Source organism: Mya arenaria, chromosome 10 (genome assembly GCF_026914265.1).
Source record: "Mya arenaria isolate MELC-2E11 chromosome 10, ASM2691426v1".
NCBI lineage: Eukaryota > Metazoa > Mollusca > Bivalvia > Myida > Myidae > Mya > Mya arenaria.
The window spans coordinates 35,890,333-35,953,987 of NC_069131.1; the positions used below are offsets into that span (position 1 = coordinate 35,890,333).

The following is a 63,655-nucleotide window of genomic DNA, read 5'->3' on the forward strand; positions in this document are numbered from 1 at the left end:
GTACAGATTTATATATTTTGATTTATGCTACACACTAACGATACAATTCTTGATTTTATACAGATATACAAGTTGTGTGTCTTAAATGTTAGCCATTATTAACCATACATACATAGATTTCATGAAAAAGAGGCAAAAAATAAACTTCAAATTTTGGTTTCAAAAACATCCAAAGAAACAAGACTTGTCACAGAGACAGCGCACTTGACTATTCCGAGTCTTGGTGAATCATGCATGGATCACTGTAAACTTAAATTACTTGCAAAACCTTAACCAGAGTTTCTTCATTAATTTAACAGAATATTCATGTTAAAACATGATATGTTCACAAATTATCACACTCCAAGACTATAAAAATATTTTAACAGAAATTTGTATAAACTCAGTTAAATATTAAAGTTATATTTATATAAATATATTTAATTGTAAATTCAACTTTCTGTCCAACCTTAAAATACAAAACATTGATCAGAAATTCTCAGCAAATTTCTGTTATTTTGGAAAAAGGACCTCAAAGTTAAACCAAGATGTTGTCAGCTCTGGCAGATACAGTGTACCAGTTTACTTAGTAATGCCTTCAAAATTGAAATATACATGCGGATGAGTGATAATATTTCATAAAAAAATCAATCTAAAACAGCATTTATTATTATTATATTATGTTTAATTGTGAATGGAAGACTTTTATCAATTGATATAATGGTGCTCTAGGCAAAACTTCTGAGGTACTCTTTTCAAAAAGTAGATGAAAATGATTACATTGACAAATCATGTTATCCAATAACAACATCATTTTGAAGGAACAAAATCCAGGTCATTACAATATTTACATCATCTTGAACACAATCAGGATGGTTTTGGAAAAGAGGTAAGAACAATGTATCTCCGGACAAAATAAAACTAATTTTTTGCCCATCTATGCAAACATTGGTGGTGATGGGGGGTTGAGGGGGATTTTTGTCCAACTTTGCATTTCTGTTCATGAATAAATTAACTATGAATTATGTACAATAATGGTTTAAGACTTACTTCAACAATAGGATGGAAACTTAAGGTTTCAATATTAAAGCCCTTTTGACATGATACATTTTGAGTTGCCATTTAATAAAATTTTCATAATTAGATAACCATAAACCGTCATCAATCTTTATGGCAAAACCTTATAAGAAATGTTGAAACCATGATATGACTTATATTTTTTTCATTTTCAACCAATATCATTTATTATTATTTACAAAAGTAAAAGCACCGCGGAGCGAACGCCAACCCTCGTCTGTTGGTTTTCAATAAAAAAAGGGGCACCACCCAGCAATTAATACAGCCAGAGTTGTGGGCCTTCCTATGCATATGTGTATTGTGTTTCTTGCAACATGCACTACAATGTAGACCCCAAAGACACTGACATTTATGGACTTTTTTTCTTTACAAAACAGGGGCCAATTTCTCGAAACTGCTTAAGTCTGCTATGACAGGATTTAGCCAAATTAGGTTACACTAAGGGAAAAAAATTGGTTTGGTTAGGGTTACAACCTTTTAAAAAAAAGGTAGGGTACGTAAGCTTTTTAATTTATTTATTTTTTAGATTTTATGTAAGAACGTTATTGTTATCATTGGAGAATTGTGTTAAATAATTTTCTGTATAAAGCTGTCAAGATTTTTATCAACATATTAAAACACACACTTTACGAAAACTGAACATAAAAACGGTAGGGTCGGCACCTATTTCGTAGATAAGGTTGGGTCACATGTACCTGAGCCAAAATTATTTTTTAGGTTAATTTAGTCATTTTATTGATTGACATTTATTATCTGTCTTATAGTCAAGATACAGTACTTTTTTCAATAAAAATAAGTTTAATTAAAAAAATGTCAAAATTTTAGATAAATAATAGCTTGTTAGACTTGAGAAGTTTCGAGAAATTGTGGCAAGAGGAGTTTAAATAACAATTACACTACAACAGATTAATGACATATAACGCTGGTCCACAAAGGAAACATTTCGGATCACATGGATAAATTATGTACATAAATATACACATAAAACATTAAAACCTTGTGAAACAAAAATATTCAGAACTATAATGATAAAACCTAAAATGCTGTTTTGGGGAATATTTTGTTACATGTTATATATATCATTTATTCAAGTATACATTATGTACAGTAGAAATAATCTGGTTGCATTAAAACAATGAAGAAAAATTATAACTAATAATAATTTCTCTATTGAAAGAACTAACATATATATATATATATATATATATTATGATTTTTTTTTTTAATTTAAATTGCATGGCGTTGTGAATTTATGATTGAAAAAATTTATGGATTTATACTCGAAAATACTCGTACTCGTTGAGATTTTTAGAGGGGCAGAAGGGGGATATGACCCAACTTCTCCAAATTTTGATCGTTATTTGCCAAGGTCAATGTCTGATTTCATTTTAGCAATCAAGCATTTGCTCGCTTAAGTAAATGCGCATTTTTATTTCATCTAAAGAGATAACACCCAGGCCCCCCAGTAAACTATTTCTGTTTTTTCAAAATTTTCAACTTTCACCCATGATCCTTTGTTGTTGTTTTTAGAAAATCACAAAATTGGTCAGTATTGTATGTGCACATAGAAAATAGGAATCAATCCTTATATACTGTTATATTATTTTAATTGTCTTGATTTTTTTTTTACAACGTAAATTTTTGGGTTAAATTCAGGAAATGAATCGTTTCTGTGTTTTATGTCTGTTGAAAAGAATATAGAAACTTGAATAAGCAATCGGAGTGAAGCAAGAAAGTAAAATACAAATGTTCAAATGCTGTTAATATGAGATATGACAATAACTTACAAGGATTACTAAAGCTCTGATTCATGTGTGTCAACTTTTTGATATGACATTCCTGGCTGAATTTCCAAACTACCTTCATGGTCAAACACAAAATCAGCTTCTGCTAAATCTGTGTCTTTTACAGGCTTGGAAGCTTGATCAAGATCTGTGTCCTCTGGAAGATTGTAATTTTCCTCCTGATCCGAGTCATCAGAAGCTTGGTCACATGGCAATTTGCCTGATGCTGTAGATTTTGATGATAGGTTTAGTTTGTTGATTGATGTCACAGAATTCATCATTTCAGTCACCTGCAGAGGAACAAAGAAATAGTTTGAAAATGTTGCTATAACTATTTTTGCATTGTTCACCAATTTAACAATAACTGAATGTTGACAAAAAATTAAACTCTAATTTTAGGCAATGCTGTACCACTAAATAAAGTAGGGGAAATAATGCATTCAAAAACAATGACAGGGTCCTGTAAACACAACTTGCTTTAGTTATACCAATTACAAAAATAACTACATTACAGATCTGATCTGCAAGCAATAATTGTCGTGCTAAATATATCTTTTTGTTCGTATTCCTATTGTATTCCACTCTGTTGATGTTAAATCATAGAAAGGTGGTCTTGTTAGTGCAGTGGTTAGCCCACTCACTTCTCACCCACGCAATCTTAGTTCAATCCCCGGTATGGTGCATGTTTAAGTTTGGTTTGTGGTCACCAAGCCAGACAAGTGAGTTCGCAGGTAAAGACCACACTCTTGTGCAACATAATGTGCCAATGAGAGTGACTAAGTATATTAACTTAACGTCATTATCACTTCCTTCACAATCTTTGTAAAATATATATTTAATGTTTAAACTAAATCATAACAAGTATAATTGTGCAAATAACATCATAAAACAAAAAGTGTTCATTTAAAATCAAATTTATTATGTAATAACAAGTCTTTTAAGTGATTAACACCAGTAAATATACATCATATTTTTTTATTTATTTAGTACTTAGATTTGTTCGAGAAAGTCATAAATAATCCAACTCTCATAGACTTTTGCAAAAAAAACACACCCTAGTTGAATCATTTCTTACGAGTAGAATAAAATCATTTTTTACCTGCGTACACAAATCATGTTATGCTTTTTTTGTTGTGATCGTTAAATGAGCTAACCATGATAATGCATTGATAAAAAAATATCTTTTGCATCAGCCTAATATATTGAGCACGTAAAGAGGCGTCTTAGACAGACCATAACAATGTAAACATTATCCTATTCTTTGTATAATAACAATTGATTATCACCACTGCAAACAATGAGAAAACCACGTACAGACAACAGGGAGAGAAATGAAACTGAGGGAAAAAAACGCTCCATTTAAAACTCAATCCCTTTACCACTTAAAATGTGTTTAAGACATGTTGTTTACATCTGTGAATTCCGATGAAAGATGAGTGTGTTTTTTCTGATTCATTTCACAGTTTCGATAACAATTAAAGACACACTCTTACTCCCAAATAAAATGTACCACAATTATTAAGTGTATAATTGTTGTAATTTTCCGAAAAGAATGAATGAATATCGGAAAGAATGGTTCTTATGAAAGTGTTTATTTGAAAGAAATGTGCAGAAAACATGTTTTTCTACCTTATGAGACGAAAGTTGATCAAGTGCTGTAAATCTTTTAGAACCCTGCAGTCATTTAATGTTTAAGTGTTTTCAGCTATTAAATACACAGTAACAATCTTGTTTTCAGTAATTAAAATTTCCATAAATGCATTATTTAGTATGTAGATAAAGGTTCATCACTCAAAACTTATGTTTATACACATGTTTGTATTGATTTTTAAATAATGATGAGGTTTACTTTAACCCTTAAGCTGCTGATGGTGATTTTAAAGGCTTTGCAAACAGCTTGGAACCAGACCAGACGCCGAGTAACTCGGCGCCTGGTCAGGTTCCAAGCTGTTTGCCACTCAGTCGATATATGCCCAAAGTTTTAAGTAAATTGAAAGAAATTTAGAATAAACCAGACGACATTTTTGAGCAGACGACAATTTACCCAGCATGCAAAGGGTTAATTGTTGTTCAAAACCAGGACCAAATTTCTCAAAACAACAGGCTTACATGTAAGTCCCTTATTTCGTTTGAATAAAGAAGTTGCTAAATATACTAAATTTTACATTACAAAAAATATTTTTACATGATTATCTTATTAGCTTAATCTTAGCCCTGGTATTTCAAAATATCTTAAGATCCTTATTATTGAAAAAAGGATCAAGCTCAGCATGTTATTTTTTAATAAGTACAAATTGTGAAATATTCTCTTTTTAAAGAGGTCTGAGACTTTTAAATGAAATTATATTTTAGATAAATAAAATAAACTACTTTTTGTTTTATAAAAATTAATCATATTTTATAAGAAATTTTGTAAAATGAAATAAGATACCTTTGAGTAACGCTAAAGTTTTTTTGAGAAATCTGGCACTATTATAAAGGGGCCAGGACCAAATATGTCTAATGACTTTATGTCCCTAATAACAGGATGAAGTTTAGTTAAGCACACTACTGTTGTTTTGATGAAATTTGTGTAATTTACTCGTTTTGAAGAGCACTCAAGATTTTTAAGGTCAATTATCGTTATGAATATCATGATAAACTGTTTTTTACTTTGTAAAATCAAGCTTCAGTAAGTTATTTGGCTTAATAAAATACAATTCTTAAAGGGACATCATATATGTTAAAGCAATATATATATTTTTTTAATTAAATGCATTATTATGTTGAACTCATTTTACTTCAATGATCAAAACAAGAAAAAATCATGATATTATAGTGGTAAAAAAATATTGGCAAAATTTTGGCCATTTTTTAACTGGGTAATTTGTGGTCACATAGCTATTAATTGATTATAAATTTAAAGGCTAATATTTTCGATCTGTATGCAAATCATATGGGTTTTTTTTCGTACCAACCTTAATTGTGCCCCTTTAGAGCTTCTTATGCTAATTAGATTTGTTTTTTAATATTTATCATTTACCGACAATCCTTTCAATTGACGTTCTTTCTCGCGTTGGTTTTTCTGACGAAACATGAACCACACAATGGTGAACAATGTTCCTCCGACAATCTTCAACACGGCTGACGTTCCTGTATGACAAATGTGAATAAGGATTAGCATTGCAGGTAAGGATTAGCATTGCAAGTTTCAGAAATGTGTAATATTGAGTTAAAGTTTGAGTAAGTTTGAACCTGATACACTGATTGCAAAACTAGTGGTTAACACCAAACAATTCGCGAACGTTATCAGGTTATCTTATTGTAGTAATGCCATAAAAACACAATTTCTTTAATTTATAAGTGCAAAATGATAAGCAAATGCCTCATAAAAAAAGCCACTTTTTTTTTTAGCAAACTGTTTTAATCGTTTTTATACATAAAATTTCTGCTTATTTTCCAGAATAAATAAGCTTCTTCTTTTCATAAACATTGTTTTTGATTATTTTAAGAGTAAATTGCTTCTTATTTTCGAGTATAAAATCCTACTTATTTCGAGCATAAATTCCTACTTATTTTCAAGTGTAAATTCCTACTTATTTTCGAGTTTAAATTCCTAATTATTTTCGAGTATAAATCCATAAATTTTTTCAATCATAAATTCCTACTTATTTTGGAGCATAAATTTCATCTTTTTACCAGCATTAAATGCTCCTTATAATTATATTCCAGCATAAATTGCTTCTTATTCTTCATCAAAAAATTGGTTCCAATTATCCAGCTTAAAATGCTACTTACCCACATATCTATATCTGAACATTTCAATGTTATAGATGAGACACGAGCCGTTATCTCCGCACTTCTGTTTCCATAACAGGCAAGCCGTGTCTATAATGTGGCCAAACACCATCGGCGCAGGGATGTAGGCTGGAGAAGAAAAAACATTATATGAGGCCTAAGAAAACCCTACCTGGCATAGTGAGGAATCTTAAGGTTTTGGACAACACAAACAAGAAATTGTTGTCCAGTTAGCGCAGTGGTTAGCGCACTCGCTTCTCACCAAGGCGACCGGGGTTTGATTCCCGGCTTGGGTGCATGTAAATTTGGTTTACATGTGGTCACCAAGCTGGAAAGGTCCTTTTTGCGGGTTCTCTGGTTTCCCCCACAACACAAGACCGCACTCTCGCATAAACATGTGCCAACGAGAGTGATTAATATAATGTTGTAATAACTTGTTTCACAATCGTTGTAAAATAATTATGTTTAAACTAACAACAATGTTCATGACACCATGGCTATGATAACACCTTGATATTTGTCTTTAACATCAACAAACAATTAAACAAGAGCACCGCGGAGCAAACACCATGTCAAACCAGACAAACAAGGGGAATAACTCAACAACCAGTAAAGAGAGAGTTACAAATGTAAGTTACGGGCCTAATTAATGCTATAATATACATTTGCATATTGTCTCTGGCAACCTGTTCACAAAGTTTCATTTGAATATCTTCAAAAGTTTTTGAGTTATAAATATGGCTAGTGACTATTATTTGTTTTGCCGAATGCTGGTGCCAACAATGACACCAAGGCTATCACATTGCTCATTTTTTTTCTTTCAAAAACAGACCAACTTATAGGTAAAAAAGCAGGACCACAAGACCATCATAGTCAACCCCTGTGTTGCTGTATATGAAACTTCTTTAAAATGTTAATATCTAACTTCACTTGTACTTCAAAACTTGCAAACTTTATAGTGGATTGCCAAATAGCTACAATAATGAGCATTCGGGGATACTTCTTTGATTATTTAAAAAAATATATACATGTATGTATCCCTGCTATATGGACGTCTGGAGTCTGCCATAATAAAAAAAAATTGTCAGACTTTTTGAAGGCCATTTAGGTAGTCTAGAGTACAAATCAGCTCAAAAGTGGCATTTTTCAGGAATAAGGTGGAGATATACAACAATGCAAGCTCTACTTTTGTGGCCATTTTCCCACTGATTGTCACTTCACTATTGGTTTGACACTCATCAGTGTATGGCACTTAAAGCTTCAACCATTCTTATAAAGATAGGAAACTGGAAATGCATGCTGTATCTTACCAAAGAGGCGTAATATCACAAACTGCATCCCCAGGGCAAAGCACCGCTCTTCATCTCTCACAGACCTGGAAAATACATGAAGGGATATCATATAACAGGAAGTGATGTCATATGTCATAAAACTTGAAGTGATGTCATAAAACAGGAGTTGATGTCATATAAATAGAACTGATGTCATTTAACAGAAAGTGATGTCATGTAAGAGAAAGTTACAGCCAAACTGCCTGTACTCTTATGTCCTTCTATGAACCACATTCCATAGCAAACAAACACTAAGTGTGACCTTGACCTTAGAGGTAGGGACACAGGTCTTGCACTTGAAACATCATCTTGTTATGTCCATTACATGTGGCAAGTTATTTAAAAATCTGTCAATACAAGACAAATTTAGAGTATGGACACGAGAAAAAATGCCGGGTCCACGGAAGGACGGACAGATGCACAGACAGTGCTATTTATATACGTCTTCTTTCCAGGGCATGAAAAAAAGCCCTACCTACACAAATTCTTTTGGGACAAGATGTAACCCGAACAACACAATATTTTGAGTTTAAACATTATCTATTTTACAATGATTGTGAAAAAAAGTTATGCTAACTTATACGAAGTCACTCTCGTTGGCATGATTTTGCCCGAGAGTGTGGTCTTGTCTTGTGGGGGAAATCAGAGTACCAGGAGAAAGCCCACTTGTCCGGCTTGGTGACCACTAACCAAACACATATGTGCCCAGGCCGGGAATCGCACCCATGTTGCCTGGTGGGAAGCAAGTGCAAAATCACTGCAGTAATCGAACAACAATATTTTGTTTAGGCCTTCTCAAATACCTGAGTGTAACCATAACGATGGGCATCTGTGTTCCCGCCACACAGAAGGTCATGAACACGAGCAGGATTAGGAATGGCAGGAGGTTTTGACACGTTGATTTACATGGGCCGCTCGTTGCTACAGGAGACATGATAACCTCGGAACGCAGGTGGTCGCCAAGGATGCAGGAACAGGCGGTGAAGTTCTGAAATTGTACAAGGGTTATAATCTTTATATAAACTGTATTGTTTTAGAATTTAAACAAATAGTTTGTTGGCAGACATTATTTACAGGTGTGCAATCTAGGTTGATGACATTTTTTTTTTAAATCAATGCATTGTTATGTGTTACTCATTTGACTTTCGAGATAACAGAGTTCAACATAGTTTCGACTGTATTATAAAAGTAGTTATAAGCCTTGCTATTCATGTGCGTAATGTCTCTGTTCCAAGATTCATTTGAATATCTTGAACTACTTATTAGGTATTAATGGCATAAGTTAATGTTTTTGCACCATGCCAAAGGTTTAATCTAACGATGGCAAATAGCTTAACTTTTTTCTTCAAAATACTGACAAGATAATATATAACCATGATAACCTTGACCCCCTACTTCACTTATCCGTATCCTAAAGCTTACCATGGTATACTGGTTTGGTTCAAGGTTGTTGTTATTAAACTGTGTACAACCGGCGTGACACGGGGAGAAGTAGGTCAGCCCGTTAATCCCGCATATCGGCTCAAGGTTGTTGTTCGAGCAGTCACAAAGCATGTTACAGGAGGAGGTCAGGTTAGCTTCATATTAAAAATCTTCCACAAGGTTGTAGCCGGAACTGAAAGTAGAGTTGAAGAAGAAATTATTTTATGTGCAGCAGAAGCAATGGTTGCTATAATATCTGTAGTGATAGTGGAGTGGTTGGGTAAATTATTGCACATGGCCGATTTTTTTTACATTTTTTTATTCGGCAAATCCTTCAGGCGAATCTTGTATTGAACATCTTTAATTTAACATTTAACATCTTAGTGGTTGGGATAAGAGTTTGTGGTTAAATTATTATCTCAGAGCTTAATAAACCTAAAATGGACATCAGAGCGAACGCCAATCTCATAAAAATCATATTGTTGATGTACTTCACGTCATTTTATCACCCTGGGCCTAAAAAATACACATCTGGTTTGGGTTATAGTTATATAACATAAATAAAAAAAATATGTGTGTATTAAATTTGTAGTTTAAAACTTTTTAAGGGTTATACAGAAGATTTTTTTAACACCATTCTTTAAAGAAGACAATAACGTTCCTATATAAACCTTCAAAAAATGAAATAAAAATCCTATGAACCCTACCTGTTTTTGAAAAGCATGTAACCCTAACCAACAATTTTTCTCCTGTCCCTGTGTACCTAAGCATAACGTAGTGAAGCATGTATTGGGGAACTGATTGTAAAGAGATCACCAATGATCATCTGGGGGTTTTCAAAGAATATGTGACGTAATACAACAATTTATTAGTTCAGATATTAATTTGCCTTGACGTTCATATGCGTATTGTCTCTGGCATAATGATTATACCAAGGTTTATTTGAATACCTGAGCAGTATTTAAGTAAAGGCTGAGTTACACCAGATGTGGACCCTCCACCCCTTAATCCCTTAGTCGCAATGTAAAGAAAAATAACCTCTTGGACCAAAATTTAAGAGTGATTCCAATGAATGTAAACTATGAGAACCAACATACATTGTTGTACACACATATTCTTAAAATTATAAATCTAACCTTCATTTTAAGCAAATAGAAATCACTCCACTTAAAAATATAAACTGAAAACCCCCATTATCTGACTTTTAAATTCTTACTGAGAGTGATCTTGGCGACCTATATTTGGGCAGTTTATTTTTTAAAACTCGACAGGTTCACAGATAAATGATACGAGCCTAAGGACAGAAAGATCAGGAACATCTAACATTTTTAAATTCCCAGTGCGTTCCTGCTGTGAAAACATATCAACATTTGACAACATCCAGAGCATTTTTCGGTCACATGTCACGTAATACTGACGTCATTTATGGTGAGAAATAAAACACAGTGCTTTATGGGAGAAAAATAAATCAGTTTTGTTTTTTTTGTTTTTCAATGGAATAAATTGTTATTAATTTGTTTTTCCTGTGGTTCTCCAGTTTTGTGACACATAGCATTATTTGATCTCTGGTGCTATTTGTGAGAATTTATGTGGCTGTTCAAAGCTATAAACAAAATAATAGGGAGGAAGGGCATATTATGTTTTCTATTTTAACCATTCTCCTACATCAGAGTGATGATGCCATGCGTGCCACATGTAAGATTAAGCATTGTTAAACTCTGATGAATGAGATGATTCAAACAAGTTTTATGGAAATGAATGTTGTAGTAGGGTTTTTAAAGCCAGATTTTATATAGGACAGGGTGCTGCAGAAGTAGGACAGGGTGCTGCAGAAGTAGGACAGGATGCTGCAGAAGTAGGTCAGGGTGCTGCAGAAGTAAGACAGGGTGCTGCAGAAAAGGGACAGGGTGCTGCAGAAAAGGGACAGGGTGCTGCGGAAGTAGGACAGGGTGCTGCAGAAGAGGGACAGGGTGCTGCAAAAGTAGGATAGGGTGCTGCAGAAGAGGGGCAGGGTGCTGCAGAAGTGGGACAGGGTGCTGCAGAAGAGGGACAGGGTGCTGCAGAAGAGGGACAGGGTGCTGCAGAAAAGGGACAGGGTGCTGCAGAAGAGGGACATGGTGCTGCAGAAAAGGGACAGGGTGCTGCAGAAGAGGCACAGGGTGCTGCAGAAGTGGGACAGGATGCTGCAGAAGTTGGACTGCATAATAGGGACAGGGTGCTGCATAAGAGGGACAGGGTGCTGCAGAAGAGGGACAGGATGCTACAGAAGTGGGACTGCAGAAGAGGGACAGGGTGCTGAGGGAGAAAATGGCTCACTGTGTTGAGCTGTGAAGAACTTTAGAACATTATGGTTTGGACAGGAAATGTTAGAAATGTTGTTTGATGTAATAATAGGTTACTAGTTTCTACTGGCAAATATGTCAAATTATGTGAATGCATTTATAATCTTTGTGATCAAAACTATAAAGACGTATTGGTGAAGTACAGTACTTCTATCGAGACAGAAAGGTGAATTAATGCTGGTATCCATGAGGGCTGCGCCAGCTAGTATTCAATATTGATCTTATCCTTATCTGTAGACATGCCTCAGTGATTCCATTCAGCCTATTGGTCAGCTAAATATACCAGCCAATCAAAATTAGTTCAATCTATTAAGGTGTTTATTTGAATACAGCACCAGAAGGATGCTACCATAAACGAACAGAGTGCAGCACTTCATTCTTTATGCTTTAAGATTTAATGTTACAAATTAATGCCATAAATTTCAGAGTTTCAGGAAAGAGCTTATTAAAATAATGATTTTATTCATAAAAAATGAAAAAAAAAAATCTGCACTGTCTTAATATCAAAGTAGCTTTTAGAAGGCATATGTTTGTCTCTTAAATTTGTTATCATTAATTATTCATAAAAGTAGCAAAAATATCAGTTGACTTGAGCTCTACTCAGGCCTAAAATTGTTCTCGTATGTTTCCACTGACCCAACCGACCCTAATATTTCCTCATGACCCTATACTTTTTTTGGCAATATTGTAAAAAAAAACACTGTAATTTCTTTAAAAATGTGAACATTTTTTACGGTAATGTAAATTTAAAATAATTAATGTTTTAGGATATACCGTATCCCGATCTTCAACTGTCGTTTTTACCCGTTTAAACTAGATCGAGACAACGCGAGTGACATCCCTTTCTACATTTATATAAACAAACTATTTTTTTCACCATTTATTTCTCTGCGGAGCCAATTTCAACGTGAAATCGACCTACGAAAAAGAATGTCAAGAGCTTGTTACTCTTATTTTTTTACATCTAAATCTGAGGGAGAAAAGTGCGTCTAATAACCAGTCTTTACAGAAGTGAAAATGTTGAGAATTGACCATTTTATATTCCAAGATATCAGGTCTATCATTCGTTTTTCAGTTAAACATGGGGAATAACTCTAAAATTGTTTAAGACAGAGTGATGGGCCTTGCAAAACATGTTTGTTTTAACTATGACAATGTGTGTACCAAGTTTCATCTCAATATTTTGAAGGTTACGGTACAGTTTTTGCACCAAAACACCAATGCTAACAACAACACCACAACACCATGACACCACAACACCATGACTATACTAAGGCTCTTTTAAAAAATGGACAAGCTAAAAATATAACTGAGGATTGACTCTGAAAACTATCTCTGACCAAGCAGTTTCCATTTACATGTACCTACATGTTTAACAAATTAAAGCTGCACTCTTACTCCCAAAAAAGATTTATCAGAATTTATTGTACAATTGTTTTAAAATACCAAAAAGGATGAATACTTAATGTCGAAAACAAAAGTTCTTATGAGAGTTTAATTCAAAGAAATGAGCATAAAACACGGTATTTTTACCTCATGGGACAAAGTTTATCACAGCAAATATTTTAGCATTCACCTATCATTTAATATTTTTGCTCTTTCTGCTATTAAATACACGGTTACAATCTTGTTATCAGCAATTAATATTTTCCATTAAAATGCATTATTTAGTAAGTAGTTAAGGTTTATCAGTCAAAATGTATGTGAATACATTGATTTTAAATAAGAGACTGTCACTTTAACATTTTTGTACCAGAATAATTTCAGACAACTTGAAAACAAATTCGTCTCCTTGACAACAATTTGCATTCAGACAGAAACTCTCTTACATAATAGCCGGAATAATATAAAATGATAAATCCTCTTTTTCTTCGCTTTCGATTACAAAACATCTTGAAAACAGCACTCAATTTCTAGGTCAGTGACTTAGAAAAAAGGATTTGTCTCGTTGTCCTTTGTTTAATTTTATTCAGCCATGCAATTATTCACCTCCTAACGTCAAAGAATGCAAATACAGACATTTACGCTTTAGTTTTTTATATATCATTTTCCTGGAGGATTTTTTTTTCTCTCCAAACTTTTGGGGAAAAAATCGCATTCAGAAACACACCTTAAACTGGACATGTCTTTAGAATGAAACCAAATGCTGCCATCCCTTACCTGTTGAAGTACGGGAAAGTTGCACCTGCCATTTTCAGGTTATCACATCCAAGAAAGAAGAAAAACCCGCAGCCAATCAAGGCTAGAGCGTCAAGAAAAATGGTCAGCTGAATCGCCCCTGAAATATGAGATAAAATGATATAAGTTTTGGTACAGAATGAAAAGGGTCATAATAGATGTAAATATGCTTTAAAATTTGCTAATTATGATATAAATTCAAACATCTGTCTGTTTAAGTACCAATACAAACCTTTATAAAGGGGAAATATACTAAGATTAATTTATGACTGTTATCAGAACAACTGTTTGACAAAATCAAAGATGGCTGCTAACTAGTGTAAAATCACTTATACACAGATTTTTCTTGACAAGCTTTGTTTCAAAATCACATATGAATGAAGGTTATAGTCTTGACAGCAAAAAAAAACAAATACTAGGATGGATGCATGGACTGACAGTGTTATCAATATGGCCTACTTAGGGGGTATAAAAAAACACATTTTTTTTCATTTTTTTTTCATACAGGAGTTTAATGTCAATGGATGAGCACTGGTTGAAGATTTATGGAGCAGACATTTAATTAACAGTTATTATCAAAATGACCTTTGAACCCTAGGTGTGACCTTGACCTTGAATGTTCATGACCTGAACATGATTTTTTTGTTTAATAATGCACCATAAGAAAACTTACAAACCATCAACATACTTACACAAACACAACTCGGAGATATTACTCTAAGACTATTCAAAGCTGGCAAAAAGATAATTATCTTTGAAATCTAGGAAAAGACCACAACACAAATCCTTCATTTCCTCACAAATTTTCTCCAGAGAGAATTAATAGTAGAGTTTTCTATTTTCTGATAGACACTTCTCCAATTAGCGAAGCCTTATACAGCATAATAGTGACAGTAATTATGGCAGTCAGACGTATTACATCTTTAGCTGGTCAATTTTGTGCGTCCAATGCATTATACAACTAGCCCACTTGTCAAGTCTGACAATTTTGGGGAGAATTTTGTTTATTAAGACACGGAGAGTATCACTTTTCTTTATCAATACTGGTAAGTCGAGAACCATTCCGACATGAAGGAAATTATTTACCAAACCGTAAAAATTGTCATAATTTTTAAGTATACCATAAATCCTACAATATTTAAGCATTAATTACATATCTTGTCTCGAAAGAGAATATTGCTCATGCAAGGAAGATAAAATAAGAAAGTATGACTTTGATAACTTAAACGGCTGGTAAGTTATTAACAAAGTTTTTTGAAAGGGCAGACAGATGGACAGACAGACAGACAGAGAGAAAGACAGAGAGAAAGACAGACAGACAAGACAGACAGACAGACAGACAGACAGACAGACAGACAGACAGGGTGATTACTATAGGGCATATGCGCCCGGGGCCCTAATTACAAAAAAAAATCCTTTAGCTTGTTTTTCAAACAAGATTACCGTGGAGCAAACCCCAATACTCCTCTTTTTTATTTTGTTGGACAAGGGGCATAACTCAACAATTACTAAATCCAGAGTTATGGGTCTTCCTAAACATGTGCATATTGTCTTTAGCAACATGTGTACCAACTTCCATATGGCCTGGTTAAACATTTTTGCACAAAACAGCCATTGCCAACATGAAGGCTATGACGACACCTCAGCTTGTTCTTTTTCTTTAAAAAGACAAGTTAATATTTTCCTGCCAAAAATATGCCCGTTTATGGCCCTGGCCTACACACATCTGCTTGGGTTTTAGGCTACATCCCTGGCACTCAATACCTTTAGGCCCCATCTGGAAGCGTTTCAGCAGAAAGCCACCCATGAGGACACCAAACACAGCACCTGGGATGGCTATACCACCTGAAAGTGAAGAAATATGAAGAAACATTGATAGTTTTACAAGCTGGTCAACGTACTTCATCTTCAACTTCATGGTTCTATACCATCTGCAGGAGAACAATTATAAAGTACCGTAACATTGATAATACTAGAGCTGGTCAACTTCAACATAAAAACTGCTTTCAAATCAATTTTAGTTTTTAAATTAAGTTTCTGACAATGGCTTCAAAGTCTGTCTTTATGTTATTTAGGAACATAACTCAACATTTTTTTTGCCAGAAAGAAAATCCTTCTCAAAAGTAAGACAAAAACTGTAAAAGAATGATTAAAAAAACTCCAGTCTATTGCAAACAGCAATTAACACAGTAAGTCAGGGCTTCCATTAAGAATTTGAAACTGGAAGTATGAACTTCCTGTGAATCACTTTTGGAAGTTTTACACTAAAATATGGAAGTTTAAGTCTCCATAATACAATATCTTTTTCAACTATTTTTCAACAAATATATTAAAAATCAAATAATTTTCACTTTAACGTATATAATTATAATTCCTTTTACTTAAAACACTTAAACTGATTGAAATTATGACTATAAAACTAATATTGACAAAAGGTTTAGAGTTTTGTACTTCCAATCTTTCAACTTTGGAAGTTTTCTTCAAAATAATGGAAGTTTTTGTACTTCCAAGGAATCAATTTTGGAAGTTTTAACCCATTTCTAGGAAGTAATATACTTCCAAACTTCCTTTAACGGAAGCCCTGGTAAGTGTTATTATGTCTGATACAAAATGTAGCTGGAGGCCTTTTATCTAAAGCATGTCAGCTTTATATATATTGCATTCTTCTATTTCTGAATCCATATTCTACAATATTTAAGCTGCCCCAATTTGACTGGGACATTACTCTTTCCCAGACGTTCTGATTAACTCCAGCATATTGCATTCCAAGAAATAAATGAGAGAAAGAAACTCAATATGCCGATCAGAACGTCTTATTCAATTCCATCGAAATGAAAAGTAATGAGGATTTTCCAGCTAGATACTGAAAGATAAATCCCTGACGCATATTTCAAACTAGTCTGAGATTCCCATTCTAAATTTTCTGTTCATCTTTTGAACCCATGCAAACTATTATTTTTTTACCTTACTTAATATCCATAGACCAACAATTTGTTAACCATAAAGGTCACATTACACAATTGGTAGGTTAAACTTCTTATTACTATATATTAGGATATATGAAAATTTTGTGGGGTCCAAACAATAAAACAATCCTAAATTTAGCTTGTTTTCTCAAACAAAAGCGCTGTGAAGCAAACCTGAATGCACCTCTGTTTTTGTTTCAGTTAAACAAGGGGCATAACTCAACAATAATTAAAGCCAGAGTTATGGGCCTTGCTAAGCATGTGTGTACTTTCTCTAGCAACAAGTGTACCAACTTTCATGTGGCCAGGTTAAACATTTTGCACGAAACTGCCACCACCAACATTAAAGCTATGACACCACCAACTTCATCTTTTTTTCTTTAATAAGACAAGTTAAAAATCAGTTAAACTTCTTAAAAAGGGGCTTAACTCAACAATTTTAAAGCCAAAGTAATTGCATAATAAACTAGAAATGTGTCCATAGGACACGGATGCCCCCACTTCGATTTTTTGTCACAGAAAATAAGCCATAATGATTATTCAGGATAATCTGAGGGCCCTAACTCCTAAATGATTAAAGCGATTTCCATGGCTATCGAACTTGATCAAGATATTATGGTCACAAACATGTGTTAAAAGTTTGGTGAGGATTGGACAAACAGTTTTCAAGAATTAGATCGGAAACAATCTTCGGGACGTATTTTTCAAGTCTTTTTTTGCAAATAAAGGGCCGTAACTCCTAAATGACAAAAGCGATTTCCATGGCTATCGAACTTGATCAAGATATTATGGTCACAATCATGTATGTAAAGTTTGGTGAGGATTGGACACATACTTTTCAAGAATTAGATTGGAAACATATATTTTTGAAGTATTTTTGGCAAAAAAGGGCCGTAACTCCTAAATGACTAAAGCGATTTCCATGACTATCGAACTTGATCAAGGTATTATGGTCACAAACATGTATGTAAAGTTTGGTGAGGATTGGACAAACGGTTTTCAAGAATTAGATCGGAAACAATCTTCGGGAATTTTTGGCAAAAAAGGGCCGTAACTCCTAAATGACTAAAGCGATTTCCATGACTATCGAACTTGATCAAGATATTATGGTCACAAACATGTGTTTAAAGTTTGGTGAGGATTGGACAAACGGTTTTCAAGAATTAGATCGGAAACAATCTTCGGGACGTACGTACGTACGTACGTACAGACGTACGTACGGACAAGGGCAACCCTATATGCCGCCACTTTGTGGGGGCATAATCAAATGGTTGTCTTGTAACAGTGTTTGTATACCACATGATAATTACGTCATAAATGCTTTATCGGAAGGCAATATTTTGCTTCGAATGAAGACTTAAAACAAAGATAAATTTACTATTTCTTCCTCATTTTAAATGAAACATAGCGCAGTCTAGGCCACTTAGAGAGCCCCACCTTAGAATGTTTTACCAGCGTTTGATTGAGAGTAAAGTTTCTTTAAACCCTTTCTCTATTTCTAAACCGCCGCCTGATGGAGCAGTGTCAAAACAATATTTTGGCTACAGGTTTGTCTAAGTATTTGAGGAAACTAATCACCTAATCAAACACCGGTTATAAAACCAAGTCAGGGCTCTTTAAGCTGCATAGACTGCCCTTTGTTTCATTTAAAATGGTGAAAAAAAAAGGTAATCTTTGTTTTAAGTCTTTATTTGAAGCAAAATGTTGCCTTCGGGTGTAGCATTTATGACGCGATTTATCACATAGAAACTACTCATACACACTATGTAACATCTGTACCAAGTTTCATTTGAATATCTTGAACTATTTTTGAGTTTAATATAGTGGCCTTTAGGTTCAAGTTCTCGTGTGCCAACAAGAACAACACCATCAACGTCATGACAATACCTTGATTTTCTTTTACTGATAAAACAGACCAACTCAAAACATACCTGTGAACAGCGATGCTTCTGATTTCGATGTCCCAAATTGAGTCTCAATATATTTCGGCAGGAAGACAACAAAACCGCTGACGATGGAAATCTCGCAGCAAATTCCAAAACTGGTCACCAGGTAGATCTTGTTTTTCAACAACCGCAGGATTGACTTCGGGATATCTGAAAAGAGAAATGATTCAGAGTTATATAAAATGCCATCAATGCTCTTATTTCAGAATTCATATATTACAGTGTCTGCGTCCTATATATGACTGCATTATGGCTTTATACCCAGCTGTACACCAACACAACTTAAAAGTGTATTTAAAATACAACCTATATTTTCAGCCACTGAAATAGCAGATATGAAATCATTAAGTACTACATATAATCTAATTAAGAATCTCAACTTTCGCTGTTGTTTAAAAGGTCAGCCCACTGCCACTCATCTAAAACACAATCCCTGTGTCAGATTCGCTACCCTCACTCCGCACATTCTTAATCATAAAGATTTTATTCATGTCATCTAACTATTATTTAAATGCCAAAACGGACATGAGCAGAAAGTCATTTTTCAAGATAAGCTTTGATGAGAGTAGTCTAGTGGTATAGATGTCTGCCACTCATACAAGAGGTTGAGGGTTGGATACCCAGAAGGATTACTTGTCATGCCCGGCTCTCAAAATGGACACCAGAACTGGACCAGGCCCCAATATAACGAAAATACTTAAGTCAAATCTCAAACTCAATCTCAACTCATTTTACCAAATAATAATACAAAATTTATTGGAAACAAAAATATGTTTTTACAAAAATTTTAAAACGCATTATTTCATTGAATATGTTGATCAAAACCTTTGGTCTAGATTCCAATTAAAAACTTTTTTATAGACAAAAATGTACTTGAGTTAAATTCATTGACTTTTAACAATTCCTCAAGAATATTGTTTGCTCTAGAATTATAAAGATTTATAATATTTTCATAATCTTTCATTTTAACACATCCTATGAGAAAATAGGTTTACAAAAAGTATGAAAACTTATTTTTGAATAATACGATGCTTGCATGATTGTGGTAAAATGAGTTGAGATAGAGATTTAGATTTGACTTAAGTATTTTTTCGGATATTGGGGTCTGGCCCCAATTTCTCGAAACTTCTTAAGTCCCTTATAACAGGATTAAGCTAAGCTCACTATTTTTGCTTTGCAATAATTTGCATAATATTTACTTTTCTAAGAGTTTTTATACTTAAGATAGGAATTATGTTTATGATTATCACAATTAACCATTTTTTATTTATAAAATTTCAATTTCAGAATGTATTTTGACGTATTGAAATAAGCTACTTAAGCCTGTTAAGCTTAAGAAGTTTCGAGAAATTGGGGCCAGGTCAACTAACTCAAGATACACAGATTCATATCAGCTGACAGCTGTCTTTACAATCCCGCTAAAATAAATAAGTATGAACCAACATTAGCTTAACTGATCTTAAATTGATTAAAACACTTACCATCATGAAGATTAATAATTATGATAAAACTTGTTTACAACACAAGCAGCTATTTATCTGGTGCAAGAATTTTGGATGGGGAAGTTTGATGTTGTGAAATGGCAAATTTAATTAACTCAGAATAATTTTGTAAAAAAGGCCTCAATATGTATTTCTACTAGATAGACATTAAAACTTTTAATATCACATTAAGCTGCAGTCTCACAGATGGACAGTTTTGATCTTTTTTATTCTTTTTGTCCTAGAATCAGCTGATTTTGGCATCAATGCCTTCATTTCAGTTATAATTATAAGTAATAAGCCCACTATAGAACAGACCTCCATTGTTTGGAAAACTGCTGAAAATTTCAATTTACTTTAAGCATTAGTAATGCTTTTTAATTTAAACCATTAACCATCAATTTTCAAACGCAAATATAACTAGAGCTATCACTGAAGGTGATTAATACCCCCGAACGCCGCCTCTCATTATGACTTATCATTGTATGAGGTTTTATGAAATTCCATCTAGTAGTTTTCAAGTTACTGTCCGGACAAAAGTTTGACATAAAAAACACAGAAAAAGGCAATAACTCTGTAAATTGCTAAAATAGTGTAATGATTCATGAACACTGAACTCCTCCTCATTGTGCTGCACCATTGTATAAAGTTTTATTACATTCTATCCAGTAGTTTTCAAGTTATGCTCCGGACAAGAAAAAGTAACAAAGGGCAATTACTCTGTAATTGGCTGAATAGAATTATGGTTCCTGTACACTGCACTTCCTCTCATTATGATATATCACTGTATACAGTTTTATTAAATTCCATCTAATAGTTTTCAAGTTATGCTCCAGCAAGAAAAAGTAACAAAGGGCAGTAACTCTGTAATTAGCTGAAATAGAATTGCGGTTCATGTACACTACACTCCCTCTCATAATGATCTATCACTGTATGAAGTTTTATTAAATTCCATCCAATAGTTTTCAAGTTATGCTCCGGACAAGAAAAAGTAACAAAGGGAAGTAACTCTGTATACGCTGAAATACAATTGCAGTTCCTGTACACTGCATTCCCTCTCATTATGATCTATCACTGTATGAAGTTTTAATAATTTCCATCTAATAGTTTTCAAGTTATGCTCCGGACAAGAAAAAAGTAACAAAGGGCAGTAACTCTGTAATTAGCTGTAAAAGAGTTATGGTTCTTGTGCACTGCACTTCCTCTCATTGTGATTTACCATTGTATTAAGTTTTAATAAATTCCATCTAGTAGTTTGCAAGTTAATGTCTGGAAAAATATTTGACAGCAAAAAAAACAAATAAAGGGCAATAACTCAGTAATTAGCTAAAGTAAAGTTATGGTTCTTTAACACTGTACTTCCTCTCATTGTGCTTTATCCTATCCAGTACTTTTCAAGATATACTCTGGACAAAAAAAGTAACAAAGGGCAATAACTCAGTAATAAGCAAGAATAGAGTTATGGTTATTGAACACTGCACTTCCTCTCATTATGCTCTATCATTGTATGAAGTTTTATTAAATTCCATCCAATAGTTTTTAATTTATGCTCCGGACAAGGTAATTTGCAACGGACCGACGGACAAACCGACGGACGGACCGACTGACCGACCACAGGGTGACTCCAATATACCCCCTTTAAACTTCATTTGTCGGGGGTATAAATACTGCAACCTGCTCTTTTGTCAGCAGTCTTAAATCACTGGTTTCCAGACATTTACACAAAAATTAGCTCATTCCGAGACAAAAAAAGTTATCAAAACAATCTGCGAGAGTGCAGCTTTAAAGCTGCACTCTCACAGATTGAACGTTTTGACAACTTTTTAATTTTTTTTCTAGGAATGAGCCAATTTTTGCAAAAATCCATGGAAACCAGTTAAATAAGACTGCTGACAAAAATTTGATTGTAGATTTTTCATATTTATGTTCAAAAATTGATGTTTTATGCGTTTTTCTTAAACCGTTAATGGAAAATCTGTGAGAGTGCAGCTTTAAGGCAAGAGACACAAATTGTTTCAATTCGACCTATTGATCTTAATTTTCGTAATGAACTAGAAAATACCTTTTTAGCTAGAAAATACCTACTAATTATATGAGCCATCTGACAAGCCGTGTTAGTGCGCAGGTAATTCAAAAAGCATCACTGTGACAGCACTGATACCTTACAAGAGTCAATCAACATTATATGAAGCCTCTATAATCACTATGCTGTCACAGGCGATTTTAAACAGGCTTCATAAGGTCGATAGCAAACCACATTAGCGGCCCTCGAGGGAGAAATCTGCCCATTTATGAGCATTAGATATGTAACAACAAGTTCTGGTCAATGTCACTATCTAACAAGTGGCATTAAACAGGCATTGTAAACTGAATGGATGTCATGTCAGAGTAACTCAGCCAATGAAATTGGACATTCGGATGAACAAGTCCAAATCATTTCACTATGATCAGACTTGGCATCAAAAAAATTCAACATTTAAAAGTCCCGATATATAAAATACAGAATTTGAGCAACTTATCGTGGAAAATGGATGACAGTTTGAGGAGTATTGGAACGGGTGGCATTTTGTGAAAAATGATGAAAAACCAAAGAAAATGGGACTTTGATCTAATTTTCACCATTTTTTACCTCATTTCCACCTAATGCCACCGTAAATAAGACTGTGCAGCAGTCAATGGAGTTTTGGATCGTTAAATGGCCTACATTGCAGTTCATTTTTTACCCTGTAAAACATTTTAGTAGTACAGGGTTTAATGTGCGGGCAAGTGCTATTTACCCCTTGTGAAGAATAATTATATGCTCTTCATTTACATATAATATATGACATTGTTTATTTTCAACTGTCTGAAAGACAACTAAAAAAAATATATGAGATGTTTAAATCTTTCCCTTCATCATAAATTATGACATTTAAAGTCCATATAATTTTTCTTGAAAAAGTAAATCAAAATAAACAACCCTTCGTGCACTATAAGAATAAAAGAAGAAAAACTGTCTGTCTCATAAAATAACAAAATAACCTTGGGGGATAGTCTATTTATGCATTCTGTATCAGACGAAACCGTGAGTGACGTCAAAATTACACTCAACACAAGCAAGATACGGTAATGCATTTCCTTTCTTGTTTGTATATTTGTGGCACAAAAACCAGTCTCCTTCCTAATTACATTAGAGGGCGGGCGACTTTGGCTATTCTTGGGATGTCCTTTTTCAGAGTTCTTTTAAGTCAGAATAATAAATAATGCCTACAAAGAAACAGGAGTGAAAAGTACAGCAGTGTTTTGTGTTTATTACTGAATTCTAAGAAAATCTTAATGTTAAATATCTAAGCCCCCAAAAAAGAAATGTTTTGGTTTAATTAAGGGTACATATCCTTTCTTTCTTTTTTCTTATTAGGCTTTATATATATAAAGAAATATTCACTGTTGGTGTTGAAGAGGTGAAATACATTACTATCTTACACTGAAACAAACAATTTTTTCTACTATTTTATTATATTCCTAAAATTGGAGTTAACACTATTTTAGAAAAACGCACCAATTTCAGAAATGATGTGACGGCATCAAAAATGTGTTCCAGCATTTGATTTCATATTTGTACATTAATGGAGAAGTATTTGGTATTTTAAAATGACCTTTGTCTTCAAAACTGTCATGGCAATCAAGTTTATACTTCCAGGGCCTAAAAACAAAATTTCTTTTGGTGCTCATTTGGTGAAATATATTACGATCTAAAACTGAAACTTTGCAATTATCTTCTATGTAATTAACTTTCTGATCATTACAGATTTATATTTCACAAAGACGCCCAGTTTATAATGACATCTGATTTTCAAGGGAAATCACAAAAAAGCAGCAAATAACTTGATCCCTGACTTTACCGTACTCAGCTTTATAATACAAATGAGCAAGATGAACTGGTAATCAACAGGCTCTTCATATACTGGAATCTGTCGGCGAGGGATTCATTATCCTCTATTCAACAAATCCAATTTGGTAAGCCCTAAATACATGTCTGAACAATATCCATACATTTCCCGTCTAATTTGAACTGTGATGAAAAAACCTCGCCAAGCTGTCAAAAGGGCATTATAGAAATCACAGACCATAAATATTAATGCGAGGTTAGCAATGACGTTCTCAAAATAAGGATCGGTATGCAATACATATATTCTTGTATCACAGGACTATTATAATTAATGCAGCGATTTTTGGGAATTATCTTGACTGCCTGTGCCTTACATATTGGGTAAAAAGTTGACTGTGGGAAAAATACAAAATCAGGTCAAAATAGTTAATTTAATGGCAATTATATATGTTTTCACTTTTTTGCATACATTTTAATGCTTTATTTTTCAAGAAATTCATTGCTTTTTTATTCATTAACCTAGCCTGCATTTATCAAATTGAATAAAAAAAAAATGGACATATTTATGAATGGCACTTTATTGATACATTTGCTAAATGTTTAGATCAATGCTCGTCCCAAAGAACAAATTTATTAAAAAACTTAAAAATAATTTTTTAGCTGGTCAAATGATAAATATATTTCCCTTCTTCCGGAGGGAAATAGGGCCAAATTTTGGGCCCAAAAAGGGCTGGAAAAAATCCTGAAAACCCTCATGTACAAACCTTTAGCATCTTTGCCATAGTCCACTATCTGTGAGGTGGTTTCATTTGTTTCTGGACTTAGTAGATCCTCACGGGCTTTTTTCTCCAAAACCTTTCGCTTCTCCTCTATCAAAACCTGAAGAAGATCAATTACAGTACTGAACAAGATCTATTTACTGTAATTGTTAATGACTTTTTATGCACATGATTTCTTCTGTTATTGTACATGTAAGTCATATTTTTCTGTAATAGTACATGACTTTTCCTGTAATTGTAGGTATTTTTTTCTGTTATTGTACCTGATTTAAACTCTCAATAATCATGATTTTTTCTGGTATTGTATCTTATTTAAACTATGAATAAACATGATTTTTTCCTGCAAATTTTATATGATTATTTTGACATCTTGTCAATTCTCATCAATTTTCAAATTTAACCAAGGGGCATAACTTATAAAATAATATAGAAGATGTGATTGGATTTAAGTCACATTATGGATATGGTCATTTCAAAAATTGGTACCAAGTTTCATGTTTATATTTTAATGGTTTATAAGTCATGAACAACATGAAAATGTTTGAGCAAGGCATGATGACAAGAATGATGCCTTAATTTGCAAGGTACTGTAACAAAACCTAAAATACAGATGTTCTAAAAACCTGATACAAACAATTTACAGAACCAATAGAACAGTGGAGGATTTGTGATCTAGTGGAAACACACTTGACTGTCAATCCAGGGGTCGCAGGTTCGGTTCCCCGCCACACCTCTTAACAAAATACTAGTTGTCTTCCGGTAGGGACAATAAATGAGGGTCTTGTGTGAAACTGCTATACACTGGTGCATGTTAAAGAACCAGGGTAGCTGTAACCACGGTTACACAATCTGTCTGTGCACTATGCTCCAAAATCCTAAAATGACTAACAATCTAATCGAACACATGCCAAATAGACCTTGCCCAAGTGGGAGTATAAATCAGCTTACACACCCTAGTTTGAAGTTAGCAATTTACCTGTGGGAACATCAGGAATGGAATGGCGATACAGAACAGGACAAATCCGCAGATGATGAAGCCGCCCCACCATGCTCCGATCCAGCGAGGGTGGGCGGGCGACAGGTGCACCTTGTAGCTGAATACGTCAACATAGAACTGGAGAAGTAACGCACCCAGCGCGTAACCCACAACTGGTCCAAGGGCTCCTGTCGCATAGGTAAAGGCTGAAAGTAATAAAACATATTTTATTTAGAATTTAAGTTTAAAGTTCAATACTTGACCTTACAGCTAGCCCTTTACTAACATCTGGTCCAAGGGCTCTATATCGCATATAAGGTAAAGGCTGAAATCAATAAAACATAATGAAGTTAAAGTTCAATATTTGATCGTGCCTAAAATTGTGAATTTACAATATATAGTATATATTAATTTCAAACAAGGAAACAAAACCAAGGCAATTGATACAGAATTTGAAGAATTTGAAAATATTAGGAATGCATTTAAACACAAACATACTTAAATTAACTAGACTTTGTGAAAAATAATACTTTTTGGGATAAAATGTGAATGTGGCGGAATATCGATCAATACTCAGTCAAAAAAGAAGCACTGACATCCAATTAGAAATAGAGCAGATATGCACCTCATGCCCCGCTCTCATCAAGTAATTAATGGCTGAAAAGGACATAATTTCATCTTTAAGACAAGTGCTCAAAATGTTCTTCCTAACTCGGTTTAAAATAACAAGCGTAGAAACATAGATCAATACCATTTTAAACGGAATTAGTCACTGAATGCACGATGAGCATGTTCAACTGCAATTGGTACAGTTTCAAATGTATTGATTAGTGATTGCCTTCCAATTCTATGAGCTCCAGAGCTGTGAACATCATAATGAAAGACTGGAAAATTTCATTCAAACTTTAAAACATATTTTCCAAGCAATATATTTTCCTGCTTTAATTAAATTGACTCCCTGAGGAAAAGGCCTTTAATAGTTAAAAAGCAAAAAATACATTATTATACTGATATTTTATATGGAGTCATGACCATCTTGTGTGGATCCATTGCAGCATTTTTCAACACAGGGTAGGCCTAAAAAAAAAGTAGTTTTTGTTTAGGGTTACATCCCCAAAATTTAAGGTATGGTAGGTAGGGATTTATTTTTTTCCAAATATACTTTAATTATTGTCAACTGTTGTTGTTTTTTTCAAATTTCTGTCAAGATCATTTTCTTGTAAATAGGGCTTAATAATTTCTTGCAAAATTAATGTCATTCATATATATTGCTGTTGTTATGGAGCTTTATTCTCTGTCAAAATTAATGACAACATTAACATAATTAAACAAAATTGTATTTAAATGGTGGTAGGACCATTATTTTTTCAAATAAAAAAAAAATACAAGGGTCGGTGGCTTTTATTAAGGTAGGCTCGGGTTACCCAAAGCATACTAAGGCCTTGAAAAAAGCAGGGGCAAAACTCAGAGAGTATTTAAAGTTAAAGATTGTTAAACAGTATTTGAATAATAAAATATTAAACCATGTATTCACATTAATACTGCCAAGCATTATTCAGATCATTTTCGATCGATTCTTGACTTTCTATTATCATAAATGACTGTTTGCTGTTGTCTAATGAAATGCCAATATTTATTCGTGCTTGCACTGGAATGTCAGAAAACAAGGTAACAATAACCTTGACCTTGAAATTGTGAATTATTTTGAAAAGTAATTATCAAAACCAGGAATCAATATGCATTATAAATCATTTATAACCACAAATTGCTGTAACTTTTTTGAATGCTTTTCCCATTGTGTAAATAGTCAATGAACATGCAGAACTTTACGGCATTGTTATAGAGTAGAACTTATTACTTGGCTTAATGAATATCAGGCGTGATGAACGAAGTCAAGATTAATTATTAAATGTATAATTTGCATTCAGGGAGAAATCAAGCCTGCACTGTGGAGAAGTCAACGTGATCCAGAATAATTATATTACTGTTGAGCGCAATAATATAACATCATATCAATACATCTATAGTGCAAAAGCCAGAGTGTATGCGAATAACATTTGTTAAAGAGTTAACCCTGTTAGAGCAGTGGTCGAAATTATCAGAAGTCAGCAAGCCCTGTACTGGTTAAATATCTTCCAGGCTTGCTAAAATTCTAAAATTTATAAAGCACTCCGGTGCTTGTTTAAATATTTGATGTCAAGTAATAATCAAATGTATCAGACTTGTTCATCCAAAAGTCTAATATGATGAAAGTTACGAGAATCAAAATTTGTTACGAGAATCAAAATTTAGGTATAAAACATTAACCTACCAAGACTGTCAGTTTACACAGTGGTTATTGCACTTGCTTCTATCAATGGCAACTCAGGTTCGATTCCCAGTTCGGGCGCATGTGAGTTGGTTAGTGTTTGCTAAGCTGTACAGGTGGGTTTTCTCCAGATTTAAATCCCAAGACCATACTCTCGAGCAACATCCTGCCAACGAGAGTGATGTAATTTAAGTTGATATAACTTTCTTCACAATTGTTGTAAAATAAATAATGTTTAAACTAACTTACCAAGGTAAACAGGAGATTTGTCTTTCGACACGTGGTTGTCGATATATGTCGTCCCAAGTGTGAATATTGGTGTACCGCCAGTGCCGATTAATATTTGCGCAATGATTAATATCAAGACGTATGACAAATTCCCCGCATTTTTATCCAGACAGTTCTCATCTGATTTTTTCCCATCAACGATTTTACATATATTTTCATCTGTACTGTTTGATATTATACCCTGATGCACTGTGTACTTTTTTGCTATGATATGTGGCAGAGCAAACAGCAAAGCACCGCAGCCCATCATGATAACGCCTTTCCCGATCCATCGCGGAATATGGCGACGTCCACCAAAGTATGAGATAAAAACAACAGTAACGAGACTCCCAAATTCGTATGACGCTGCGATTAAGCCGGATATGGTACTACCGAGTTCGAATCTTTTTTCTATGGTGGTTATCACACTGTTAAGATAACCTGTTGAAAGAGTCCCAGACATTGTAATCAGTACACACATCATGACGACGAACAATTTGATACTGGCGCAACCTTGGATACATTTTGGTCTAAATCTGCCAATTCCACACTGCCTTTCATCTGAAGGAATATTAATTTGGCACAGTTGTTCCTCGATGATCAGATCTCGCTCTGTCAGACCTTTGATTAACTTGGATCCACTACTCACTGAGTACCCACTCGTTGAACTTTCCACACCTAATGACCTTTGACCCAGACTTTGACCCCCAGGAGTCACAGATCCTTCAGAGAGAGGGGAAAAGGCGACCTTGGCCTTGCAGCTAAGGCTGATGTGGTCTGGACGCTTCGCCATGGTTTCAAGATAGTATGTCTCGGTATTTTCGGTTTAAATTATTGGTAGCCTATCAGATGTCCTTGATGACCTTTGGACATTAAGCTCTATGAAATGACCTTGACCTCCTGACCTCTAGCAACTCTCCTCATTCTGTCAACTGAAAAAAGATGAAAAAATATAAACATTCAGTCATCCTACATTGTAACATTAGACGACATTTAATTTTTTGTTTTTCAGAATAATTTTTTGAACATCTCCGAAATCACAGATTTGTACACAATGTAAGATTATACTCCGAATATAATCTAACAATTTAATACATACTTTATTATTGGCAAAGGCATGATCAGATCATAAACACTGAACTTCATAAAGGATTGGCAAACATTTGATTGCTTCTGCCTTTATGACTATGCCTTAGTAACTTTGTTACAAAAATGGTGGCAGTGATTGGCCGCCAGTCTCTGACAAAAACATCTTCAATATCCTAGCCATTTTAATATAAGGCATAAATCATTTTCTATAACCAAATATCAGCTAAGCAAACTCCAGCAAAGAGGTTTTAACAATATCGCAAACATTGAAAGCCTCGCTGAGCACACAAGATAGTCTCTGAGGGAGTATTATTACTGACTGGCGGGGGAAATTACTAGGTAAAAAAGTTCCAATCTGGATTCTTAGACGTATATTGGTAATAACAAACTCTTAAAGAAAATAATTCCTGAAAAAAAAATGTTACATAACCATTTCTTGAAATAATGTTGGTCGTTTCATTCAGATTAGGAAGTTTTTCTTTAAGAGAAAAAATGGGGATAAAAATACATTAATGAAAAAAATATTCAGTGGACTGCGCTTTCCACGGGCTTCCTCAAATTCTGGATAATATATTATAGCAGGCTTGTTAATAAAACTAATACCATTCAAACACTTTAACCAACAAGTTGGACCGTATAATGTTTATCAAGAGTTTTATAAATAATGAATTAATTTAAAACAAACCTATTTTTAAATGCCATTCTATTGGTCAACTTGTCATGATATGCTTATTTTCAAGGTCATAATATTTCACAAATTATAGGTACTCGGTGGTCAAAATTTGCTGAAGCCCGCAAGCCATGCACTTGATTGAATTTTAAATTTTATAAACCATGGACTGTTGAAAACTTAAAGATGCCCATTAAGAACTTAGAGCAGTCATCGAAATTAGACTTTTGGATGAACAAGCCCGAATTCTTATTCTATTGCATGGAATCATATTTATGAACAAGCCCTGCTATATAAAATACAGAATATGAGCAAGCCCGGAAGACATTTTACCAGTGCAGGGCTTGCGGGCTTGTGCTAATTTCGACCACTGTTAGAGTAAGAATTTTCCAGCTCCTTAATCAAAAAGTTTTATTTCAATGACTCATTATTGAATAAATGACTGACTGTACAAATTGCTTCTGGTAAATATTTAAAAGCACTCATACAGATTGACTGTTATGACAACTTTTTTTGTTGTTTGTCTTGGAATAAGCCAATTTTTGCGAAAATGTCTGGAAGCCAATGAAATAAGGAGGTGGGTGATTACATTATGGTCGAAAATTGATGTTTTATGGCTAAAAGCATTACTAATGACATTTAAAAAGAATTGAAACTTTCAGCTTTGTTTCGATCAAATAATGAGATCTGATCTATTGCGAGTTATCTAATATGACTGAATTGAAAGCATTTTTTTTTAAATGCCAAAATCAGCTCAGATGTAAGGCCTAAAAAAAAAATATGTCTGTTTCCTGTAACATGCTGAAAAAAAGATGGGTCGGCAGGTAGGGATTTTTTTTTTTTTTTTTTTTTTTTTTTTTTTAATGTCAGAATGATCCAATATTCAAGTTTATTTCAGGTGAATTATTTTAATAAGAATTCAGTGTGATATATAGATTCAATATTTCTGCCACTTATAAGCTAAAACTGCTAGCTTGACAGCCATCAAAACATAAAATACATCATCATTGTAATAAATCAAGACTAAGTGATTTTTTCACATCTATATATAGGTGAAGCTTGACAAAGAAACAACATTGTTTATCAGTTATTTTTAGCCATGGTACATGTATTTCAGTTGTAGAATGCATCCTGTTGAAGGGCAAGCCATGGGTTCGACTCCCAGCGGTGGCAACATTATGTGCAATTTTGAGCATTGTCAGTATGTTCACCAGGGAAGCAGTTAATCTTTAGACTTTGCAAATATAACCCAGTGAAAGAGTGAATCAAAGAACATTTAGACAATTTATTTTTTGCAAATGTTTTAAACAAAACTTTCAAAATGCATACATTTTCAAATAATAAAACATGATATTATTGCACAGACTATTTTAAGATAGACTGTGTAATAATATCAAGTTGTATTACAATTAAATGTACATGACAACTATTGTAAAATAAAATGCTGTTACAACAAGAACAGGCAAGAATCTCCACAAAACATAATTTTATATAAATCAATACTTCGATTGATTAAGACTAGAATCAATGACTAAACCATTTAACTCTTAGAGGCTGTTAGAATTGTACAGATCTTTGGGACCAGTGTAGACCCATGGTCTACGCTGTTCACTGCTTGGACACTTAAACCTTACCTGCTGACTCGACAGGGAACAGTGTAAAATAACAGATTGGACTGGAATATGTTTAAATAGACTAGAATCAGTATCAAAAAAGCTTAGACTGACTAATAAAAAGTAACACCATTTTCTTTTTAAAAAGTTAAACAGCAAAACTAGTACACGTACAGTACCTTAAATAGTTTCCACAACTTGTTTTTTTTAACAATTTTCAGTGTTTTAAAAAGATCTGCTGTATTAGATCCACTGTTCATTCTGTAAAAATCTCAAGCACGATAATCAATGTAACTTTCAATAGAATACCTTGTTGTTTTTTTTTCCTTTTCTGGACTTGACTGGACTACGGGGGTTAAAACATTCCCAGAGTCAAAACTTGGTAAAATATGTTCTGACTCTGACGAACATATTATTTAGTTAATGCATCTTCGTTATGTAATCCAGTGCATCCTTGTCAAATTCCAATATGCACCAGCGATTGTTTAGTTGCAAAGACATCTTTCTTACTTTAACTTTCACTTTCAGGTTTATCTTTTTTTCCGGAAGTACCCCTGCGAAAATGATGGCCAATAACCATGGACTACCATGGACTACCATGGTAGTTCATGGTCATATGACCATGGACTACCATGGACTACCATGTTACGTCAAATGGCCGCCCCACGGTATCACACCATGGTAGACCATGGTATTATACCATGGTAGACCATGGTCTACCATGGTTTGATACCATGGTAGACCATGGTAGCACACCATGGTAGACCATGGTCATAAACCGTGGGGCGGCCATTTGACGTTACATGGTATACCATGATATATCATGAACTACCATGATATATCATGAACTACCATGGTATATGACCATGAACTACCATGGTAGACCATGAACTACCATGGTATATGACCATGAACTACCATGGTAGACCATGAACTACCATGGTATATGACCATGAACTACCATGGTATATGACCATGAACTACCATGGTAGACCATGAACTACCATGGTATATGACCATGAACTACCATGGTAGACCATGAACTACCATGGTAGACCATGGTCACATACCATGGTAGACCATGGTCACATAAATAGGATTGACAACAAACTTAACAAAGATCAAAATCAGTGAAATGGAATTGTATTGATTAAAATATGTTTATGGCGTCATCTAGTTTAGCATGCCGAGTACTGTATTCTGTTGATATCCCATTTACATGTATATGAGAAGGAAAAAAAAATGTCTTATTTCTCTGCAATAGCTAACAACTTGTGCCAAACTTTGACTAGAACAAAATTATAGTATATATATATATATATATATATTTAGTATGATATAGGCCTCAAACTGTCCATTATGTAAAATATTGGAGCGTCTTCAATAAAGTTCTTAAACTGAAACTGTTACATTTCAAGAACTTGAATTGTTCCTGCACACTTAAAGAGTAGTAAAAGTACAGTTCTTGAACAGTTCAAGAACAATTCATGCACATTTCTTAAATAGTAGTAAAAGTACAGTTCTTGAACAGTTCAAGAACAATTCATGCACATTTCTTAAAATGTTCTTATCATTTTCTAGTGGTTCTTGTACACGTTAAGAATAGATCAAGTACGGATCTAGAAATGTTCTTGCATGGATTAAAATCTTGAAATCTACCCAGTAAATTCCTGACTAGATGTGATAACAATTGTTGAACGATAACGTTTTAGGAACAAATCTTGAACAATTGTTACATTATAACTTTCTTGTTTAAAATGTCAACCACTATTATGAAAGAAATAGTCAACAAGAAAATTGAAAACACTTTCTTATAAGCTCCAGTTTTAGGTAACCAATTTCAATTCTTCATGAAAAGTAGATTACTTTTCTTAACTGCTTCTGTTTTACCACAATGAACATTTTTTTCATTTATGATTATGTATTAAAGTTACAAGTATTGCTCACATTTTACTGCGCTTATGCTGTATGAACGCAGTAGGGTAAGAAAGCAAATGACCCAAGATGCTCTAACATGCTTTATGAAATTTGCTCACATGCCCTACTGCGCTGTTACAGCATAGACGCAAGTAAAACTGTTATCTCTCCTTAATTATATCATTATATTTTTCAAACATGTACTTTTAACCAATGTGCATAAAAACATGGATAAAAAATTCAAACTAACACAGTTGATAAAGTTATTGTATTTAAGAAACAAAAAGTATGCACCTGCACATTAATGGTTCTTAAAGGTAATTCTGGAGTTTAAATGCATAGTTATTAATGTCTTAATTTTTTGCATCAGCGCGCCAAACTCAGTTTTGTATTTACTGATAAAAGTTAGTCATACAGTTGTTATTTTGATTCTAGAACGACAGCGTATTAATTGATTCGCATTTATCATTTTCCATGTATCGAGCTTCTTTAGTCCAGCAAATTACTTATCCATGTCAGTGACGTCAAGCGTTTGATGAGAATAACATGAACTATTCATGAATGACAATTTGGACAAATCATGTTCATGAACTTCCACTAAGTTCATGAACTCCTGCTTAGTAAATGAACTTGACAGTTCATGAACATTATTTTTCCAAAATGTCATTCATGAACTAAATTCATGAATAGTTAATGTCATTCGACACAAGGTGATAATTTCATCATTACTACACATCCATTTATAACAGTTTTAATTTCTTATGACGCATATAAACACAATTAGTAAGAAACCATTGAATTGCTCATTTCAGTCCTTGACATTTACATCTAGTCTCTGTACCCAGGTCCCTTTTCCTTATACACTTGATGATGAAACGCATCTGCGAAAAGATTTTTTGCAGTCATTCTTTGCATGATTGTTTTTGTTGAAGTGGTCTTTTCTTAACTCTGGAAGCCTTTCGTTGTCTAAGACTTTGACATCCATCTTCCAACCTGAAAAATATTTCTTTTATTTATTTGTACTGCCAACATTTTCAAATAACTAACGGCCAGTTGGTTATCAAATCAGTGCGAATTAAGATTTCAATGTTGCAGGTATATAAATTAATGATAGCTTATTTAATTCTTTCGAACCAAAGAGCTCAAATTTATTGAGTCTGATTTTTTTTAAAGATTCTCATTAGTGTTTGTCTGTTACATATAAAATCCACTCCACACATCCAACCATATTGTTTTCAAAACCAGAATGAAAGTCTTACCATTTGCTTTAAAAAATAGTCTACTCACTGATGGATTTGACAATTTACGGCTTTGAATGTTTTTCTCCTTCACTGGTTGATTCGTTTGAGGACTGATGATTTATTTGTTAGCTCCTTTGGGTTGGCTAAAATAGACGAAACAACATTTCAGACACTTAACCATAATTTGCTTGCATAGTGGTTATTTAAAAGGTCAAGGGTTGGCAGCGATGCAAAAGTCCATTGAAGGACCAAAATTTAAAAATGTTAAAAAAATCAATTTCTTCTTAGTTTTGAGGTTCAATATTTAACAAGCATGATTCATACCCATTTATCCATTGCAACATGAGAAGCTGTAATTAGGATTTGAGCATATTTTATGATATAAGATTTTATCAGATTTCAAATCAAAAAGCTATATTGTCTTTAAACATAAAGAGTATATTTGTGACTGAGTCGAAGTTATTGAAACTGTCCAATCAACAATGTCTTTGTTTTGATTGCAGCTATATTTAAAAAGATATTAACATATTTGTAACCCGGAAATGATCTCTCATCCACTACTTTTCATTATTAACCTGAAGAACTTTTATTTTTTATTTGACAAGATATAATAACGAACTCACAACATTGTTAAATAGGTAGTCTGGAGCATTTTGACATGAAAACAAAGTGATAATGTCAACAGACTTTTTAGAATAAATGTGAAAGTTTTTTTTATAAAAAATATTAATATTCTATTGTAAAATTTGTTAACTCCCTACTAACATGTCGCCAAAAATATATGTTTCACTCCCCTAAAAGATCGTTCCTCAAAACAATAAAAACTTTTTTAAAGGTTTTAGTTTTTGACCTTCCCCACCCACTTTTGCATCGCTGCCGGCCCATTACAATTGATCCTTTTTCTCGACAAAAATAGCTTACCAACGTTAAGAAACAAATTTAAAAGCTGCTTTAATATATATATAAATTAAGTATTAGCTGAACGCTAGTCAAAAACAAGCATTTAACTGTGTTTCTACACAAACGTATTTCGTATGTTTGTCGCGAAAATGTATTACAACAAAACATATTTGCTCATTACTTCAAAATGTTGCTATGTTATTTTAAACAATAATATTAGCGTAAAAGATCGTTATAAACGTTACTGAATTATACTCCTTACATCGCTTGAACTTACCTTAAATAAACGAAACAAGACATCAGTTTATTTGGCGCATTATATTTCGACAAAAATGGCGGGCGTTCGAAACTATCTCCGCCAGTGAAGAGCGTTTCGTCTTAAATGCGTAACCGTTAGAATATAGTTATATAGCTACGTTAGAATATGGCTATAGTATTTTGTAAATATTATATTTAACCGGTTTAACAACTAATTAACCAGTGTTGACCACAGGTGCTCGTCACATTGCCTGGATACAGTAATTTTATATAAAATAAAATATTTTTTTTTTTTTATTTTTTATTTTTTTATTTTTTTTTGACAAGATAGTGAATACATGTCATTTTAAAAAATATTCCACATTTTTCATGAAAAAAGTTACTAATAACTTGACAAAATCTTGACAAAAAATAAATAAAAAAATCTATTAAAAAAATATGTATATAAAAAATATAAATTACTGTATCCAGGCAATGTGACCAGCAATCCATGGCACCTTACATGATACATATGATATATGTGGTGCTTTAATTAAAATAAATTTAATTTTAATGTTCATGTTATTTTGATATGGAATTTTCTTTACGTTTGTTATTTTTTATTTATAATCTTTGGGTTATAACTGGGCCAAATGTGTTACACTAAATGCACCAGCCAGTTGTAACCACAGCTACCTCAACTTCCTGCCTGTTGCTGATGCAACTACTTGTTTTTGTACAAGTTTCCTTTCAAAGACATATATTTTATATGCAGAACATTTTAAGAACTTGCCATGTTCATAAGCTGTTCCTATGATGTGCCAAATTGTTTAAAAAGAACATTTCAAGAACATAAAAGTTCATAAACTATTCTTTAAATGTGCCAACTTGTCTTTATGAACAGTTCAAGAACATTTTAAGTGCAAACACTATTCATGAACTGTTCTTATATTGTACTTAAGACTTTAATATAGAACAGTATTAGAACAACAATAGTCTTTAAAAAATTCAAGAACTGTTCTTAAAAAGTATTCTTGAACTGTTCAAGTACAACTGTTCTTAAAAGTGATCAGTTACTGTTCTAGTACAGTTTTGCATAGTTCTTGAACAGTAATTAAACACAAGAACATCATTTCACAGAGGAATGGAGCATAGATGCTCATTAATGAGCAAATGCTCTATTTCCCACAAATTGTTTTCAAAGGTTTTCAAATTTGGCATTCTTCCTTTCCAATAGATATTCTTCCTTTCCATCAGATGCTTTCGTTGTGGATGAGTCTAAAATTAGCAGAACAGCTGGTAAAGGGTTAATACTGAAACACAACTTCTGTTGTTGACAAGTTGTGTGTTTACTAAATATCAGTAAAGAATAAGACCACATTTATTAAGTTGCTATTTCTGTTATTTACCAAAATCAACAAATCATTTTTAGACTTATCCAAAGTAAAGAATCAGATAAAAAAGGATGATGGTAGACTATGGTAAACTGTCACAGTGGCTGACCATGGTCAACCTTGGTGTACCATGGTAGACCATGGTTGAAATGGTGACTCTCGGAGTAAAACTTTTGTACCATGGTCTACTGTGGGGTTTTTCACGGTACTTGATGGTTGACCTTCAAAAACCATGGTATACCATGGTGATCTTTTTTTGTACCATGGTAGACCATGGTCGACCATGGTCAAACCATGGTATACCATGGTGATATTTTTTTGTACCATGGTAGACCATGGTCGACCACGGTCGACCATGGAAGACCATGGTCGACCATGGTCGACCGTGGTCCAGGCAATGATTTTCCCACGGTACTTGATGGTTAACCATGAAAAAACATGGTTGACCGTCAAAAACTGTCAAAAACCATGGGGACCATGGTCGACCATGGTCATTATTTCGCCGGGGTAAACAAAAACATTTAACGTTCCTATTGCCAGTATTGCAACATCGTATTTTTCATAAATGGCAAAACCATAACAGTTTTGTTATAGAACCACGGACCTATAAACCAGGTCCGTGATAGAACTAAACTAAAACACTGACAACGATCTACGTAGTTCTCCTTTCATTTTCATTAAAATTGACAGGAAGTTAGCGTGCACCTGTTTTCCGTGCTTTTTAGAACATGTGGTATGAAATATGTTTATTTTTCTGTTAACTCATTAAAAACTTATAAGAATATTTTTTAATTTACTGGAGATATAATAAAAAAAACTTAAAATAAATGAACAAAATATATCCTAGCATTGTTGTTTTTCAAAACCATTGCACTTAGCGAAAAAGCGGAAGGTATCCGTTAATTTGCATAATGGGCGGAGTTAATATTACGTCATTGAGTTTGAGTGCTGCTAATTGACAAGGTTACCGATCAGATTCCAGATCGATAATCACTTGTCACTTCGGGTGTAAATTGCTCTTGCGGGTTAAACAAACATTCAGATCATGCATTGAGGCTCCTTTCAGATGATACCGACTCTCACACCGAAATATCCCGTGTCAAAACTGATGCATATTACAAATGGATGATGCGTTGATTTCGGGTCATTTACGATTCCTGTGCGTCAAAACCCGGGAGCTCGGGTCAATTGAAAGCCCTGCAGTTTAATGTCACAGCCATTAAGGTTTTTGCCATTGTTTCAACTTGCCAAACCGGAAACGTTTGTAACTATGCAACGATTCGGACACTACCAAAATATTTCAATTATCGTTGTATGCAACGATTCGGACACTACCAAAATATTTAAATTATCGTTGTCATCATAGGCCAGAGATCGCTAAAAATCTGACTTTTCGAATTTTGGGGCATAAAAAAATTGCGGTCGGCGGTAAAAAATTACGGTCGGTCGGGTTACAGGAAACAGACATATTTTTTTTTTAGGCCTAAATGAAACAAAATTTTAAAAATGTCAAAACTGTCCATCTGTGAGAGCGTAGCTTAAATATGTACAGGATCAAACCCAGGGTTCCCTCCCATCACACGCAGTATCAAGCTGTGGATGAAAAGATAAAATTTGATATATTAATTAACAATTTTGTATCTATGGGTTATTGTTTATTCGAAGATCTTGCGGAAATTAAACAACCATTAGCATTTCAAAGCGCAGCTTAATTAAGGCAAAAGTTAACTTTTCATGAAGACCTCCAAATTTATGATTATATAATTTAATATTAAACGGTTAAAATAATTTTTGTTTACCTACAAGTGTTTTTAATTAATATATATATGTAATCATTTACTTGGAGGGCGTTATGAAAATTAAACTGTGGCCTTTATAAGCTGCGCTATAAATTAAATGCCTCTGACTAGACGTTCCAATTTCCGTAAAGAACCATAGATGTTGACTGACCTACATCTATAATATTCATAATTGCCTGACAGTTTCTTACACATCCATATATTTCAGCGGTAGGGAAAAACAGTTTTAAAAAAAAATAAAAAAATATTAAAGGGACTGTACACCAGATTTGCACCAAAAAAAATCTCAGGACAATTATCTAATAGAATGTGTTACACTTTGTTATCACAATTGAAAAAAAAAGTACCAAAATGTAAAAAAAAAAATTGTGTCTGAGACCGGGTTCGAACCCATGTCGCCAAAATTGCAGTCCAGCGTCGTATCCACTGAGCTACGACAGCTTACTCTAATTGGGTGATATAATTAAGCTATATACCTACCTCCGTAGTATCACATGATAACAACAACTAGTCAATCACGCATAAGGAAGAAATTCTACCTGGTAGGCATACCCAGTAATCTTTTTTAATGGAAAAATACGAAATACATTTTTTAACTGCTAAACTTAAGTAAATTGTAAACTATGTGGTACTTCAGTTAGTTAATAAGTTTCGATGCATTGTACACAGTGCAAGTTTATGTCAGTTTCGACACTTTTCTTCTTTTTTCACTATTTTATCATACGGAGTACAGCCCCTTTAAAGCCAACTGGTTCACGAAATTTATTTGAACGATAATTTTAAGATATACAGCTAAGAGATTTCCTGCAGAAAAGCTTTCACAGTCTGTAACACATCTGAATAATCATTCAAATTTTTTCCAAACATCTCAGCCGAATTGAAGTATTCCTAATGTAGCTGACATTTTCATTACATTATGACACCCATAATAATGGTTCTATTGTATTTCCCTTAAATAAATGACAATGTGAATTTTAAAATAATTCTACAGCCAAATTTCTGCACAAGCATGCATGCACACAGGAGGGCTGAGACCGCTTCCCTTTGCATCTGACTGCTGAATATCTGGTGCGAGACACAGACATTGTTTTCGCCTTTTTTCTGTCTGAGCGTGCGATTTCATTTTTTTTTAACATTATGATCATTATTGTTACACCATCTAAGCCATCATTACATTTCTCATCCATAATGATCATGTCAAGCTAATAGCCTTTAAATCGGCATTACAGTACAGACATTTGTCACATAAAATACCCAATTCATCACACTACATTTTTATCCAATCCAGAACAACACACCCAACATTTGTCAGAAACTGAAGTTTACATTGCACGTTATTTCTACATAAGGAAAACAGTAGATAAAGTTAAAATTTTAGACTCGCATTCATAATGCATCAATCTAAAAACAATTCAAACATAAATCTTTCCAAGAACTGTTAATTTCAAATCGCATACAATGAAATCATTAAAAACAAAACAAACAAAAACAGTAAAAAAATATTAAAGTTCTAACATTTCTGAAAATAGTTATTTCTGAAGAAAAAAAACGTTCTAAAAATTCAGAAAATAATAAAGCTCTGAAACTAACAAAGTTCTGAAAATAACAAAGTTATGAAAGCTCTTAAAATAACAAAGTTCTGAAAATAACAAAGTTCCATACTTATATTTCATCCAAATTCACCAGCCTTCCAAACTACATGTTTTGCCCAGAAAACCACTACAAACAAACCACCAACCACTATGTCACATTATATAAATCAGAACATGTTTAGTCCAATCAACCTATGGATTAGTTCACCTTGTGCTTGGGAGTAGGGGCCAGGTAAAAAAAATCAGAAATTCTCGTCCCATTTAATACAAATTTGAAAACTCAGCCCCAATGTTTATTACAGTTGAAACCCTATGGTGCGATATCCATGTGGGACAGGCCAAAATACTTCGAGCCTCGCAAATATTGAGCCAAACAGGAATGCTTCCATGAATACTAAAATCGGTCCTTTACAACAAGTTTGAGCCAACAAGGAAATCAAGCCCAGTTTGTATTTAATATAAAAACCACCTCAACATCACTTGATAAAAATTTAGCCTCAGCTTTTAACATAAGCTCAATAAAAATTTCGTAAGGGCATAATTTTTATATAATTTATGGCAAAGATAAAATCTGCCCATTATTATAAACTTTACGATTGAATCGGGCACTCTTAAGCAGCGTTAGGTTTTACGATTAATATACTCTTACTGAAACGGGACCCAGTACCAGACTTTTTAATAATACCCCCATCCCAAGATATTATTTCATAAATCAAGACCAGAATCCAACATAAAATTTTCCCTTGCCTCATCAGAATGTTTCCATGTTTCCAGGAATGTTCTGTGGCATTTCTGGTCAATAAACAACCTGCTACAGTCAGCCAATGGCTAATGTATTGGTCAGTCCTCATTAAATACTGCTAGATCAGAGTCCATGGGAGGAAGAAAACAAAATATCTGAAGGCGATAAAGAATGGTTGCTAATTGTTGACCTTGGAGGAAATGGCCTGGTATTTGCTTTGATTTAAAGTATCTCAATTTCATTGTGCCATTGTGTCTTCAATATTTATTGTTTTAGCGAGACTCAAAATATTCATTCATTATTGTTGGGAGACTTTAACATTTACTTGTCATTGTTTGTTTAAGAGCAGACTCAAAATATTAATTATTATTGTTGTGAGACTGCAAACATTTATTTGTCATTGTTAGTTTAAATTTTATCTACTTTACAATGTTAGCACTATGTTGCATGAGAGAGTGGTATTGTATTGTGGGGGAAACTTAAGAGAACCCAGTGAAAACCCACTTGTCCCGCTTGGCGACAACAAACCAAACTCCCATGCTCCTCCCATTCTCACATGCCGGGAATCAAACCCGGGTCGTCTTGGTAAAAAGCGAATGTGCCAAGACTCAAACCATTATTTATTATTGTTGAAAAAATAGTAGACTAGCTGTTCTAGCTGCTGGCAGATTTGAAATAAAGGCAAATCAAAAACAAAAATCTTGAAGACTGACACAAGAGCACCTGAACCGCAAATGCCAATGCTCATCCATTTTGTTCAGTAGATCATTTAAAGGGATGTAACTCAAAATTTATTATAGCAAGAGTTATGACTCCTATTAGGAAGGCACACTCTAATAGACATGCAAGGGGTCATTTCATGGGTCTGTTGTCTGATTCTGAGACAGGTACATTATGCATGGTTAACCTAACTCAACCTACATTTTGTTTCAAAGAAAAGCATAAATTTATTACATCTGCACCATTTGGTTATAAATAGACTGAAGCATTTCTCATTCTTGCCGAAAGTTGTGCCTAATTGTTATATGGAAGCTAACCCCTTTAATGAAACATTTTATTGCTTTTATAACACACAAAGGGACAGTTTCATTGGTTTTATAACACACAAAGGGACAAGTACATGCTGTAGCGGATATTGATTGCTGATTGGTCAGTTGTAGATTTTCAGTTACACAACCAATTCTCCTGGGTGATGGATAATTGTGGCTAGCATTCCAGGTATTGTTATTTAAATATATAGTGACTCTGTAAATGATCAATCATGAAATTGGATCATCAAATTTAGTGGAATTTAAAAGAAGTTCAATTAATTAGTTTAAAAAAAAATAAACAAAAGCTGCCTATTCCAGTAAAGGTTAGCAAAAGTTGGCTATTTTAAAAAGCTTCACTATAAAGCTATGTTGTTTCCTCTGAAATTAGCTGGGCTTTTTCTTCAAAGCTGAGCTTTTTGTTAATGACAGTGCATTTTTTTTTAATTAAAGCTACAGCTGGGGGTTTTATTCTTCGGGTTCTTCCAACAACAAGCGCCAAAAGATGATTACAAACCTTCAAAATGGTATAAGTAAAATGAGAAACCCGATGATCAATCTCTTTTATTGCCCTTAGACAATGCAATATTCATGGCTAATAATTAACTTCTGACAAGTTGGTAATTGACTGGCCACCTACAACTGTAACTGTACATTGTATGAATGAACTCTTGCCTTATAGGGGGAGGAAAAGTCAGCTCAGGAGGAAAGTCAGCTTAGTCCCGGTCATTTTTTAATTGAACCAACAGTCACAATTATTGGCAATGTAGTTAGTTCAAGGACTAGGTCAAATCAATGTTTAAATTAATTATTCATAATTCTACATAGGGATCTATTGAAGTAAGTAATTCAATAATAAAGTCATTTCAATAATTTTCAATATTATGTTTTGGATATTAAATATTTGTATTTGATGAAACAGAATCATTATTTTGAACGTTACAGAGAAAATTATGAGCGGGACGTGTTGCATGTGGTAACGTTTAATCATCTGAAAATCGATCATGATCTTAAACCTATTTAAGTAATGGTCAAGGTAAGAGACATTTGCACCATGACGCACCAATACAATTATCACTTTTTTCTCCAAAAACCTCAAGTATGAATTACAATACCCGACTTCAAATATACTAAAACTCTTTCAAATAAATGGTGCTTATTTGGCCTTGATCTTGGTTAGACACATTCGGCAAGCTGTCAATACCATCATAGTATCTCCTACATAGTCGACCAAGATCACTTTATTCTCAAATTCCATTATAAAAATCATTGGATAATCACATGCAGCAATAGGGTGCTACTCCCCTGATACATCCCTCTGGTGTGTGTAACAAAATTGGTCAGTAGTGGGCGAATGTTATAAACTTGCAATCAATGCAAATTAAGTACAATGAGGTTTCCAGTTGATGAAAGCAGTTGTTTAGAAAGAAGGAGTGATTCAGTTAAAAATATTAGATATATAGTTTACATTTAATTTGATAAAAACAATTACCTTACGTAAAATAAGGTTTCAGATTGATGAAAGCAGTTGTTCAGAAAGATGGAGTGAATCAGTTAAAAATATTTGATTGTTTACATTTAATTTGATAAAAACAATTTACCTTGCAATTATATTTTAACCATATACAGATATTTACCACACTCCTAAACATATCTTAAAACTGCACTGACACATCTGTCAAATTCTTAAAAGCTTTAGGCAATGCGAAGTAGACATTTATATCAACAATGCATCATTAAGAAATTGTCGTAAAATCGCTTTTAAAGTTATTTCCTTTATCTTGTTAATGCATGAGTGAAATATAGAAAATAATTGTTTTATGTAATTCTATACTATTTTGTTACATAAACCACTGATACATCCCTTTTAGCGAAGACCACCTGTTTTCACACTACTCACTGCGTATTATGAGTTTCGCATGGATAGTTCAGCAGCTTCAGCTCTAAATTCAAAACAATGAAATTTTAACGACTAAAACTATCTAGAAATGGATTATATTACTTCAAGCAATTCAGTGCAAAATCCAACCAAAATTGGTATCCTAGAAATATAGGCCTATTGTGTGAACATAGTACAGTGGCAACTTTTATAAGTAACAGAATTTTCCAACAGTTTTTAACGCTCAATAAATTTTCTGTAAGGTTTTAAGCCATCAAGTAGTTATTAATTGTATTTTGATTATAACATACATGTGATAATTTCTTGGGTCGATTCCGGGACACCCATCGTAATGTCAACGCACACTAGGGGGGTCCCCGTAATTTTTTTTAAATGGGGAACGTCTGTGGTGCATTCTATAGCATATCTGGGGCTATTTTAGTCGTTTTTAACGTCGGGAAAATGTACCTATTTTGACTGCCAAGACGTATTTTTTACTTGACATGGTTGTTTTTTTTTCTGCATTTTCTTGAAAAAATAAAACCACCAGATATTTTCCCAGGCTTTAAATGAAGTGCTAACCAGGAGGATATGCAGTCTACTTTCGGTTTCATCAAAACAGGAAATAAACAACTATACGGGCACCTGTTTTCCCGCGCTTTTGAGAACATGCGTTACAAAATATTTATTTTTTCATCACATTTAAAACGTTTGCAATTTATGACACACAATATTTTTCAGACGATAAAGAAGATTTTCCAGTCGATGAGCTTTTTTCCGTTTGGAGATGCATATAATTTTGATAGAGACGTGTCAACAATCGGCTGTATAAAGCGATCACGTGACTTACCATGGTCACGTGATTAAAGCACTCTATATAACCACCTGTAAACCCCATATCGTCAGTTTTATTTCGGCGTAAAAATACACACGATAGTTTGGAAAAAAGATCAAAACACTAAAATTCCTTATGGACGCATAAGTTGTTAAAAGTATAACGACGTATCGACTTTGAAATTTGAAAGGAATATGGGATGTTTTCCGTGTTTTAATTTTGTTTTTTTTACTCATTTTGTCACTTCCTTTGAACTTACCTTCATGCTTGTTTGTTGGTAAAATGTGTGAAAAATATCAATTCATCAATTAAAAGCTATCATTCATAAGACCAAACAAATCCATATGAAAACAATGAATTTGTATACAAGAACCCTCCCCCACTCGTTAAGCACAACAATAGGCCGATAGATCAATTATCGGGTGATTGACGATGACCTCGACGACACACGTACCAATTAACGGATTAGTGTCAACATGTCCTGTGTTTTACGACCAGTGTCCCGGACAGCAAAATAGCTGACTTACATTGGTAAAATTAAGATAATCGATTCCGATTCAGAGATTTTTTTTTTTTTTTTTTTTTTTATGACTTTCCGGGACAAACATGCACCCTCCGTGACAGAGATACGATTTCCGGGACAATCCCGGACGTCCGGGACGTTTTCACATGTATGATTATAATATAAGCAATTCATGAAGGATTTGACTTTTCAAACAATAAATAAATACAATATGTTTTACGTTTTTACTTTAAACTAAAGTGTTCCAGTAATCGAAATGAAAAAGCCCAAATTCTTTCACTACTCAAGCAGCTTCATGCAGGGCCTATAAAAACAAAAACTTCTGGTTGGGGTTTCCCTGTCCTACCTTTGTAACCTCATGATGCAGTTTTGCGTGGGAGTGTTTTAATGTGTGGTTTAAAAGGCTTTAAATACTGAAGATTTCTTTCACGCCATTCAACAATGATGACAATAATGTTCTCACATTCTCGAGCCCAAAAATAAAAAAGACTTACCTCCCCTTCCTGTTTTTGTCAAGATGTACCCCTAACCACACAATTTGTTTTTGGCCTTGGTATCAGTCCCCCTTATAATCAAATCCAAAATTGGTGAAGCATTTTAACAGTGCATGTTTTGGGGCCTATTAATGCCCTATTTTATTTATTTCGATAACCGCCAAATCATGCTGTAATCATCCAATCCAAAATTGGTGAAGCATTTTAACAGTGCAGGTTTTGGGGCCTTAAATTGCCCTATCATATTTATTTGGTAACTGCCAAATCATGCTAAAACCTCTTGATTCCTCATTGTTATCTAGCTAACAATTTATTTACTTGCAATCCTTACTCTACTGAATAATTTACTTCAACTTTCTCATCTTACCACTTCCTGCAAATCGAATCTTACATCAACAAAACAAAATGTAAAAATAAATGGAACAGCAGACCAAGGGCATCTTTTATCAACTGTCTATTTAGTAATGTAAATAATCTGGTCTGAGAAATTCATTCATTATTTTTTATTTTAATGGAAATCACCTCCTGTTTACAGAATGTGCAGCCTTACTAAGTAAATAGAAACTTCCCTTCAAACTATCTAGATAAAGTGAGATAATGTGGTTGTGAGTTAAATTGAACAAAAAACAACAACACTGTATTTTAAACAGACTCTATCATGTTTTTGGACCAAAAACTAGATCTCCCTGAAAAGTTAAACATGGGTGAAAAATGCAAATTTTCAAAATACTGAAAAATTAAGCTGGGGGCCAGGGGGCCGCAGGGCCCCTGGTGGGTCCAGGGCAAAGCCCTGGCCAGGGGTTCAGGGGGCCGGAGGCTCCCGGAATTAAGCATTTTAAAACACATTTCAAAGCCTTTCCTGTCTTTTAATCAATCAAATATATGTTGTATATTTATAATATTTCTGGCAGCTTTTGTCAACATATATGTACATATTAAGGCCCTAGTCATTCTTAAATGCTGTCCAGGCTTCTTTTTTTTAATGATGGTTAGCCTGTACCAGGCTAACCATCATTAAAAAAAAGAAGCCTGGACGGCATTTTAGAATGACTACATAAGGCCCCTGACAGAAACATCCCTCAATACTTCAATTCTTGCTCATTAATCAAGAATTCATTTAACTCTGAAACTCATTCAATAAAAGTTAAAAAAATGAAAAACAGAATACAATTAAAGATTTATACTGAATAGTGTTTTGTATTTTTATCAAGTTACCAATCGGACCATTTCACACCCATCGAATCGACTTTTGACAGCCTTTGCCACCTCCATTTGTTTTTCGCAGGCTGTTCAAGCTCTTTAGTATTATACCCTGGGGGTACAAACTTCATTGTTCAATTTTGACAGCAGTATTTCGATTTATTTCATTGTTTATTTTTGCCTCCAATTTGCCGTATGTCGTAAAAGTCGTAAATGATACTGATCGTAAATATTCGGCAAAAACCGGCTTTTTCCGCCATCAAAGTTTTTGTTGGCGTGGAAACTGCCGAGGTTATTCGGAGAACATTGGAATGACGATGCTTTTTTACGAAAAGAAACGACTATTTACGGAAACGTTCGGCTGATAAAGCCGACAGAATTTTACCGCTTATGGCAACGCTATTTATAGAACGAAATTGGGAAACCAGAAAATTTAACTTCGTTTTATCTACGATTTTGAGAATTTGCGATGTTGATGATGGGGTTTGGGGTACCCCCTCCACCCGTACCCCCCCCCCCCACCCCTCGAAAAACTCCCCAGATTTACACGATTTAGAAAAATGACCCCTGAGAAGACCGAAAATACGGAATTCCGTATTAATACGGAAAACTTTCACCCATGGTTAAATGCATCTGAAAACACTTATTTTATCGTTATTTTACTCTATGATATATCGAAATTGCAGAAAAAATACAATTATACTAGTATAAATAAGTATTTCGGCTTTATAGTGGGGTGTGATCTGACCCACAGTGAAGTCAAGAAAAAATAAGAAAACGGTGCCTTAACCTGTGACTAAGCTAAAGGATATTTTGACCTCTTAACAATACATTGATAACATTGATAATGTCAATCAACCAATCACGCAACAACAAATCGCTCACAGATGTTTTTTAAGCTTATAAATAAATTGTAGTCAGTTCAAAGACGATATTTTAGCAAACGTCAACATTTGCCAAAGGGTTCAAGCAATTATAAGATATCTTAGCTTTAACACTCCTTAAATGATTAGCTAAATTTTATTTTCATCATACAAAAGTGCATTTTACACAAAAAATGACTGATTTTATCCCTTTTAGATGATGAATGATATTTGTTTCCTTAAACATCTAACAATTCAAACTTCTAAAATTCAAACACGAGATACTCAGTTATATTGGACATTTTTAGCACATTAAGCCCACAAGCCCTGCACAGTAAAATGCTTACTGTGCCTGCCCAAATTTTGAACTTTCAGTAGCACTGGGCTTATTGATGTGCTTTCTGGGCTTTTGAATTTTTAATATTTAGCACTCAGGGCTTATTGCAATATCTACTTTCTCAGGGCTAGCTTGTTCAAATTTTGAATTTTATGAAGCACTGGGCTTGTTGATGTTGATGTTCTCTATGCCACTAGAAAAGCAATAGTGTTGGAATATTATAGCTTGCTCATCTAATGTCAATGATAGCTGAAAGTTTAACGTACCCGACCGACAGTGACCTTAAAAATGGAATTCGCTACAATATTTCAAATATGAAGTGAAGATATATCATGCAGAGTAATCCATAATTCAGTTATCCAGTATACCAATTAGGTTTGCAATTGAATAGCAACATAATTGATAAAATTATTGTACAGTTTACTGAAACATGTAAATTTATAATAATATTAAATATAAGGCTATCTTACCATTATTTTTACATATTCCAATATACGTAATCTTGTCCGGACCAAAAAACATCACAAACTACCTTAAGTAATTTAAACAGCTGTTCATTTACCGAATCTATCCAAAACAATTAACACAGCATACGTTACCTTATAATTAATAACGACACCATAATGGTAATGTATGCCTTATTTAGACATATGGTTTGTCAAAAATAGACTAAACGACAATTTACTGCCCCAAAGCAGAAAATGTGTTTGACAGTAGTAACTGTACTTAAACTGCTCTAATTTACGCTGAAGAAAACATATTACGGACAAGACAGTTAGTAAACAAAGGATGTTTAATTAAGATGGTTATTAGATGAACTTGTAATTAGGCCTAAAAAAATACTTTTGGTTCGGGTAACCCGACCCTAACCTACAAAGCAGGCGCTGATCCAACCCTATTAAAAGTCTGTTGGTTATAAAAATAAAGAAAAGAAATTGTGTGTGTGTGTTATAATATATGTAAAACTTTTATATGCAAAACTTTAAAAAAAAACCTATATACTGAAAAAATGATAGAGTCTGTCATTACTTTAATGGCATTTCACCAATGATGACAAAAAACTTCTTTATAAAGCCTAAACATAATACAGAATAAAAATAGCCAGTCCTGTTTTGGGATGTAACCCTAACCCAGTGGTCGAAATTAGCACAAGCCCGCAAGCCCTGCACTGGTAAAATGTCTTTCGGGCTTGCTCAAATTCTGAATTTTATATAGCACGGCTTGTTCAAAAATTTGATGCCAAGCAATAGTATAAGCATTCGGGCTTGTTCATCCAAAAGTCTAATTTCGATGACTGCTAACCACACAATTTATTTTTAAGGGCCTAAAATACAATATCTCTTGCTCTATCAATGCTAAATGGAGGGAGATGTATGGATATACTTTTATCAAATATTGTGTATCGTAAAATTGGGCCGATTGTTCAGAACTTGTTAATTTAGTTAATAGCGTGATTTACGATGTCGTTGTTAACTTTTAAACATGAAATATTTGATGATGTCAGCTCACATATTAAAAATAAACAAGTACAGCGGAGGCAATTGTCTTAAATCTTATTAAAGAATTAAACAAAAGGTCACAAGTGTATAAAATAAATTTCCTGAGCAGTAAATATAATATGAAAGTTAACAACAACGACATTCACAACGTTGTTAACTTTTAATTGTAATAATAGTTGATCATATGCTCATTTATTCGCAAAAACAAAACAGGTACAGCCTGAAACTGAGTTGTCTCAAATACTGCAGACCACATGTTTATGCATTCAACTTCCAGAGCAAAAAAAAATTTGGAAGTTAAAGCTGCACTCTCACAGAACATTTTGACAACTTTTTTATTTTTTGTCTCGGAACGTCAGCCTATTTTTGCGAAAATCCATGGCAACCAGTTACATAAGACTGCTGACAAAAAATAAAATCGCAAAGTTTTATCCATTTTTCTTTAAGCCATAAAACATTAATTAACGTTTTACAACATGGTTCCTAAGACAGGCAACATTTATCAATTGTTCACAAACCAGAAAATGCTGCATAAATATAATTATAAAGAAAATAAAAAACAGAACAATTATTACTGAAACAGAACAGAAGGAAGATTTATTTGGATTTAAAGGACATATCATTTCTCATCGGCATAAATACTTCTAACACAGTTATAGGTTTACAGACAAAACAAAACAAACTTATGTCAAACTTGCAAATGTTATTTTTAATGGTAGTATTGAAGATCAAACTTCTGATAAGGCCAAACAATTATTTGGTTCAGGGTGTACCTCTTCCTACCTACGAAATAAGCGCCGACCCTACAGTTTTTATAATCAGTTGGTAAAAAAAAGTGTGTTTCACTTAATGAAGTTTAAAGCTTTATACAGAAGGTAACATTAACATAACTCTGCAATGATGACATAAATTAAGTTCTCACAAAAAGCCAAATTAAAAAAAACAAACATTTAAAACCTACCTCTTTTTGAAAAGGATGGAACTATACACCAAACCTTTCTTTCTTGGCCATAAAGTAAAATGTAGCTGTAGTAATAAATGTACAAATGTATTTAAAGCTGCACTCTCACAGATTGTTATTTGTCTCAGGATAGGATGATATTAGCATCAATGCCTTCAAGACAGTCATATAAAATAACTTACAATCAAACAGATCTGAGTTGTTTGAAAAGAAACGCAAATTTTAATTTTCTTAAAGCATTAGTATTATTGCTTTTAGCCATAAAACATCAAATTTGAAAAACAGTTGAAAAACTTTAGCCAGACTTCTTAATATTATCTCTTTTTTTAGACAGTTACATGTATGCAAAAAAATGGCTCATTCCAAGACAGAAAAAAGTGATTAAAACGTCAATCTGTGAGAGTGCAGCTTTAACACAATTTTTTTTTTTTTTTTGAAGACAGCTCTTGGAATTTCTTCATACTTGTTGAATAGTTACTAATGTTTTCTAAAAACCAGTGGAAGCTGTCAGTAACATTTTAAAATGAAATGAATTTAATCATCTTCAGCTACAATATTACAGCTTCAACAGTAAGGATACAGATATAAATTTTAAAAGGATAAAACATGGCCATAACAATTGAAAACAATTCAATTACCGGATGGTAACACTCAAAATTTTAAGGAGTTAAACATCTATTGAAATTAGACTTTCTGATAAACAAAACCACATCCGTATACTTGTCATCAATGTGGGTTTTTTTAACAAGCCCATCTATATTAAATCTATGAAAACCAGGAAAGCAATTTTGAGTGCTTGCAGTGATTCATAAAACATCTTAAATCATTTCCTTACTTTAGTCATTTTCCAAGATAAAGATGCACTCTTACTCTCAAATAAGATTGACCACAATCAATACTATTGTTTTAATGCACCAGTCAATTGTTACCACGGCCCCATTTGGTCTAGGGAATAGCAGGGACTTTGACTTTTGGTCCAGCCATGCCCGAGTAAGATCCCTGCCCTGCAAGGACAAAATGCTGGTTAAATCCCCGCCAAATGCCCCAGGAACCCTAGGTAAGGCCCATTTCCTGCTATTTTTGGCGTGAAGACAAAACCACCGCAATCACTCAGCACTGCGGGGCCACCAGGAAAGTAAAAACATTACCCCGGCTATCCCCTGTTTATCTGGTAAGGGCTGTGGTTACAATTGTCTGATGCATAATATTCCAAAAAGGATGAATTAAAGTCAAAAACAATGGTTCTTATGAAGGATACCGAGTTTAATTTAAAAGAAATGAGCATAGTATTTCACCAATCATTTAATATTTTTGTGCTTTTTGCTCATATCTTTCCAATTCAACTCAGTTACCCTTCGTAAGAACCATTGTTTTTGACATTTATTCATCCTTTTTAGAATGATAAAACAATATTATTAATTGTGGTAAATCTTATTTGGGAGTAAGAGTGCATCTTTTAAGATGTTCTAAGAATACCGCCCCAGGGCTTACAGCAGGCTTATGTGCTAATTTCAACCACTGACATTACTAAGAGTACTGTATTATAAATAACTGAACAAATATATGTAAAAAGGCTTAAAAAAAAAAAAAATTGTTTCGGGTAACCCGACCCTTAAATAATAAAAAGCCTCCAACCAAAGTTGTTTTTTTCCCAAAAAATACTTAACTATAATCAAGAAAACTCTTCCCACCAGTCCTGAAAATCACGATTTCTTTAAACATAAACTGTCATAATCAAAAAAAAAAAAAAAAAGCTCCATAACAACAAGAATATATGAGTGACATTTGCAAGACATAAGCTATTTTCACGGAAATTATCTTGACATATAAGCTGTCTCACAACCAACTGATTTTGTCATCGGAGTGCCATCAATTCAGATAATTAGATAAATCACAAAAGAACAGATGTCAATTGTTTGGAAAACTGCCAAATACTCATTTCTCCGTAAAGCATTTAACGAACACTTTTAGCCATGAAACTTCAACTTTCAAGTGTAAATATCCAAAACTTTGATCTGATCATGTTAAACAATTTTGTCAGCAGTTTTATATCTGACACTTGTTTTAAGACATTTACGCAAAATTGGGCTCATTCCAAGACAATGATTAAATAAGTGTCAAAACTGTCAATCTGTGAGAGTGCAGCTTCAAGAATATTTGAAAAAAAATCCTTTCAACTCTACCATGTAAATTTGGGGATTTTACCCTAAACAAACATGTTGTTTAGACCCAATCAAGAGTGATATATATCAGACATAATTGTGATTAAACACATTAGTAACAAGTCTCATGGCAATTATCTTGAAAGGCTTCTGAATTTATGATACCCATTAAACAGAATATCACAAAAACACTGATGCCATTACAATGCAACACCTCAAGACAGCTGCCTATCTTCAAAAGAAACTAAAATAGACAGGCTTTAATAGCAGATAAATTCCATCAAAACATGACTGCACTTAATCTAATCATAGCTTGAAACATATTGTTTGCAAGTGTTCTCATTGTTTTGGCCTACACATTATAACTCCCATGTCGTCTAAGATGTACTCTTATATCATCTACACAGTTATTCCCATATCGTCTACACATGAAGTGTCTACACATAAACTTTCAAATCATCTACACATTAACTCCCATATCGTCTACACATAACTTTCCATATTTTCTACACATTAACTCCTATATCATCTACACATTACTTCCATATCCTCTACACATTACCTCCCATATCGTCTACACATTACCTCCCATATCATCTACACATTACTCCCATATCCTCTACACATTACCTCCCATATCGTCTACACATTACCTCCCATATCGTCTACACATTACCTCCCATATCGTCTACACATTAACTCCCATATCATCTACACATTACTCCCATATCATCTACACATTACCTCCCATATCATTTACACATTAACTTCCATATCCTCTACACATTAACTCCAATATCGTCTACACATTAACTCCCAATATTATCATCTACACATTAACTTCCAAATCATCTACACATTAACTCCCATATTGTCTACACATTAATTCCCATATTGTCAACACATTAACTCCCATATCATCTACACATTGACTCCCATATTGTCTACACATTAACTCCCATATCGTCTACACATTACCTCCCATATCTTTTACACATAAACTACCATATTGTCTACACATTAACTCCATTATGTCTACACGTTACCTCCCATATCTTTTACACATAAACTACCATATTGTCTACACATTAACTCCCATATCGTCTACACATTACCTCCCATATCTTTTACACATTAACTCCCATATCGTCTACACATTAACTCCCATATTGTCTACACATTACCTCCCATATTGTCTACACATTAACTCCCATATCATCTACACATTACTCCCATATCATCTACACATTAACTCCCATATCGTCTACACATTAACTCCCATATCATCTACACATTACTCCCATATCATCTACACATTACTCCCATATCATCTACACATTACTCCCATATCATCTACACATTACCTCCCATATCATCTACACATCAACTTCCATATCCTCTACACATTAACTCCAATATCGTCTACACATTAACTCCCAATATTATCATCTACACATTAACTTCCAAATCATCTACACATTAACTCCCATATCGTCTACACATTAACTCCCATATTGTCTACACATTAACTCCCATATCATCTACACATTAACTCCCATATCGTCTACACATTAACTCCCATATCATCTACACATTAACTCCCATATCGTCTACACATTAACTCCCATATCGTCTACACATTAACTCCCATATCGTCTACACATTAACTCCCATATCGTCTACACATTAACTCCCATATCGTCTACACATTAACTCCCATATCATCTACACATTAACTCCATTATTGTCTACACATTACCTCCCAGATTGTCTACACATTAACTCCCATATCGTCTACACATTAACTCCCATATCGTCTACACATTAACTCCCATATCGTCTACACATTAACTCCCATATCGTCTACACATTAACTCCCATATCGTCTACACATTAACTCCCATATCGTCTACACATTAACTCCCATATCGTCTACACATTAACTCCCATATCGTCTACACATTACTCCCATATCATCTACACATTACCTCCCAGATCATCTACACATTAACTCCAATATTGTCTACACATTACCTCCCAGATTGTCTACACATTAACTCCCATATCATCTACACATTTACTCCCATATCGTCTACACATTACCTCCCATATTGTCTACTCATTACCTTCCATATCATCTACACATTACCTCCCATTACGTCTACACATTACCTCCCATATCGTCTACACATTAACTCCCATATCGTCTACACATTAACTCCCATATCGTCTACACATTAACTCCCAGATCATCTACACATTAACTCCCATATCGTCTACACATTAACTCCCATATCATCTACACATTAACTCCAATATTGTCTACACATTAACTCCCATATCATCTACACATTAACTCCCAGATCATCTACACATTAACTCCAATATAGTCTACACATTATCTCCCATATTGTCTACACATTAACTCCCATATCGTCTACACATTAACTCCCATATCGTCTACACATTAACTCCCATATCATCTACACATTAACTCCAATATTGTCTACACATTACCTCCCATATTGTCTACACATTAACTCCCATATCGTCTACACATTACCTCCCATATTGTCTACACATTAACTCCCATATCGTCTACACATTACCTCCCATATTGTCTACACATTAACTCCCATATCATCTACACATTAACTCCAATATTGTCTACACATTAACTCCCATATTGTCTACACATTAACTCCCATATCGTCTACACATTACCTCCCATATTGTCTACACATTACCTCCCATATTGTCTAAACATTACCTCCCATATTGTCTACACATTAACTCCCATATCGTCTACACATTAACTCCCATATCGTCTACACATTAACTCCCATATCGTCTACACATTACCTCCCATATTGTCTACACATTACCTCCCATATTGTCTACACATTACCTCCCATATTGTCTACACATTAACTTCCATATCGTCTACACATTAACTCCCATATCGTCTACACATTAACTCCCATATCGTCTACACATTACCTCCCATATTGTCTACACATTAACTCCCATATCGTCTACACATTACCTCCCATATTGCCTACACATTACCTCCCATATTGTCTAAACATTACCTCCCATATTGTCTACACATTACCTTCCATATTGTCTACACATTAACTTCCATATTGTCTAAACATTACCTCCCATATTGTCTACACATTACCTTCCATATTGTCTACACATTAACTTCCATATTGTCTACACATTAACTCCCATATCATCTACAATGTACACATTACCTCCCATATTGTCTACACATTACCTCCCATATTGTCTACACATTACCTCCCATATTGTCTAAACATTACCTCCCATATTGTCTACACATTACCTCCCATATTGTCTACACATTACCTCCCATATCGTCTACACATTACCTTCCATATTGTCTACACATTACCTTCCATATTGTCTACACATTACCTCCCATATCGTCTACACATTACCTCCCATATTGTCTACACATTACCTCCCAGATTGTCTAAACATTACCTCCCATATTGTCTACACATTACCTCCCAGATCGTCTACACATTACCTCCCATATTGTCTACACATTACCTCCCATATTGTCTAAACATTACCTCCCATATTGTCTACACATTACCTCCCATATTGTCTACACATTAACTCCCATATTGTCTACACATTAACTCCCATATTGTCTACACATTAACTCCCAAATCATCTACACATTACCTTCCATATTGTCTACACATTAACTTCCATACTGTCTAAACATTAACTCCCACAACAGAATGATAAGAAGTCAAATTGGTGTAAACATTCTATAACTAAACCTTTGGGATGAATAACATTGAATGCTATTCATTCATTAATCTGCAGGCTACTCACTAAATTTTGTACTTGACAACAAGGTACAAAACAGTTACATTACCTACAACTTTCATGACTGAAATTATTCACTCATGCCAAAGCCCTCCAGCTTAACCTCACTGTCACTGACTGGTTGTAAAATATATTTTCAAAACAAAAACAATGCCTTACTGCCAATGACCACCATCAAGTTGACATTACAACCCCATAATCCTACTACTGGTAATCAAAATACAATATACCTGTACATTATCTAGCCATTATTGCAATGCAGACTATGGGCTTATCAGTAATTTGCTGTCTGTAACATGTTACCTTCCATTAGTCTTTATTTATTTTGGTAATGTGTTATCTATTGGTCCTGGCTTAGTTACAGAAGGAGACAGGACAGTGTATCAGTTTATATATATCACGAAATTGGTGATTTATGTAACATTAAAGGGATTCACGTTTTACAGGGTCAGACATCGATTTTTTATCATTTAAAATGTAAACAAAAATGCTTGTTACCATGATAAAACAACTACATAAGTTTGAAATAGCTCTATTTATAATAAGTATTGGAATAATTGTGACAAAGTACGCTTTTTTTTGCCGAAAAGAGTTAGTAACGCTTTTGAATTATTGAATCTAATTTTAGGCTTAGATTTACTGAATTCTGTTAAAATAAGTACTGACAGTTGCTGTTGGTCTTTGTTCATGGAAGTAAGTAAAATAACTCAACAACAAAAAAAATGCCAACAAAATCAGTGTTGGAGTCCCTTCAAGATATCATCTTCATTCCCACTGACAAAGTGTATCAAATAGAATGCTCAAAAAATGAGACTTAAGCTCAATCTTATTCCGTCTGTGGGATATACAGACTAAAACTAAATATTAAAAAGTATAAAGTATAAGACAAAGTATATTTAAGAGTGCACATGTATTATGAGACTTAAGCTAAGTCTTACTCCCTCTGTGGAAAATAAACTTAAATACCTAAACCTGAATATTAACAAGTCAGAATTCTTACATTTTAACATGGCTTGAACAAATGAACAAATTTAACAAATACATGCTATTAAGTAAAATTTCATTTTAAAAAAGTATGGCAAAACGTTTTGCCAGTTCATGCAAGTTTGGTGTGTATCGCAATTTTCAAAAATTACTTATAATCTTATCAATACATAATTTATATATCATTTCACATTTCAAATTTAGCCTCACAATATTGTGTCGACCGTTATGCTTGAGCATTAGGAAATCAAAATATGGTCATCCTGAGTTTCTTAAATGCTTCGTCATGTTAAACAAGACTTACCCAAAAAATCTGCTCCTAACCATCAAAAAGAAAACAACATTATCACCCAATATTGGTAAACACATTCCAATTTGGAGAGAAACTCAGTGCTTCAAATAAGGGTAAAATCACATCCCCCTTACATTTGAATCATACAACAACAATACATAAATTTTATACACAAAAATATTTTTCGCAAAAAAATCAAATCAAAACAACTCACTAAGTGTGAAGATCACTTACCATGTCGCTCTTTTTTATCCAAGACGACAATTTGTCTGCCCAATCAATACCATTCCAATGCAATACTTTTTCTGTCTCCTACAATACATCTTTTTCTGCCAGTGATGAATGGAAATCACACACAAGACCGAAGGCAATCAATGATTGGTCAGAATGGTTGCCACGGTAACCACAAGTGTAGCAGAAAGCAGTGAAAATCCCCAATATTGCCTTTAGAAGATGTATACAGTGTGGAAAAGTCATTTAATTATCATGATGAGCTTGTTCAATGCTGTAAAACATCTCTTTAATTAAACAGTATGTCTGAATTATCCTTGGTTCAAGCTAATCAAATATCAATTTAGGGCAAAAACAAAAATGGTTTGGTTTACTGAGGGTTAGATTCTTTTATAAAACAGGTCGGATAGGTTGTCTGTTTATATTGTATTATGGGCTTTATGTACGAATGTTATTGTCATCACTGGAGATTGGTGTTAAAGAAATCTTCTGTATAAAGATTAAAATGTTTTAAACTTCATATTAAAACAACGCTAATACCTTACAGGCCGGATAGGTTGGCTTTATATATTGTATTGTAGGCTTTATGTACGAATGTTATTGTCATCATCGGAGAATGGTATTAAAGAAATTATGACTTCAGTATAAAGATTTAAAGGTTTTAAACTTCATATTAAAACAACGCTTACCTTACAAATCATAAAAAAAAAATCATATCTATATAAAAAAAAATACCAATTGACTTTTCAAAGGTAACCAAAACCAAATGTATTTTGGGAGGGCCTTATATCCCAAATCCACCAGGATTATTTACAAATGTTGAGCGCTCAATTATATCAGGTTCCTCAGACTTATGTAATCTGATTTAAAGATTGACAATAGATTTAAAGAATATAAAAAATGATGTAATGTTAATATCAAAATCAATCACCAATCTAGCTGATCAATACTAGAATCAATTATACACATTCTTCACAATATTCCTCTCTCCTCTAAATATATTCTCTCAATTTTATTGGATCACTTGTTTTAATTGAAATCAAAAGAAAACAATATAATTCAACTCAATTGTATTATAATATATATATATCTAATTGAAGACACTGGGCTCTCTTGAGGAATGACAACCCACCAGGCTATCATTTAAGTATCTATCATGTGTTTGTGGTACAGATTGAAAAATCCGACCCGATTTCAATTATGAAACTATGCGAGAGTTTTCTATTGCGTTCGCACACTTTGATCACACCATGCCTAGACTATCACCTACTGGTTGAGAAGTAGAAGTATTTTGCGACCGAAAGCAGATTCCGACAAATGCTTTTTCGTGTACTTTCTTTAGATCTTCATAAAGAAGGTACTGCTATTCAATTAAATGGTAACTAGGCAATCAAAAGTTGAACTTCTTGCACCGAGACACGCAAGTAACTTTTATTGTTATTTAATGTTTAATGCTTATGTTTATGTTTCATTTTGTACACAAACTTGCACGTGAGGGATTGTTTGAATTGTGCATGCGGGTGAACCTTATTTGCATATCCATGAATAGCTACAAGATTTTCCTTAACTGACTTATAAAAATGATGATCATTGTGCACATATTAGTGAACACTGTTGCGCTAGTTTCACACCCACATTCACTAAAATATATACAAACACAAGTTCCTATCAGAAATGAATCAATATATCATTAATATGCAGTGTCTGCCTGATTTCGAGAATTAATTAACTGTTCTAAATTTTAAGGTTTAAATTTTTGGTAAATGCTGAAATTTAAATAATATTTCTCATATTAATAGTCTAATATGTAGTATATAAAATAAAAGGATAAAAAAAACACACAATAGGCACCTAAAATCCACTGTGTATTCTGTTTGTCACATCACCAGCATATCAGAACAGTGTAAGAACCCTCTTAGCACCCCTATTAGATACACTATATGTGAGAAAAATATATATCGACAATAGCAGCTTGAACTGTGTAGTTATCTAAAATGTGAACAATTTTAGTAGGGATTTAAACAAATATGAGCAATTCAATAAGAACTTGTAAAAACTGTCCGAAACTGCTGCTCAACCAGTATACCACATGAAGCAACTTCTTCATATATATATCTATATGACGCGACAGGGTGCAAGTTTTTGTTGGTACGACTTCTCCTTTTACCTGTCATTTGACTTCTGCATACTTTCAAATATTAGAAACAATTCAAGTCCGACCGTATTTCTGCATAATCTTACAATGATCTAAGGTAAACTTGTAATCTGAAGTGAACTACTGTGAAATCATTAATGTTCGTGGGCATGAAATTTCGTGGTTTGCCGAAAAAAAAAACAATTTCGTGGGTACTTGAATTCGTGGATTTTCATTTTTGAAAATAAAAATAAAAATCGAAGATGCGATCGTCCTAGATCGTCTGCATAATATCCACGCGCTGGTCAGTGATTTCCGTCTTCTACGTCACTCGGTTTATGACACTCGCTTATGTGGTACGACATGCCAATTAGTGCATATATATATACCCATGTCTCTTATCGATTTAATTGAGAATAAAGGTAATAAAATAAGATGTACCCTGATCATAAACAGATCTTACAGATAGGGAAGCCATTGAATGCCAATTAAGAAATTTGCAAACTGTGAAAACACCGAAAAGGTGCATATATTGTCATGTTCGGTGCTTAGTAACCTTCAATATACTAGTAATCGATTAATTATTTTATTAAATAAAAAAATCGAGTATGGACACTCATCACGCTCATCTTGTAAACTTGGAGATTTTCATGAACAGCACACGTTTAAACACGTGCTTATAACTGTCATTTGCTGCATAAAACACATTTAATTGATTTGGTTCATTATTTGTTAAAGGCAGTTGTAATATATTAACAGAATAATGTGAGACAGGTTTTAACACTGTATACTGCGACCTCTGTAAATAATATACTAGAGTATGTACTTAACAAGGCAATTTTAAAAGTGAATAAAGGGTTTATATTTCGTGGGATCTTGAATTCGTGGATCACCCAACCCACGAAAACCACGAAAACCACGAACATTAATGCCCCACGAACATTAATGATTTCACAGTATTACTATTATGTAACTACCACCTCATCTAGTTAAATGATAACTAATCTCAAAACATTAACCTGCGTTCAAAAGTTCGTCAAATTAGCCTTTCTTCACTGAAATGATCGACAAATTAGCCCAATATTACGTAATATTACAAAGTGATTTGATTAACTATTTAATAAGCGTCTAGTAAGCATGAAGAAAAAACGACAATGAATCGAAAGTTCCATTCCTGCTTTGAGCCTATTACTCTAAACACAAACCAATAATGTGCGCACACACAAGACAAAATAGTTTACCAATAGTTGTGTCCATTTTAAGCTCAAAACAAGCACTGAAGTCCTTTTAAATGCGTTGAAATCGTAGAATCGCCATTTCCAACCATCTTTCAGACTCAGCAGCTGAATCGAATGATTTCATTGGCTCGTGAGCAATAGGTTAAAAAGACGGCGCCTAGGAAAAGGATATTTCATTTTGCGGTATACTCAGAATTCGAATGTTTAACGCAGTGAGCTCCCTTGTCACAAAGTCGAATTTTTGTTTTATGATCTTGAAATAGCAGTCACTGCGCAGAGATAGTCAGAGTTCCACGCCAATACTATTCAATATTCAAAATACTTGTATTTATAAAACTTACACGGGAACCCGTTTTAACTCGGAGTAGGATTCTTTGTTATTGTTTTAATACAGAATATAGTCGTAAAGTCCCAATTAATCCTACTCCCAGATGGAAATCATCTCAGTGTCATGACTGCGTATTTCCACCTTATGAGACGATAGTAGATCGCTCTAAATCTTTTAGCACTCACCAATCATTTAATATGTTTGCGTTTTCAGCTATTATATACATGGTTACAATCTTGTAATCAGTAATTAATATTTTCCATATATGCATCATTAGAAGTAGTTAAAGGTTTAACACTCAAAATTGATGTTTGTTATACATTGATTTTGAATAAGAGTGTCACTTTAAGGTATTAAAAATTACCACGAAGAAACGAGCTCTATTCTTTGAAAAGTCCACATATAATTGTGTGCATTGTAGCAACTATGTTATTATATTGTTCAAATCGAACAAAGCTATATATTTGTTGGCCTGGATTTGTTAACAAAACTTTCCTTTTTCCAAGATCATTCACTGAAATAAACTGGAAATACTGATACTGATACCAATTCTCATGCACGTTCCTTTGCCTAATAGGGGCGTAGCTTGAATAAAAAAAGGTGCGTATGCCGAGTTCGTTGGGAAGGGGGACATCAATAACGTAAGCAAATTGTTTTGTATTGAATCTCTGTTGCAAGGAAGCGCATACCCTGCAAGCGGAACGTTCGCCGCAAACGCGTTAACTGGACGCATGGCAGGTTCAAACAATAATGAATATGAATATATTAAAAACAAGTTCTAACACAAACTAGGAATCTGAATACCTTAAAACAATTACAGTCGAAACCCGTAGGCTCGCAATCGGAACACCTCGGCGAATATCCAACAGAAATGACAGAAGGTCTAATCGAAGTTTGCCGGAGATGCCGAGTTGTTACGATCGGTAGGCTTGATGTCACAAGGGACCGGCCAAAATGCTTACAGCCTCGCGAATATCGAGCAAAACAGAATGCTTACAAAGAGAAAAACAAAATCGTTCCTTTACATCCAGTTCGAGCTAACGAGGAATTCGAGCCAACCGATATCGAGCCAAAGGGTTTCGAGTGTATATTTATATTAACTATTTGGAGACTGACTTTTTT

At 33.8% G+C, this 63,655-nt stretch overlaps 1 protein-coding gene across 1 annotated transcript; it reads right to left on the minus strand.

Annotated features, from left to right (window-relative positions):
• Window positions 1-2,536: 2,536 nt before the first annotated feature.
• On the minus strand, window positions 2,537-49,580 carry LOC128205748 (solute carrier organic anion transporter family member 5A1-like). The gene is given in 13 exon segments (XM_052907678.1): window positions 2,537-3,130; window positions 5,863-5,972; window positions 6,618-6,746; window positions 7,928-7,992; window positions 8,752-8,936; window positions 9,371-9,563; window positions 13,873-13,990; window positions 15,655-15,735; window positions 18,788-18,952; window positions 24,916-25,030; window positions 25,907-26,112; window positions 28,464-29,413; window positions 49,434-49,580. Coding segments are annotated over 12 exon segments (2,457 nt in total). The 5' UTR covers window positions 29,275-29,413; window positions 49,434-49,580; the 3' UTR covers window positions 2,537-2,851.
• Window positions 49,581-63,655: the final 14,075 nt, after the last annotated feature.